Genomic DNA, 59272 nt, shown 5'->3' with positions numbered 1-59272 from the left:
TCTTTATCAGTATCTTTTGATATGCTACAGGGCGCTCCGAGCCTTTGCGCTCGAAGTAGGCCTCCATAAAGTTGTGCTGGCCTCCTGGGATTATAAGACCATCTGTAGCCAGATGAGATCTACCCAGGAGACCAGCCGAATAGAAGATTTCCCTCCCGAAACCTGACGGTTTATCTGGGCTAACGCTACGCACGTTTTCCTCACAAATACGCAGAAAGATGTCTCCTGGATGGCTGTGAGTCCGTGTCTCCCCACCCGAGTGTTCATGCACAGAAGGGGCCTAGCCCCTTATGACATCTGCCCCTACAAGGGTTGCCTGGGGAAGGAGACGGAGGCTCACATCTCCGCCTGCAGGGTCTGGCTCCTGTTTTCTCCGTTCCTCCACAGGTTTGCCGTTCCTGTGCGGGCGACCGCCCAGCAGATCCTGTACGGTCCGGCCAGGGGAATATCATCATCCACCCTGAGGTGCTGGTGGCGTGTCATCTGCACAGTGAAGCAGGCCCTGTGGGAGGGACGGAACATCTGTCTGTTCAACAAACAGGAGCTGGACCCTGTCATCACACGGAGGGGCATGGTACTAATTAGGGATTACGTCAAACTGGAGGTCCATCAGAGGGGCAAGGAGGAAGCCTTTAAGAACTGGCAGATACAAGATCTGGGGGAGCTCAGGATCCCATGATGGATCTCCCCCTGCTGGAGCCCGAGTCCAAGATCTTTTAACCTTTTATGAAAAGATAGGTTTTAAAAAAATGACTTTTAAAAAATGAATTTTAACTGTTTTTAAAGATTTAGTTGTTTTTAAAGCAATAGTTTTTTAGTTAGTTTTGTTCTGTTTTTTTCTTTTGTCAGATACATTGGCCGTTAGGATTTTGATTTTAAATGCATCGGACTGTTTTGGTTTGTTTTTTATTTTTATCATTTTATTTGTTTTTTGATTTGTCCGGTGCATTTTCAGTTATTTTCAATGTATTTGACTCTTTTGTTGGTTTGCAGTTTTGCTTTATCACAAGTTTGTTTTATTGTTTTATGCACTTGTTTATTTGAGTTCATATGTTTTGTTAATCACTTAAGATTTTAAATTTTTTAAGTGGTTTTAGAATATTGATTTTAACAAATTTTAAATCATAAGTATTAAAATTTGTTTGAATGTTTTTATCTGTATTGTAAAATACTAATACCAATAAAACAGTATTTTGATATGCTACTGATACAAGACTGGTAAGCAAACTCTCCTCACCTACCATTTGTTATCCTACCAGAGACCCCCCTTTCTCAGCCATCTTCGTTTACCTGCTGTGAATGAGGACAATACCCAAGAACATTTGAGGAGAAGACTTTAAACTGTGTAATATTACCAGGGTGGAATTTTCCCCGCTTCAGCAATTACATTATTCCTTACACACCCTTCACTAGGACTAATGGTCAGCTATAGTTCTGTGTGTATTATTTGTGAGTTTTGAAAATAACAGACCAGTCAAGTTTCATGCATTCAGACAATGTACTACACACTCACACTAGGGCACGCCAAAGTGTAATTTAGAGATAGCTCAAACAGAACAGGGAGTCAGTTCGAGATATCTCAAATGCTGTATGTCTTGTATGGACTTCCAATGGACTTGAGATCTCTCAAATTGACTTCCTGAATTAGAGATATCTCAAATAGAACAGGAAGAATTAAATTTGTAGTATCTGTAATTGAATTTGCGATATCTTGAAAGTGTCATGTTTATTGTTGGGGTGTAGTTCTCCTCAGTTGAGCATAAATTCAGAGCTGCTATGCACATTTATTTTAAAAGCTAGTAAGTTAGTCAGTGCATCATTCTTTTGTTTCAATATAGTCCAACAATCCCTTTCACTGTGGGTGCAATGACAATATTAAAAAATTACATCAGCTAAATAAAATACTATGGAGGCTCCAATACTCTTTTGCATGAGAAGGATCCCAATTGACTAAATTCGCTTATTGAAAACTGGACTGAAAAAAAGGACTGTCTGTGAATGACTGCCTTGAAGCCTGAAATGCTATATGGACCATTGAATAGGCCAGTCAACAAATAACTGGTTTCCAATTTAGAGACGTCAGTTGACTCTTTGGCCTCACACAAGAAAGGTATGATTTGAATGCCCATATTAAGAGTCAGAATCATGTAGACTCCGAGCAGCAGGGGGCGCTAGTGATTAAACGGAGCGGCATTAGACATCAAAAGGCAGGGAAGCGGAAACAGCCGCGTTGACCAATCAGAGCGCGCATGCGTGGGGGGCGGGTCTCACAGCGGCTTGTTCTTGTGAGTGAACTCTGTCCTACTAACCGCGTAAGATATGGCAGCTGTTGTTTCTGTGCTGTCTCGCTTAAATTTGGTCAAATCAGTCAGGTGAGTCAAATACAACCAATCTCTATAATGCCAATACAACTGATATACACTGTAGTAGTTTTGCCGCTGTATGATGTGTGCGCTTCAGTAGCTGATCCATTGCAAACGCGTTAACACGATGATAAGTTCTTGTTTTCCTAACGATGGCTACAGTTACATAGTGTATCCATTAAAAATCACCGCATTTAACTGTTTTCGTAAAAGCTGTTTAAACGGTGCGTTTCATGTTCAGACTACTTAGGTGTTTGACTGCGACTCTAATCTGCATCTGTATGCAAAACTGTTCTCGTTCTAAATGGTGACGTTGCGCAGTGCTCTAAAACAAAACAATACAATTAAAAAATGCCAAATAAAAATGTGTAGTTTTTGAGTTTGTTTTGTTTTTCGTAGTTTTGTAACAATTTGTTTGCCTGCTAAACTTATTGCATTCAAATTGAGCGGCGTTGGCGATGACCTTTAACCTTGATACGTGATCCCCCAAAGCAGCGTCCGCAGGCAGTGTAGAGCAAAGTGAGGAGACATCGTGATCAAGGACCCAAATCTTATTAGATTTGCAGAAACATCTAAGTTGTCTGCTAGTGAACAACTTATAAATCTGAAATTGTTTGTGGTGTAAATATAAAGCTCACATTCATTCACAACTGAATGTGTTTATTGGGGCTATTTATGACACTGTAAATGTCAGAGCCACATTCATTTTGATAGAGGGGGGGGAAAAAACTGCTTTTCTCCTTCCAGTGTGTGAGATTGTGTACAGTCCCTCGCCCTGCCTTTCTGTCTGCTGGGAGATCAGCTAGTCACCACGAACTGCAGTGGCCCTAGTCCAGACCCTGAGCAGGACACCCATACTACTGCACTGCCAGCTCCTCTGAACAGTCAAGGTCACTGGAAAAACTCTCCGGTTGCTGACGAGCATGCTAATGTTCAATTGTGAATCAAAATTTTGCTGTTTTGTATCAATAGAGGACAGAGTAGCTGAAAACAGGACTGTCCTCTATAAAATGTGATGAATGGGTGCCTTACTCCCACCCAGACATACATGTTTTTTAGGAGACACCGGTACCTACCTGTCTGTGTTGTTGACCGTTGTCTTTTGCATGTTTGTTTGGTCTCAGGCTGGTTCGAACATTGCGTTTGCCATCACTTCAGCTGCACACGACCAGGGCAGTGATGTGGGCATCGGTGGAGGAGTTCAACGATGCCAAGAATCGGCTTAGCACCCTAAAAAAGGACCCTGGAAATGAAGTCAAACTGAAAATATATGCGCTTTTCAAACAGGTGACATGTTTGCCACAGAAACCGAGTGGTGTTTGGTTCCTGCTTTTCGCCATGCTTGCCAGGAATCTTTTAGACATGCTTCCACATACCACTCTGGAAAAAAAGAGACCACTCCAAGTTCAGAAATCAATGTTAAGTGGTCTCTTATTTTTTTCCAGAGCTGTATATGATATTTATTTTTGCTAATGTTCTTCCTGACTGTGCTGTGTGACATTTGTGACGAGCCTATATTCATGGCTGATGTTTAAACCCCAAAAGAGAGCTCTTCTGTTGTGTGAAGGGATGTGACATTGGATGTCACTTACCTGATCGTGAAATAGCCTACAGCTATAAGAGCACAGGATTTGCCTTCAATGGTCTGTCAAAAGTGGAGCAGATCTGTACATATGCATGTATACAAGTCCTTTTAAGCTAAAACGAGGAATTGCTGGCAAAAACATAGAAAAATGCTGGCTTTTCAAATGTTTAATTAACCTGTTGCTTATTTATTTTCTTCCTTTTGACCAGGCTACCCAGGGGCCCTGTAACACCCCCAAACCAGGCATGTTAGACTTTGTCAACAAGGCCAAATGGGATGCCTGGAAGTCTGTGGGCAGTCTGTCACAGGTGAGCGCCAGACCTCAACACCAGCTCAGATCTTTCCACTTCACAGGTTCAGAGAAATGGGGGCAAAATGGGATATTTGGTCTGAATGAACAAAATGTTCACACAAAGCTAAAGCCAAGTAAATCATTAATTAAAGACCCAAGAGTACAGGACTTTGGAGCAGGGAGCAGTGCAACAGCAGGTTTTTGCCTTGAGCTGGTCCAAAGAAAATTTGTCATGCTCCATTGCTTTAACTTTTCATAAAATGTCTATTTCTTTTTTATGTTTGACGTATTTTAATTTGACTGAATGCAGGGGTGACTGGTTAACAGTGTCTGCTTTTCACCAAACCCCCAGTGTTTTTATAAATCAATTGCGCTTGCTGTCTTCTGGGTGACGTGTGCTTAATTTTCCCCACTCGGTGATACTGGCACATCAACAGTGCAGCTCCTACCTTAGAACTACCATCATCCTCTCTGTTTAACACAGGCTGGGTTCCCTCAGAAATGTGAGCACCTCAGCCCACCCTGCACATGTGCAGTAGCAACCAGCCATCAGCCTTGACCGCTTATAATTGATTTAAAAAGATCTGGATGGAGTGCAGCCTGCTATCAAAAACGGTAATCAGACGATAAGTGCACATGTGTCAAGATAATCGAGGCTTAATATTAGAACCGCCAAGATTTCAGATTACATCCAAACACTGAACCGCAAAATGTGCTCCTTTTATAAAAACACCTGTGATGAAAATGAAAAACAAAGAGTGGGATAAAACGTAATATTTTTACATGTTTTTCCTATTTTTTTTTTAAATGAGTGCATATTCATAAACATGAAAAAACTAATAATAAATTAAACTTGACACAGTAAACTGGTGTAGAAATCAGTATGCACATATCTTAGCAGACTTATACAATTATGAAACCTAAATAACCTGTTATAAAAAAAAAAAACATAAAACTTAATCTAACAGTGTATGAAAGGTGAAAGCTCTTTGAAATGGTAGGCTGTCTATTCTAGCTTGCTTTTCAACACACTGAATGCCTTTCCACACACTGAATTTATTACAGAGCCCAGACTGTCCACTATAGTGTATTGTTTCACCTACTGCATAAACTGTGGGTCTGTTGGTTGAAGAAAGTATTTATAACTTATAATTTTTTATGAGTTTACAGCTGAAATGCCATGTAAGTATTTCATTCAAATATTTAGTAACCACAGATAAGAACAGATGTGCGGGAGAAATTCACATACGCAGAGAATACTTTTAACTTAATTATCCCTACCTGTTTGTGGTAACTGGTTAATAGATAGTAGGCATGGGAGGTTTACTGTGGTTAAGATACATTACGATATAGATACCATTCTTGTTGCGCTGCACCACACTTATTGTAATTGGGTCATATCATGTATACCGTTTCTGTGACATGAGCCCTACTGGTCCTGCATTACTTTAGAAATGTATCTGGATTGAGAACATATTTATATAATCCTATTTAGTGTATATAGTACTTGCCAAGCAGTTTCCATTATTTTGGAAGCAAAGTGCCTTACAGATATTTTCCAACTCACAAAAACATGTAAAATCTACTGCATGGGTGTACTTTGGATATGAGAAAAAATAACTGCATAGTGCAAAAAGTGAAGATGGAGTGCCTTTTTTTAGACTAGTTATCTAGTTATACACACCTCCTGAACCATCACCCTGTCATTTATCTCAAAGGTAACTAGGTACAGGTACAGCTATTCCTTGCCTTGCTATGCATGGTTTCATTACAACACAAAGTGATTAATTTTAAAGTAGAATTTAAAAAAATCATTACAATATTAAAGGTTTGCATATCTGTGTCGGTAATGTCATAATTTTAAACTTTTTTTTTTTCTGTTTAAGCCATGACCCAGGTGGCAGGTGTCACTAAATTTGCATGCACATTTCACAAAACACTATCCAGTCAGAGCAAGAAAATACAATATACTGTATTAATTCTAATTGACTCCCATGAACTTAGAGGTAGAAAGCACCGTGCAAGGTTCTGTAAAGGGGTGTTGTAGCTTGCACTCTTTCTATACTGGTTCTCTGTGTTCCTGAAGTATTTGTGTCTCTCCTCACAGGACGAGGCCAGGCAGAAGTACGTGGACCTAATCGCCTCTCTGGTGTCTGTGGATGCCCCTGCTCCGCCCACAGCTCCCTCTGCTGGTGGCACTGCCTCATTCGAGACCTTGCTGGTGACAACTGAGGACAAGGTCACCACTATCCGCCTGAACAGACCTGACAAGAAAAACGCCATCACTGTGCAGGTAAGCTGGGACTGATGCAGAGTTTCCACAGGTCCAGGACACTCCCTGCAATACTGACTTTGTATGATCACTGTATTGTACTTTTTTTCCTGAACGTCACAGTCCCTCACTAGAAAATGAACCAATCTGAAGAAGTGTAACAAAAAATAAGCAAACATGGAGCCCTGCTATAATGCCAGTCCCAATCAATCTACAATACAGGCTAAAATCTGGGCTGCAGCTTACAGAGGGTTGTGTGTTGTCCATTCGTCACAATGCTGAACACTAAGGTGCCATCTAATGTTTCTGACTAAATACTATACAGGATGCCTTTGAATCTAATTGCACTGCTAAAATAAATACTTTATAGCACAAAAACAGTTGACCTTGGTGTAATGAAATTGTGCACAAACTAAATGCATAGCAGGGAGTTAGTTTCCTCTCCCCAGAATCTTCTGTAAGGTGCATATTTCAAAATTCAGCGTGTATTAAAAATTATATTATTGCTTGCTATCATTCTCCACATATGCACTTATGTAGCCCAAAACAGAGCAGAACACCATTTTGATCTAAACAATAAAACCACATTGTTTTGTACCTGTACAAATGATGGTCACAATCCCCATTGTTCCTGTCTAATGTCCTCCTCGTGCAGTTCTCACTATACGGGTGCTTGAATAGGCCGAGTCGCTTTCGAATCCACTTCACACAGAGTTGTTACAATCTGGAACAAACTCTCCGGCGATGTGGTTGAAGACGACATTTTGGGAACATTCAAAAATAGACTGGACTAAGTTATTAATGGACTCCACACGAGCACAATGGGTTTTGTTTGTAAACTTTGTTTCTTATGTTTTATTCAGCCACTGCATTTAGCATTTCTTTAGCAGCGTGTCGGCTTTCTGCCCTTCTCCAGTCGTGTTAATTGGTCCCTCTGTGAGTGGGCTCAGGCTCATGTGTCTCTTCATTTTCAGATGTACAACGAGATTGTAGAAGCTCTCGGGCAGGCCGCTAATGATGACTCTGTCATAACCGTAATGACAGGTACCCTGTTTTTATTTTATTTTGCTTTTCCATTAGAAGTGTGTATGCAGATGCTTATCTTGAAACACTGCTCTCAAAGTCCTGCTCCTGCAAACCACATTTACAGACAGCCGAGCTCATTTAATCACTTGGCCTGCGTACTTTGAGCATCCCTCCACTTGGAGTACATCTCCACCTACTCATCCTACTAAGAGAAATGGTTTCTGACACACAACAGAATACATTACCCACGCCTGCTGTGTCACATTTCCAGTCCTCTCTCTGCTGTGCTGCTGGTAGGCGAGACTGAAGGAAACATTGCTCTGCAGGCACTGATGACATTATTTTGAAATTAACACTTTTTACATTTTGCGCTGTCTTATGTTATCTATTTTTATCAGTCTTTTTCACCACTCCCGGGATTATTTAAATTATTTTGTTTCTGCCACAGACAGTTCCTTTTAATGCATAAATCTATTAGTTGAGACTAATGTGTTCAAAAATAAAATAATGTGTATCAAGCTGAAAAGATCTAAATCACTCTGTTGATCCAGACTGTTTTTGCTTCTGTTCTAGGCAGTGGCGACTTCTATTGCAGTGGCAACGACCTGAACAATTTCACAAACATCCCTGCCGGTGGAATAGAGAAGATGGCGAAGGATTCGGGGGAACTGCTCAAGTAGGAACAGGCAGAAAATCTGGAGCAATTTCATACCCAGTAACCCAGGGTAACACCGCGTGCTGTGGAAACTAGATCTCCCTTTTCAAAGACGGGCCATGTAGGTTTTCTCCGAGCCCTGGAGACGAGAAGTGGAAAATTAAATGCAAGATGATTTTTGTGGGCACAGTTTATTAATTCGTAAAAACACAATTACAATTTGTTTGTGAGTTTAAGAAACGTTTTGTGGTTGGCAGGGGGTTTGTGAAGAGCTTCATCGACTTCCCCAAGCCTCTGATCGCTGTGGTCAACGGCCCTGCAGTCGGCATCTCGGTCACCTTGCTTGGACTCTACGATGTGGTCTACGCCACTGACCGGGTACGTCTGGACGGACAGCGGTTGTGTGGAAACTCAGTTTGGAAGAAATTGTGTTATAGGAAATTTTAGAAGACCATTATTACTGGCTTTTAAAGGCCTTTGGTAAAACTGAAAATATCAGTGATTCCATATAGTCCAAAGTGACACACCCTGTTTGTCAGTTTGTACCTGAAATCCAATGTCTGCAATGTTTTGCCACTGTAGTAGTTTACTGCCCTGCTTGAAAAAATTGAACTTGGTTCCTCCCTTCATTTTTGTACAGATATTTCTAATTAGGTTGTACAGTGTTTGAAAGTAGGTCTTGGCTTTCAGTATTCCTCAGTAAAACACTCCATTTGACTTCAACTTTCACTCCTTATCTTTTGACTGTCAATATGCTAGTGTTTGGAGAGGTGGGGTGGGGTGTGGGGGACATCGGTCTGCTTAATGAAGACATGTTTTCAAGTTTAAATGTGTGATTTTGCTTTGAACATTGGATATATAGATTGAATCTGTAAAAGTCTATAATAATATCTCTCACCCTTGAATTCAAAGTCTGTTGGTCTGAAGTGAAGGCTGAAGTTAAAGCAATTCTAACTAAAGGGATTCTAACGCTCGAAAGCTAGCAGATGGACTAAGGGGGGATGTTACCTTTTTCTCCGCAGGCTACGTTTCACACGCCCTTCAGCCATCTGGGCCAGACCCCAGAGGGATGTTCCAGCTACACCTTCCCCAAGATCATGGGCAGCGCCAAGGTGAGGCTACTCCCTCCACTGCAGCCAGTAACACTCTGGGTGGAGGAACGCTACTGTCAACGGCAGCTGTTTGTTTTTAGGCTGAGATGAGCCCTTCATCAGAAGCAAGAAGTCGTTAAACGCGTTGCAGGTGACCTTCAGGGTTGTAAAAGGTTTAAATTTGCAGTCCGGGCTGGAGTGCAGTCTCTAGTGGCACAGAAGGCCAATACAGTTATAGTGGATTGCACTTTTTGATTTTGAAACTGAAATTCATTGATTTGTTTAGCAAATGGAGTTTAAAACCCACAATCTCATGCCTGACTTCCCCCCCCCAGCCCAAGCATAAGTTTCAGGCAACACGTGCACTTTCCCAACAGTCGGCGCTTTGTATGCCTCCTGCCACACTGCCATTGCAACAGCTTTGGCTCACTCCATTTAGTGGGGGGGGGTCCAGTGGCCTTGTCCTCATGGTCAGGTCATCATTCCATTAGTCGAGCAGGTCTAGGCCAAAAAAACCTGTTGCTACATATGTCTGTTGGGGTTGTCTGAACTTTTGAAATATGATGTAAGCTACACTTATTTTCGAAGGACCACTGCTTTGCCCTAGAGATTACTGTAAATATTACAGTGGATCGATCCCTTAAGACTGAAGTGTGTGGAGGAGGTGTAAATATATTACTGCCACTCTTTGGAATTCAGTGGAGTGGCAGGTAGTGTCCTTACCCTCTGTCTTCACTCGGTTCGGTACAGTGAAATATTGTTCTCCAGGCAGCTTCTTAAGAAAATTGAACACGGCAGACCTACTTGACGGCAGCTTAGTTTTTATCAGAAGCAGCTTCCACTGTTTAATGTAACTGTTACTATGAACTCAAATCTAAATTAATCTTATGCAAATGTGCTCCTGAGGCTACAGGGGTTAGACAACACATTAGCACACTACAAATGGTCCAATTATTGAATACAACAACCAAAAATGTCCCTGGGAATGGTTTGGATGAAGTAGAGGATAGGATAGGAAAGGAAGTTGTAAACATTTCCATCTTGCTGCTGTCCACAGGCCAGCGAGATGCTCATGTTCAATAAGAAACTCACTGCCCACGAGGCCTGCGAACTGGGTTTGGTCACAGAGGTGTTTCCTGACGGCTCCTTTCAGCAGGAAGTGTGGAACCGAATTAAATCCTATGGCAAACTCCCCAAGAATGTAAGTGTTTGTTTGTTACTGGGGGTAAGGGCAGTTTGTATATCATCAAGAGTTGGCATTTTCATTTCTTAGACCAACCAATAACCAATGAATACATGCTCAAGATGGATAGCGGTTAGTTTTGGGTGCAGTAAATCTACTTTTTGCCAACAAAAGTGTTTATAACTCACACCCATGTTTGCCAGCTTTGGCTGAAGTGTCTCTCTTGTTCTTTTCCTGCCCCTGCAGTCTCTAGCCTTCTCTAAACAGCTGCTCCGGGCAGTGGAGAAGGAGAAGCTGCACCATGTCAACGAACAGGAGTGCGAGAGGCTGGTGGAGAGGTGGCTGTCTGACGAATGCATGAACGCTATAATGAGCTTCTTCCAGGGCAAGTCCAAGCTGTAGCTCGGCAGCGTCAGTCGGGGAAGGCAGGAATTGTCTATTTCGTGGGATGTACTCCTCTGGAGCCTTAGTGACGCTACTAACTGTTAAGCTACCCCTACATAGAGCACTAACACAGTGACTTTCGGTGGGACTATTTGTATTTCTTGACTATGACTGACTCGCAGTGCCTTGTGTTGCGTGGAGACCAATGGTGTGTTTCTGAATCTAAAGGGAGCAGGATTCCCACAGAACACTGATCTTTCTTCAACTAAATGTATCATGCAAGTACACTTTTTCCTTTTAAGACCGATGCAAATGTTCATCACACGAGTCCCTTGATTCACTCGTCTCGGAGCATATCTATAATCCCAAAAAGTGTTGTATTGTCATTGTTTTAACATGGCATTAAAATGTAACCGATCATGTAATTATTTTGATTTAACACAGGATTTCAGTATTTCCATTGATGTAAGCAGAAATGTAATTTTTAGCCCATATTAAAAGACTAAGTGTGTCAATTATGGGGTTTAATCTCAACTGCTTAACAATTCTTTGAGATATCATTGAGCACATGCCATGTTCCACTGGGCAACTGCTAACAAATAAATAATACCAGTCAACAATGTTTGGTTGGCTGTATTAATGGTTCTACAAAATAATGTGATTTGGAATGAATGCAGATGGTCTGGTCTGGGAGGGTATACGTTATATATGATGCTTAAACTAGCAACAGTGCTTCCACCAAAAGAGAAACACGTCCTCTAATCAGTAAGATAAGAACAGCAGTGTTCGATAATGCATGTAAGTTACTCAGTGATCGTAAAACTTGGCCGCTTACTATAATGTTGACGAATAGCGAACCACAATAAAAGTTGTTTGGATTTTATTTCCTTGCATTATGTAATATGTACTTGATTCTAAGTGGCCGTAAATGAATGATGTCACACCCAGCATGTGTTGTAGTCGAGAGGGTATGTGGATGCAGGTCAGGCTTGAGTCGAGACCGGATCTTTAAAAACAGCATTATTCAACATCAGTGTTTTCATCTAGACTTTGGCTTGCACACCACTTAGTTGGAAGTCCCAAACTGAAGACTGGACTGGACAGAGACGTATTCATTTAGATTTAATCTTCATAGATTAACCAAAACAAGGCCAAATCATCCTGGATGGGCGATCGTATCTTTCCATATCATCGACTGGGTGTATCATTAACCAGATGTTAAGGTCCCTGCACACTGATCTCGCCTTCTCTAATAAATCTCCCCTTCACACGGCTTGGGTGCACATAACAATGGATACTACATCTGTAAGAAAGCAACTCCTTCTGCCCAAGGCAACGCTCCTATTTTCCACTACTTTTCTAAAAGGACCGAGTAACACCCATTTGCAAAGCGCCTGGGTGCCCAACAGAAACGCTGTAAGAACCACAACCACAAGAAGGACTGACTGGACTTGTGTGAATCTGACCAGCAAGACGGCACTGTTTCAGTTTTTCCCTTTGAACTGCCAGTGTAATTCTCCATTTACAGCAGCAGGCTCTACACATGTGTGCGTATGTGGATACGAGTAAGTATAACATTATTTTAAAATGTCTAGAATTAATTATTTGTTTAAATCAATAAATAAGGTGCTTATTTATGCAGACATACCATTACTAAATAAACAAAGTAAGAAAAACCCTGCAATTAAGTCCTTAAATTCACAGCACTTCTTTAGCCCAAAGAACACACCAGGCTTTTAAAATAAATGAAGTTGTTGACTTCTGTGCAGAATCCCTTGTGTCTCTAAGTGCCAGTAAGATCACTGTGCTTACTATGGTAACCAAACTGACTTGACATAAACACAACAAAGTAAAGTAGCCGTACAAAGGCACTGGTGGGAAAAATAAACAATGGGTGGGAAGATCACCTTTGTGCTGTGAAGGCACCAGTCACGTTCATGCTCTGTTCATTTAGCAGTCTGCAATTTCACACACCCTGATGTCAAAGTCTGCTTCTCATGTCAATTAAATGAGTGAAAATGTCTCCAATGATGTTCATTTGTCTCAGAAATAGGTAGGGGACTTCTTGGTTATCAATCCATATTCACTCAGTGAATATAAAAAGATAATTTTAATTTACATACCATTCCTGATTCATACCACTCCTAACCTAAATTATACAGTACTTGGATTGCAAAGTACCACTGATATTAACCTGTATACTACCATACAGTAATACATCAAGTAGTCACATGCACACAGTATCTTTAGATACTTCAAAATCTAAGTATATGTATTTTACATCAGTCTAATTTAGCAACACTACAGGCCTAAATGGTTTAATCTATTAATCTAGAATCATCAATATTTGGAAATACCCTTCAGCATACGGTGTGACACCCATTGCACGTGTAATAGTCTCGTATTGTAGCCTATTGTATTTAAAGGGATGATTTAATGTATTTATTCATAACTCAATCACCCACACGGCAGTGTTTGATCATTTCCCCAGGATTAAAGTCGGCACATGTAAAAGCGCTGTTTGCAGGCGGGTATCGTTGGCGGGGTGTCGGCTCGGCGGGGTGCAGAGAGGCCAGGACGAGTGCAGGAGAAGCAATTTTAGGTTTACCGTAAGTACTGTAATAGTGCGGAGGGCTCATTGTGTGTGGCGAGAGGAGATGCGTGCAGTGCAGACGGCAGCGCGGCGCGAGTACACGCAGTTCAGGATGCGGCGCAGCGAGCAGGACAGCCGGCCGCCCCGCACCGCCCGGCCCCGGCGCGCCTCTCCCGCACAGCCCGGCGTGAGTAGGACTGTCCACACACGTTGAAATAAATACACGAATACGTCAATACATGGACATTTATCTAGGATATTTACTTTTTGATTTGTTGATTCTTTTCTCTGTATTTAATGTTTATTGTTGGCATGGGTAGTCTGGGGGGTGCAGTGGATAATTAACAAGCCATTCAATTATTATAATTAATATTATTTTTACCATGCTCATCGCTACGTCAGGTGAACCACAAAAGTTACATTCAGTTTTGCATAATCAAATAGAGCAAACCGGGATAATCTCCCCTTGTTTTGATTATAATCATGATACTAATAAATATAAGAAACGTACAATTAAAGTTAAGATTGGAAGCATAATCTGCATTGATGTTTCGAGAGTTGTCTGGAGTTTTGCTTCACCAGAGCAGTGTAACTGTGCGGAGAGCAGAGAAATCGCCGGCAATGGAAATAAAGCCGATCGGCGTGTTTTGCAGAGCCCGGGCGCGCTGGTCCGCCGGCTGGAGGCGCTGAGCATGAGCAGCACAGCGGGCAGGCGAGCCCAGGTATGAGCCCGCTGTACTGATGCGCTGCGTTACAGCTCAATGAGCTTTGGAAAACGATCCTGCAGTCAATGCGAAGTGAACCATGTTTGCTCTGTAGGCTGGAGATCTATGTGGAGGGAATGCCTGGTGCATGTAATGGATACAACACAGTCATACTGAGCGGGTTGCTAATGGCACAGGAGGGGGGGGGGTGGATTAGGAAAAATATGTAATCGTCCTTATTTGTGCGATTGCAACGTGGATGGAGGCTACAAAACCGAAATGGGAATTGCAGGGTGATCAGTCCAAGGGGGTTATTGGTCTGTAGTTCACCAGCACTGTCAGACCTGGGAAAGTGTGAAACCTGAGAGTGCCACAGAATACATTTCAATAGCACTGATCCATCAAGGAAGGGTTTAGTTTTTCTTAGGCTACCTGTTATGTGAAATACGTTTTGATTCATACTAGATATTATTTATTTTTAAATCATTAACAGTATATATTTTTGTATATTTGTGAGCATAAAATGTTTAATTTTTAATTTTACTGTCCCAGTGCTTCAAAAAGAACAATCAGCTTTTTTTAAAAAAAAAAGATATAAATATGAGTTACTGAAACTTTTACAGGCATGAGCTGCATAGTTTAGATATCAAACATATTTTATGACCAAAAACACATTGAAAAGCATGCATTCACAGCTATGTTTAGTCTAAAACATCATAGTCCTATTGTTACCAAGTTAAAATAACACAAATGGGAAAATGTGAGACAGCATGTTTCACTTATAATGTGTTAAAGTGTACAGACATGTTATACCCTGTTGAAGTGTACAGACATGCTTATACTGTGTTAAAGTGTACAGACATGCTTATGCAGTTTCACTTGTGATCTTATGAGCATTCTGTCTCAAAAGCTCTGTTCAGCATGTCGATACCCCACCTCAACATGACTGGGAGATGCATCAATACTACACATTTTGCCAAAATAATGCTTGATTTGAATTCCTTAGCTCTTTCCACCTGGACTCCATTCAAATGAAAGTCAGGAGCTTCAGTCAAGCAGCTGCTTCAGCAACCTGTCCACTTCGTGGTAGGTAGACATGTTTTTGTTCAGTGCGCTTGTGGCTTGTGTGACGTGTCAGGGGTCGCTTAACTACACCAGTGTTTCAAGCTTATTGTCTGAGGGCAGATCAGCCTCAACAGCTCTCCTAATGAGTGTAAATAATAGATGCTTCATTATCATTTATCTGTATGGTGCACCGTGGAATATAAATTAATAACACTTCTCATTAAGCTGTTGGTTGCTCACCCGGAACCTCTGCAAACCATGCATGGCAAATCAGTCAGGAACAGTTACCCATTGGGCTGGTCTCAACTTTCCTCATTTAAATCCTTGGTAGGTGCAGCAAGGAGGGAGGCGCAGTGTTATGCATTAATTCATGAGAAACACAGGCATGGATAATAGTCACATGAAGTGGGTTTTGTTTCTGATAAAAACATATATAATCAGATTCTTTTCACAGCATGAGCCCAGCATGTTATTAACCCTAGAATGATACATTTTCTTAAGCAGTGGCCTCCAACCTTGGTCCTGGAGAGACCCAATCCACTTATAGGTCACCTTAAATCACTAATTTCTACATACTGGAACACATGGGAGATATTAATAAATTAAGCAACTCAACTAAGGAAATTCTTGAAATCTAAAGGCATTTAGACGATTTTGCTCCAGTGGTTTCTAAATAACTGAATTTACCAAACCACCCGTTTAATCGTTTAGAATACTTTCAGGTGCTTACAAATTGGTGATAGATGGGTGAGCTCCAAAACCTGCTGGATAGGGGATCTCAAGGACCAGGACTGGAGACCACTGTTCTAGAGTTTACTGTGCTGGTTTATTTTTGAAGCAACTGAAATGTTGAGCATGTGACAGCAAGTTCAATGATTGTAATGTTTGACTCCAATGTCTTTTCAGTCCTGGTACTCCTCAACATCACCAGCTGGGTAAGATGAACGGCAAGGCCTCCTCAGTTGAGGTCTACGTGCTCTCTGGACGGTATTATACATCTCAGCATCTCAGGGGAGATGGCAGCTATGTCATGCCTGACGCAAAGACACCTTCAGGAATAGGCCCTTGGCTGAGAGATAAAGGAGAGGAAGTTAGACCTAGAAGTACGGGCAGAATCTCTACCAATGGCTGGTCAGATTGCAGTAGGTTTGAAGGACTGAAGAATGATAAGGTGCCCCATGCCGTATTAATCAACGAGAGCAGCAGTACCAATCTGTACTTCACCTCAGAAGACAGTGACCTATCGGACGGTGAGAAAGGGGGCACTACCACCACCCCCAGGTGGAGCGGGCCAGTCGAACTCCAGCTGAGACCAGAAGCGTTTGAAGGAGAGGTTGACTCGGCGAGCTACGAGTCAGAAATCTTGGATTTTGCTTATCCCGAGTTTCTCCCTGAACCCCTCCGCTCTCTGGACCTGACGGAAGCCTTGCTCCTGTTGGATTGTGAAGAGAAGTCGTCCCTGCAGCACGGTGCCCTGGGCCCCATTGTCAACCGCCTGATTCAAATGGAGAAAATGCAACAGGCGACTGTACGGAAGGAGAGACCCAGAGCAGGCCGTTCTCGCCCATGCACTGCTGCTGGCTCCGTGAGAAGTGCCCTCAGACTCGGGAGGACAAGCTCTGCAGGCAGCCCTACCTGCTTAACTACTGGCTCAGAAACTGCCCTGTCACACACCTGCTCTGAGCTTCTCCATTCACGCTGCCAACCCCCTTCCACAGACTGTCAACAACCCCATGGCTCAGGGGCTAAAAGGAGAAGCTCTATAAAGCGACCAAAGACTGCATGTGAATCGACAAAAAACTGCAGAAAAAAGGCCCAGTCTAAGCCCAGATCCGCTCATTTGAGTCAGCCAGGCTCCAGCTCTGCCGCACTGTGCAGGAATCAGATGTGTAGCACAAAGAAACCCCTCAGGGCCGGACCTGGACTCCAGTCCTCGGCCTGCCCACTGCGGGCCTCCAGGAAGTTCAGGAGGCCAAAATCCTCAAAGAGAGACTGTGCACACAGTCCCAGCACAACTAAGGCCATGCGTTTGCAGAGGCAGAACATGGCACTTCCACAAAAACATATTGACAAATACTCTAGTAAGTAAGTATGTTCTTGTGTCACACATCAGAAATGTATGGGTTGGAAGAAAACAGTATTCTATAAAGTACATGCATGTATATAAAGCTGTCCTGGTTAAGGGCATTAAGAATATCATGTAAAAATTTGCATTGGCATTTCAGTCCTTTCCCCCCATCCAGTGTTCAATTTCTAATGAATGAACATCTAACTCACATTTCTGTATCAGACAAGGACAGCAACTTAGACTTCGTATGTTTTTTGGTTTTGTTTTTTAAACAAGAGGAAGATTAGTTGAATTTATATTTATTGGAAAAGTTCTTAAACATTTAATGAAAGTGTATGTCACAAAATAAAAAACACTGAATATAAAACTGCATTAATTATCAACGAAGCAGGTGCAGCGCGTCCGATCCCTGGGCCTAGGATAACTGACGATCCCTGCATCAGGTCAAACATCCAAGAGACTTGTACCTACCCTGCAAGACACAAGAGAAAAGAAAAGCACGGTTTACAACGAGTACAATTAGTGCTCCCTTGCATATTTTTCCAAAGATAAGAAAATATTACCTTCACAAGGTTGGTTGCTGAAATAGCCACGTACAGTGAGGGAAAACATCTTAAACATTTTTGGGGAATAACCAATTTGGTTTTTAGATCTAGGTATTCATATTCAGCTGCAATGTGAATCTTCTGCATTATGTAACAAAGTATCAATAATTCTCTAGCTGAACAAGTCAGTCAAGATCGACCCCTATCCTGGGGAAGTGGTGATATTTGGAGGAAAATAAAACTGCGAAGTGAAAGGAAAATGGCCATTATGGGGCCTGATATTCTAAACAGGTACTTCCAAATTTCCCATTGTCCTGCATTTCTGAATCACAGGTTCCAGCAATGTTGTTCATATCCTCCCAGCTGGTAATCCCTACAGTATTAAGACTAATAAATCTCATACCATACTAATGATGGAAATTTAGGAAAGTCATCCAAAGCGTGTGTGAAAGACAGTAACCAACAGCTGCTTTGTTAGAGAAACTCATTGTGACATAGCGATTGCTTCACATTGCATCTGAAAAGGTCAGGTAAGGAACAACCGAACGTAAACATTTGATATGGCTGTGCGGTAAGTCAATCCAAATTGGATCCCACTAATAAGGAATGCATTCATTTCTAGAATATGGTACACTGATAGATGCATCTGATTCTGGACAATAATAGGAGGAAAAGGGAGGCTATCGCACAAGTGAAGTCACAAAACTCAAGCAAGAATATTGGACATTCAAAATGCTCCACATGAAGCTCTTTCTATAACAGAAACCTTTGTGCAGGTCTTGGTATCCTTGCAGTCTTCAATGGGACAGCACCTAGGATACAAAAAACACATGAACCAGCGTCTGGATACATTTCTTCTAAACTAATTGATAAAGAGACTAAAAAAAACAAGCCAAAAAGGACTGGTTTACTTTGAAAACGATAGAAGATACTGAACTTGAAATGAACCATTAAGTAAAACTTACTTCGTACCTTTCATGTCAAAAGCATACACTGCACCGTTTCAGTTAAAAATAAAAGACTTTCCATTCCGTAAGTTAAAGATAAGTGAAATGCATATGGGGAGGTAACTCCCATTCATTAAAAATTTTAAAAGCTGCTCATAAGGGGGTAGGGGGTTACATTTTATTTAAAGACAATGCCCTGGATGGTAATTCCATGATAGTTTTTTTTTTGTATCTAAAAAACAGCTTAGCATATTTAACCACAAGTTTAAAAGGTGGGGGGTAAAATAAAATAAAAATAAATAAAAACGAAGCTCCTAATGTGAAATGCCAGAAGCGTGACAGCAAGGGTAACTGTGGTGACACTGTATATTGAAGCAAATATAAACCCACGATCACATTTTCACATCTCACCACTCCAAAATGAAATACTCCTGTTCGTCTCAGCTGAGCTCAAGGGATCAATGTCTTAATCATGATAAAAAAAACCTGATAGAAAAAGCATTTCCGTTAACTCATTTACTGCCACAGGGTTTATCTACACATGCCATCAGAAATGACCTTGTCAAGTAGATGAAGGCCTTGTCTCTTTTCAAAGTAGAACCATGGAGCAGAGGATGCGGACTGTGTCTCCTGGCTTTGAAGCTTAACTTGATTTTAGGTCTCTCTCAGCAACCAGAGGGAAAAGTGAGAAAACATCACAAACATTAATTAGTTTAGAAGAAACAAACTGCAGGTGATAGTCTCTTTTTCAGGTTCTCTTTACCATACAAATAAAAGCTGCAATGAAGGTCAAATTTAGAGATCTAATTTTGTTTTTATCCTAAGATGTTATTTATGATACAAATCTACTTAAAGAAAATTAAGGTGTTACTGTTAAAAAATAAAAAAAAGTTAGTGCATGAAGAAAATATATATTACAACAATACCTTAATGTCTGCAGCCATGTTTTTTTTTTCCACAAAAAGACTTTATTGTATGATGCTTTACGATGCATACTGAAAATGTACAGTAAATCTGCATGGGTCACTTCACATGCAGGGAAGTCTACTGATATTACAATAAGCAAAGACAAACTTAGATTGGGCAACACTACACTTTGGGTTCTTTCCCCCCCTCTTTTCTTTTCCTAAATCCCCTAAAATGTGTCAACAGTACAAAGGAAAAGGTAAAGAAGCAATTACCGCTTAAAATAAGCAGGTGTATACTCAAGAGCGGAAGGAATATGCCTGTATTGAAAGACAACATGATCGCAAAAATGAGAGGTCAAAAGACAAGACAATAAAACAAAACAAAAAATCTATAACCATAAAAAGTGCTAACTTTCCATGAAGTTAAACGCAACTTTTAAAACTCAGACCAAAGAAATGCCCACTTAGCCCTGACATGCAGTTACTAAAGAAAAAAATAAAAAATAAATTTATGTATAGCTACACTGTAGTTCAGATAAGTGTGAACGGTTCTGCAAAGATTTTATTTATAAAAGAAGCAGTACACTGAAGGCGCCATCATCCATCAAAACTTCCCCTATTAGTGTGTAGTGTGTGGTTAATTTAATTTACTTTTTTCAATTTCAACTGCCAAGCCATTTTGGAGGGAGAAAACAACTATCATAATCAAACCAAAAACAAAATGTCGGCACTTAGCTCAAGGTGGTTGTTTTTTTTTTTGTTTTGTTTGTTTTTCACATTTAGGAACATGCACGAGGCAAAATGCCAAAAAGCCAAACACTCTTCAGTACGGTCTTTGCCAGTGTGTACTAATGTGCAAGAACACCAGTGAAGTTGATGGGTTTAAGCTTACCTTCAGTGTACTGAAAGTGGTACACAACCTGCTTTAAAAGAGGAGACCGTCACTGCAGGCAGGCTCAAGTAGGACAGACCTCCCTTCGGCACAGAACTACACCAAGGGCATTCTGCTGTGGCCTGCACACATACACCTAGGAAAACGTGAATATAAACAGCATTTACGCTGGTCTTTTCACAGAAAGCATGGTTGCCAAATCTGCACAAACACTAAACACACTCACACACACACACATATGTATACATATATGTGTGTAGGTGTATGTGTGTGTGTAGGTTTAAAAAAAAAAGATACAAGTTATGGCATAAACAACGCTCTGTAAAATGTGTACAATCATAGAAAGCGCTTTTATTTAGTTTTAGGATTCTCTGTGCAGCCTTGGCAACTTTCCCTACAATCAGAATCTGAACAATACAATAATTTATTTACAGTCATTATATCCTCTGCAACAATACCTGCAAGGGCCCAAGAATGAGCGATTCTTTTTTTTTTTTTTTTTATTGAAAAAACTAAATAAAAATCTAGGGATCAGCTTTTCTCCCCCAACTTTAAATATTAACCGGAATGGCCCATGTGGAAAGTAAATAATTTGCCAACTAAAACTGGCCTTTGACGTTCGAATTTCAAAACTGCCTTTTAAGCCGGGAGCTGAGCTTGCTGCAGGTTGTGTGAAAGATTCTTGGACCCCTACTTTGGTGCTGTACTTCATAATAAAACAAAAGTATTTATGTGGGTGAAAATAAAAAACAAAACAAAAAAAACATTACTTAAAAATATGTTTTTCTATGAATCCTTCAGTCTCTGAGGTTATTCCGAGACCCAATGTACTTGTGTGCTCAGATCTTCTCCTGAATGAAGAGATGCTGCAGAGCCTGGTTGATGCTGATTCTCTTGGCTGGATCCAGCATCAAGATCTGGTCCAGCAAGTCCTTCAGCTGAATGACCTTCTTCCGCTGATCCTCAGGCAACCTCTGACAGCCGATCATGTCAGTTAACAGGTCCTTGGTGGGGTTAATGGTGCTCATCACGGTCACTTTCTCCTGTGGCACAGAGGAGCATAGACACAGGATTTTCAACACAAGGCCCAATGGAGGGCAGGTGGGTCCGGGGGTTTCATGCAATGCAGCTTTGTTAAGTGCAATTCAGTATAAATAAAAATATATCACTGGAGGAGATCTAAAAGACTATACAGATTTTAATTAACGACTACAGAATCTACAGAATGTTTCTAAAGATTTTTTTTTAAAAGAACAGCAAATCCCTGAGGAAAGATTAAAATAAAAATATGGTGTTAGGAAAGGCATGGACCACAGGCTGGAATAAAAATCTTTAAAAAGCTCCATTCATTTTGACAACGAAAAGAACACTTACCCTTTCGGTCACTTTATCCACTTCGATATACAAGAAGTTCAAGTTTTGGTCAAAGTGCTGGTCTTTGAACAACCCTTTCCTGATCATCTGTGAACAAAAAGCTAAGTATTTAAAATAAAATAAAAAAGCAATGTATTACAAAAAAACAAACAAAAAAAAACAACAGATTTGTCCTTGCCTAACCAGGGGCTGCATAAAACAATTAGCTGTCCATTTAGGATGTCCAGCTTTTTAAATGAAACTTTTTCAAACAGGAACTGACGCACGTGATGCCGCAACAGGGCCATCGACCTGAAAATAAGATATTTCGGGAAGCTGAAATAGAAAATCTTTTACCTATAATGTATTTTACTAAAGCCCTCATAACCAATAGAAAGTGTTTTTGTAAGCTGTGCTGCCTTTGAGTATCCATGGTTTTGGTTAGTGTTTATTCTCATCATGACTGAAGGTTACCGTATACTATGGTACTGAAGCACATTTGTATTGAAAATTAAATCGCTTTTCAAAATTAATAACTAAAATAAAGCAAACAATGTTTGCTGAAAATGCTGATTGGATATCATCAAGCAAAAATGGTCTCTAAATGACAAGCAAGCTTAGATCACAGTAAAAAAAAAAATCTAAAGAAAATTAGTGTAAACACTTCTCAGACAATGTTGGATAAAAGTGAAACTTTTTAAAATCCTACATTGTGTTTTGGCTATGATTCGTATTGCAATACATATATAACGTATGCAGTAAATAAGTTACACTTTTGCAGGCATTTTTACATACATTTAAAAACAACAGATCTCCCTCTTGGGAGAAAATGCAGAGAAGCTGTACTTCTTGTACTATAACCTGCCACTGTGTGAGCGGCAGTGTTGAGCACTGAGCAGGACGTGCAAACCTGAGAGAACCTGGCCTGTGTAAAATGCTTATATAGCCCAAGCTAGGCCAGCCAGCACTTTATGGTTATGAAGAAAATTAATATTAACCTAAAGTTTATTGTTCAAATGTAAAAATCCTGCCTTCAGTGCATATTTGTCACAATTTCTCTATGAGCCAAATTTGAGGAAATTGCAAGAAATTACACGAAAATTGACAATTTTGCATGCTAACTAAATAAGTAAACCGGCCGATATATCGATTATTGGAAAATTTTGCTTCAAATTTTTGGTATCGGAGCCAAAAAAACAGTATCTCTACATCCGACGTTTTATTTTCATCATGTGACTCAAATATGACAACTGCTAAATACAAATTTCAACTAGCAGCACACATACCTGGACACAATTGACACAGCAGTGCAGATTGTGGTTCAATTACTTTTCAAACCTCTATTGGGAGAGATTTCAAACAGTTCCTCCCTGTCACATGTGCTTCAACAACAGCAATTTGATACAGCAATTATCATTAAACACAGGTGTATGGGTCTTGAATGAGATCCAAGTAACCCAATGAGGACAAGGAAAGTGATGGACTTAAGAAATGTGGACAGCATGAGACTATCACAGGTCTCCGCTTTGATAATCGTCCACCACTCTCTTTCTTACCTTGTTTGGCATTTTTCCCTTGAGGTCCATTGCGAGTTTCACCATGTGGTTATTGGTCTTCCCTGGAAACAAGATCTTTCCAGTGTACAGTTCATATAGGGTGCAGCCCACAGACCACATGTCAATGCCGTAATCGTAAGGTTTTCCAATTACTGTAGGAATAAAAAACAAAAAGCTTTAATCACAATAGAGTTAATCAGCATTATATTCTATATAGCAAGTGAGGAAGACTGAAGTAGCAGAACAAATACGGAATGAACAAACTATTAGGCTATTACCCGAAAAAGTTCAGCAGAGTGAGCAGAACACTTACTGATCTCAGGCGCTCGGTAGAATCTACTGACGAGGTATGGAGTGATGTCATTATCTGCGACATGTGAAGCGGAGCCGAAATCACACAGCTTGAGGATAGTTTTAGATTCATTTACCTGTTTAAAGAATACAAAAAGAACATAAAACCTTTTTCTTAAAGTCTGAAACAGCAGACCACAGTGAATTGCTCAAAATATATAATTTAAAAACACCCATATTTAAATATAAATACTATAATTAAGCCTGGAGATCTCTTTAAGACTCAATCTTCAATCCACAGGGAAGCCACAATAGGTTGAGAAGAACTGCCCCCTCAAAATCCTTGTGTCGTGCTGAAGACTATTTTACTACATCGTAGGAAGTTTTTAAGCTTACTGCTGCCGGTGTAAATCAAGTTCAGCAAGTGGATTCTTTAGATCACCTAACTCTACTGCCAGTGCAGTCTCCTATTGTTCATTCCCTTTATGATTTACTGGCAGGAGGGGAAACGGTACTTAACAGCTGCAGTCTGAAACAGCACTCAAGGACAATCCATCCCGAGTTGTGACTTGAAATGCCTGTGTTATGGAAACCTGGACCTCCCCAAAGAAGCCTGTCACTGGACTGCTGTACATTGTACATTGAGGAAGACAAACTACCACACTGGGACATAAATCAATCCCCTACCTTAAGGAAAGATTTTGGACACGGGCTAAACAGTGTATAATGTATTATTCTTTCACCACTGTGTAGAGCAGCACAGAAGGCAGTGTTGTATACTTACCAGTATGTTGTCGGGTTTGATGTCGGCATGCAGGATGTTGCATCTTTTGAGGAGTTTGAGAGCCAGGAAGAGCTGCTGGCTGTAGGAGCGCACTGCTTTAATGTGCAGGCCGACATCTTTGCCGTATTTCTTCAGCACCTCTCGCAGATTCATGCTGAGCAAAACAATACCATTCACACAATTACACATAGACTCCTCTACACTTCAGCCACATTAAGATTAACAGCTTAGAGCGGACTGAAATCTGGCACAATCCAAACAGGAGAGGGTAGAATGTTTTAATTAAATCACAAAAGACTGTTTAATAGCAATAGTAAGAAATGGTAACTGACTTCATTACAACACCACCACCATGGATTAGTCTCTTGTGATACGACTGTGGTAGGATTGAACACGGCATTCATTTTGGCGATATGCTTTATATATGTATAAAAATGGCTTGGCAATTCTGCCTTCCATTTGCGCGAGAGATTGCATTACTGATTACAAAAGCCACTGTGTGTGTGAGGCCCAGACTCCTGCTGCACTACACTGCCGGGGGACGTACCTGAGGGGCTCGAACACCAGACAGAGGTGCTGCTTGTGGTAGAAGTGCCTGAAAAGTCGCAAGCAGTGAAACTTATCATCAGGGTCGGCATCGTTGAGTTTCTTAAGGAACTCCAGCTCTTTCAGTCCAGTCTTCTGCCTGTAAGATACAGATTACTTTATTAAAAAAATAAAAAGTCTGGAAAATGTTTAATATACTATAGCGAATAACTGTATTCCATGTTTTTACAATCACATTGGATATCATTTAAATTTAAATTCCTCATGTTTCCAATATCTTTCACCTTCTATGATTCAGTTTTAAATGCTTATTTGAAGGGATTTTTTACCCTCCATGCAGAAGCAGGATTCACCCACTCCTGCCAAGAATGTCTTTTGCCATTAAGACAATCCGCTAGGCCTTGGAAAACACACACATTGAAATCCCTTTAATAAAATGTATTTAAAGGCTCTGTTGGTGATTGGCCAGCAGCTAAAATTTAAAAGTTTTTACAGCAAAAGGAAAAAAATATCTACATAGAACAGCCACATATGTGGATTTGAAGTCTCATCACCTCAACAGTCCTGCATTCTCCCCATAAACAATTTAGGTTCTTATAAATACTTTTGCAATACACACCCAGAATATTATCAGAATAAAACCAAAGTAACTCACATGAGCTCATTGTTGCGGATGATTTTGACTGCCACCTCTTGGCTGGCTCTGGCCATGTCTCTGGCTCGCACCACGTTACTAAAGACTCCCTGGCCGGTGTAGCCGTACACACCATAGCGCTTGTCTAAAACCTCTCCGATATTCACACCTAGAGGGAAGAGATGGTGAGAGCTCCTTAAACACAGTGGAGAAAAATACTGTCCTGTGTTAAGGGAGCAGATACACTCACCTAAAGGATTATTAGGAACACCATACTAATACTGTGTTTGACCCCCTTTCGACTTCAGAACTGCCTTAATTCTACGTGGCATTGATTCAACAAGGTGCTGAAAGCATTCTTTAGAAATGTTGGCCCATATTGATAGGATAGCATCTTGCAGTTGATGGAGATTTGTGGGATGCACATCCAGGGCACGAAGCTCCCGTTCCACCACATCCCAAAGATGCTCTATTGGGTTGAGATCTGGTGACTGTGGGGGCCAGTTTAGTACAGTGAACTCATTGTCATGTTCAAGAAACCAATTTGAAATGATTCGACCTTTGTGACATGGTGCATTATCCTGCTGGAAGTAGCCATCAGAGGATGGGTACATGGTGGTCATAAAGGGATGGACATGGTCAGAAACAATGCTCAGGTAGGCCGTGGCATTTAAACGATGCCCAATTGGCACTAAGGGGCCTAAAGTGTGCCAAGAAAACATCCCCCACACCATTACACCACCACCACCAGCCTGCACAGTGGTAACAAGGCATGATGGATCCATGTTCTCATTCTGTTCACGCCAAATTCTGACTCTACCATCTGAATCTCTCAACAGAAATCGAGACTCATCAGACCAGGCAACATTTTTCCAGTCTTCAACTGTCCAGTTTTGGTGAGCTTGTGCAAATTGTAGCCTCTTTTTCCTATTTGTAGTGGAGATGAGTGGTACCCGGTGGGGTCTTCTGCTGTTGTAGCCCATCCGCCTCAAGGTTGTACGTGTTGTGGCTTCACAAATGCTTTGCTGCATACCTCGGTTGTAATGAGTGGTTATTTCAGTCAAAGTTGCTCTTCTATCAGCTTGAATCAGTCGGCCCATTCTCCTCTGACCTCTAGCATCAACAAGGCATTTTCGCCCACAGGACTGCCGCATACTGGATGTTTTTCCCTTTTCACACCATTCTTTGTAAACCCTAGAAATGGTTGTGCATGAAAATCCCAGTAACTGAGCAGATTGTGAAATACTCAGACCGGCCCGTCTGGCACCAACAACCATGCCACGCTCAAAACTGCTTAAATCACCTTTCTTTCCCATTCAGACATTCAGTTTGGATTTCAGGAGATTGTCTTGACCAGGACCACACCCCTAAATGCATTGAAGCAACTGCCATGTGATTGGTTGGTTAGATAATTGCATTAATGAGAAATTGAACAGGTGTTCCTAATAATCCTTTAGGTGAGTGTATATATGCTCATGCCAATCTGCTACAAAGGTGGTTACATGATGTAAACTGTACAAAACAGTATACAATCTGTACAAATAAGACAATCTGAAGTTCAAATAAGCTGTGCACTTTTGTATTACTTCAATAGCAAGTTCTAGCAGTTTTGCTTCATGGGTGGCAGTTTTTCTTGTGCATATATTTCCTGAATTGCAAACAAAAACAAGACAAAATTGAGACAAATACATTAAATATAAATCGCATGCTTCAATAAATAACATAGGTTGTCAGTTTTTAACTTACGATAGTAACCCTCGGCGTCAGTCCAGTTATCCCTGAGATTGGGGTTCTCTTTGAAGTCCTTCCCAATACCGGCTGCTCGGAGTCTTGCACTCTGCAAAAACAACACCAGTCCCATAATTTGCCCACAATTCCCGTCTGACCCTGGCTTCACCTTTCACCAGTCAGAACTCCTTCCTCATGCCAGAAATCTTACATTAAGGTTAAAATCGGCCGGTATAGATATTCAATTTGCAAGACAGCTGTGAATTAATCGTGCGGAACTAACCAGACGATGCGCCATTAATGCAGTGCCTGCAGACCGTGTGTGGGGACAGGCATACATTACAAGGGGAGCAAGGGGCCTGCTTAGGTCACCATGAATGCTGCATACAAAATCCCAAAACCAGCGTGTGCATCACATGCAGGTCAACAACTGGGATTGAAGACTTTTTCCAGTCTAAGCAGCTGCAAGACTCAAGTCACAACAGCACTGCCTCCATCCCAGTCTTTCATGAAGGGTAAAGCAAAGACTGAACCACACTTTCCGTAAATGCAATATTGCACCACTCCACAAGTGTTTCCGCCATTTCACAAGATACTTGGGTTGCTGCTACTTACTACTAAGGACACGAGCCCTTTATTATTTGTCCCAACCCTCTACAGCACTCAACACTGCTATAAAAGTACAGAGTTTAAAGGGAGATTTGAATGTCCAGTACGTTCCACACGGACAACCGTTAACTGTAGGAGGTGCCGAGTAAAGGCTTTGTGGACTGTTTACTTCACCCCGAGGCTGATAGGGGCACTTTCTCCTGCTAAGATCTTACAGACACATGGATGTAAAAATCACATTTTCTTTAATACCCTTCAAGAAATGGTCATTAGCCTGACATGACTTCAAACACCACAGCTAACACGACTGCTTAAATAAATAAAATAAAAATAAATAAATTCAGGTGCACCAACATCCCAACACATTCCAGCTGTGTGCCAGGGGAAGGGAAAACAATGTGGGGAGGGATCTGATTGAGCTTCGGGACAGGAATATTCTCCCTGCAATTATCATATGAAATGCTCAAGTATTAATGCCACACAGGGCTAACCTTTCAACAGCCCATCGCCAGTAACCAGAATGATCCACACTCACATTTAGGATACTTTCCATAGAAATTAATTTTAAAAAGTCAGGAGAATAAGAAACAAAACCTATCAAAACTTAAAACTCAACCAAGAAGACCAAGTGGAACTCAAATTATTCAAATTTTACAGAAATCGAACGCTGGAAAAATACTTACGTCAAAATATGCAGCAAACATGTCATCAGATTCTGTAAACATATCTGGGGCTAATGGCTTTTTTGGGTTTGATCCTAGAAAGACAAAAGGGTGGAGAATGAGGGAAAAAAAGTTATATTAACTATATTAAGATTTATATATACACACACACACACACACACACATACCTAGAGGGAAGAGAAGACAAGATCACATAAAAATGGGTATAATTCCTACACTGTTCACCCAATTTGGATGCAACTACCCTCAAATTAAAGATGAAAGTCTACACTTCAAATCAATTGTGGTGGCGTAAAAAGCCAAAATTATGACAATTGTCACTGTCCAAATATTTATGGACCTAACTGTATGTGTGTATGTACATATTATATATAAACATCTTCATCTTACAAATAAAAATGAACTGGTTGCACATATAATCAAATGAGCTTCATATCCAGAGAGCAACAAATTCACAAAGATCCATGCAATGTAAAAGCATATTTAAATTCTGAACTGCACATTAACACAGGCATTGTGCTTCAGCATCTTGTTTCATCAGTAAACAGATCAGTATGATGAATAGGATCTGCTCCTCTACTACGCAAAAGTGCAGCTTAACCTATATATGCACACACACACACACACACACACACAATACTTTCACAGGTATATTTTGCATTGCAATTTAAAGGCAGACCAGCATTCGTTAACTTGCAGAAAAATAGGCTGAATCCAGACCAGTCATTATTTAAATTCCCTACCGCCCCATCAAACTTCTGCCACTGGAATGGTTTGTTATAACCCTTCCCATTTCAGCCTTTTTTTTTTTTTTAACCAAATATCAATGAGTCACAGACGGATTTAATTTTTCAGTAAATGTGACTCCTCTGATCATGAGCCTAAGGAATGAATTCAAATATTTTAGTTTCTGTTTTGATGCTTTAGATTTTGGAGGAGAGAAGGTGGGGTTGGAGTAAAAATAAATGAATAAACAAGCAACTCCTCCTAAGTACCATCTTTCTCCACGGCGATGAGGTTGTGTTTGGCCTTCACGTTGGCCTCGAAGGTGTCCACGTTCTCTCTCTCATACTCCTTCACGTCGGCTGCCACTCTCTCCAGGATGTCGTCGGGGGAGGGCGAGCGGCTCCTGGAGCTGCTCTGGGGGCTGCTGGGCTCTGACGGGACTGACATGTTGCTGTCCTCGTTCACAGACTTGTATTTCTGCAGAGAGGGGAAAGAAACGTTGTTTAACGTTGGCCAAGTAATAAATGTTCCAAGTAATAAAAAACACATATGGTAGCACAACATAAGGATTAGGTCTGCAGGATGTGCTTCATTTCTTGCCTTTACAGGCATTTAAATAACTTACTGCTATTCAGGAATATTAACTACCATTGAATACCTTTTGTCAGGCCTGGCTGACCCTAGGCCAGGAGAGTGGCAGGGCCTTCTGGGTTTTTCTTTTATCCTGACCATTCAACTGCTTTATTGAGACAATTGTTGGGCTTAGTCAAAATATCCATGTGTTGGGGTTTCCAGTGATGGATGATTTAGAAAAACCCTGCAGGATTGTGGCTCTCCACGAACTGGGTTGGCCACCACCTTCACTCTAAGCCCTCAGACTCTCTGAAAATCTAGTCGATTGAACTTCGGTGATGCTAATGACAAACGTAGTATTTTTTCCTACTTTAAGGTTGGTTTCACAGACCCACATTAGCACCAGTCTTGGATGACCAAATATTATTTTAGATCTGACAGTTCAAGACTAGCGTTAATGATAGGATTGTGAAACCAGCTCTTAGTATTCGAAACAAAGCAAAATCACAAATAGTAGGTTAACCTCCACAATGGCCTGCCGCTGTAGCCTCCGCTGCTCAATAAGAGCTTCCTCATCCTCTTCATCCACATCATAGTCCTCGAGCCTGGGGAAATCAAACACACCACAATGACACACTTGAGTCACAGCTCAGGGGGGAAAAATAAGACATTATTCATCAAGTTAATTATGACGTGCATAGGAATCGGGCCCATAAACACTTAAACAAGTGGTTGGAATACTTCCAAGAGGACAAACAAATATTCAAATGCACAGCGAGGACCAGGGCTGGGTACTGAGGATCTGGAGCACCAAACTTGCCTGGCAAGTAGGGAAATACCACACTATCCTTGCAAAGGAGTCTGGCAATAGGGAGCTCTTACACTTCTTCAGAAGAGGACTCCTGGTCAACTTTCATGCCCTCTGAGAGGCTGCCTTTGAACTTGTCCTCCTTGTCTCTGCTGCGCCTCCGCCTGCGGTCCCGGGAGCCCGAACGCCAGCGCTGCCTGAGCCGACCCATTCTGTCCCTGTCCATAGACCTGGGGGTCACAAGAACGAGACCACTGAGATGAACGCAAGAGACATCATCCACAGCTTCAGCAGCAAGATGAGCCATGGGGTTACTATTAGAAAATGACTCATTACTGACACTCATGTATATGCTAACTGTAAAGCCCCATGTGATCGATTCCTTTTGAAAGGGCACTGTATTAAATAAAGATCACTGGATGGATGGATTAATGCACTATTAAGCTGCCGTTTGTGAGGCACTGACCTTCGGCGGAGGGGCGAGCGGCTTCTCCTGCGGGGCGAGCGGCTGCGTCTAAGCGGGGAGCGGGACCTCCTCCTCAGGGGGGACCGGCTCATTCTGCGTCGGGGCATCAGGGGGCTGTCCCGCCGCCCGGCCACCTCGTCCCGCGTACGCACCCTGTGGGACAACAGCAGAGATAAGCTAGGGAGTCCAGCGCGAGCCAATACAAGAAAAGCACTGGGAAACCTGAGGTGACAGGCCACCAAAATACTGCAAATAGCCTGTATGAAAACTTCATGATTTATAATAATAAAATAAATAAAAAAGTTCTGGCAGCTTTTTAAGACAGGAGGCGAGTTGCTAAATGCTGAACAAACAATGCTGGATATTAGAACGCAAATGTAGTCCGACAAGTATGCATCGTTTGCCCACCAAGAATAAGAGTTTAGAGACAAGTGACCCCCCCCCCCCCCCCCATCACTTCCCCACACCAACAGGGTGTAATTTGAGGTGACCACAGGAATCTAGGGAATTTATTCCCACACATAAATACACAGTAATTTATATTTGTAGCTGATCACATTATCCACTGCACCTGCTTGACTAGACCCAAATTAAAATCTCAGAAAATATTTAGCAAAATGGGGAAGTGGACTACGTGCCTCCTGACTGAACCAAATGTACCTGAAATCATGGCGGATGCAGAATCAGGCTTTCCACTTTAGGCCTCAGGCTGGACTGGCGACAGTAGGCCCTTGAAGAGCCTCATATAGACAACCTCCTCCTCCTCCTCGTTGAAAGACAAGGTGGTTGCGAAAAACGTACCTGACAGGAGAAAGCCTCTGGCGGTCGAGTTCTCGTCGCCTGCGATCTACAGATCGGCTCCGTGCTCTCCTGACGGGAGACTTGTTCCGGATGGGGGATGCCCTGTCGGCCACCTGGGCATTTGCAGGGGGAGGTGATCGACTGCGTTTCACCACACGGTCCCTCCGCCTGGGTGAGAGACTGCGCCTCTGAGGGCTGTGGCCACGCTTCCTGCTGGGTGAGCGGTTCTCCTTCCCGGATGAGGCGTCTTTGGAAGGCGACTTGGCCGGTTTCTTGTCCTTGTCCTTGTCCTTTTCGACCTCCGAGCGCCTGGGTTTCCTCTCCTTTGACCTGGACTTCCTCTCCCGAGATCTGCTCTTTCGCTCGGGGGACCTGGACTTCCGGCTGCGCTCCTTGTTCCGGCCTTCGCTGGTTGGTGGCGGGGGTGACCTCTTAACTACCCGGCTTTTCTCTGCATCACCGGAGGGAGACGCAGACTTCCTGGCCCTCTCGACGGAGGAGCGCCGCCTGGAGGCTGGGGACTTGGATTTCCGGGAATGCTCCTTGGACCTGGCTGGGCTCTTGGAGCGCCTCCTCTCCTTTGACCTGCTCCTGGCTTTCGTCTTCTCCTTGCCAGCTCCTTCCATTGCCCCGCTCTTGCTTTTCTTCTTGTCTGACTTGTGCGTCCTCACCCGGTCTTTGGACTTGCTCCGGCTCCTACGTTTTGAACTGGGCTTGCCGTCGGTCGACTCGCGTTTGGCTTTAGAGTCCTTTACAGACTGTGACCCACCCTGGCCTTTCAGGGTAAGCGCCTTGGAGGGGCCTCGCTGTTCCCCATTGCGTGCCCTCTCCTGGATCTCCCCCTCCTCCTCCGAGCCTGAGTTATAACCCTGCAATATCAAACCCATCCCTGACTGTACCTTGCCTTCCATCAGTTCATTGTCCAGCTCGGCTTTAATCATGGCCCTCTGCTTTTCCAGGTCCTCCAAGACTGCCATGTCATCCAGCTTAGGCCGCTTGGAAGGTGAGGCGTCTCCTTTGCCGGTAGCGTTGGTGGAGCCAGCAGCGACGGATTCCTTCCTCTTGCGTTTCTTGCGTTTGTGCTTGTGCTTGTGTTTCCTGTCCTTATCCTTGTCCTTCTCCTCCTCAGAGGAGTGCTTGTGTTTCTTGTGTTTGCTCCGGTGCTTGTGCTTCTTCTTCTTGTGTTTGCCATGTTTGGGCTCCAGCTTGTCCTCTGCCTCGGACACATCCCCATTCTCCTCGTTTTCGCTCTTCTCTGAGCTCTCTGCATCTTCGCCTCTGTTGAACAGAAAAGGAGACTTGCATATTGAAAGCAGCCATTACATCCCAGTTGTGAGCTTGTAGATGCTATTACTCAAGAACACAAGTAACACTGGGCATTACAGAATGGAAGAATAAAACAGGTGGCAGTGAAATATCAACACCTGCATCTTCACCTCTTTTGAGCAGAAGTGTACATTTTAACAAACGTAATAGGAGGGGGGCAGGGGCTGTACAGCTTTACAAGGCAACAACTGATGGGTTTATATCATATATATTAAAAACAAACAAGGTAGAAATGTTGCAACGGCTGGCTGGCTTTTCTTGAATTGAAAAATCCAGCATTTGCCCTGTATTATGGAGCTTAACCTCCTTCTACAATGCTAGGAAGGAATGTAATTAAACAGCTGTTGTGAGCTTCTAGAAGTTCAGAAATCTGATTGGATTTAAATTCTTGCAGCTAGAAATACACTGTGGAGAGAGACTAGCTGCCCATAGGTTAGTGAAGATTTCTGTATGCTCTTTGCAATACATTTAGGCTTGTCACACCACTAGCTTTTATGTGCAAGTATACTTGTGCTTTTATGGGATAAAGGGATATAGCAGAATTAAATTAATTGAAATTTGGGAACATGACAAATGACATGCAGACATTTAATGATTACTTTTTAAAAAGGAAAAAAAAAAAAAAAAAAAAAAAAAAGTCCCAGTTATTGAAATCTAATGAGTGACAATTCTGGTCTGTGTGAAAATTGGTACAAAAAATTTAAATTTGCTAACTCTCAGGATAACACAGTAAGGCAGGAGACTTGGCCAATGGCAGAAATAGGCCTACCTCCTGCATTCAGTTAATAGAGGACAGAGCAACCTGCACTCTACCAGATGTGGTATGGGTACTTTCAAGTAAACACATCCACACCGTGCTGATTGAGAAATACAGTGGCGAATATTTATAGCGATGCAAATACCAAAGGCTACAATTTTAGGGCTTCTGGATTTTCAGAGATGACAATAGCAGTACGCATAAGAGCACGTATCAACGTGGCACTTTTTTTTTTTTTCAATAAATTAAAATACAAATATTTTCCACTTCATCTTGCTTTGTTTCAGGTCTGCTACACTTGCTTTTCAGTCACACTGTTGAGCTCGAGGACACAAAATTACCTTTTTTCTTCTTCCAATTAACATTAATTAGGTGGCAGCCAAAAGGTATTAGCACCCTTTATTCTTCATCTTACCCAAAGGCATAAGACAAGTCCTCCTAAGCCTTCATTATTATAAAGATCGTGTATGTAGAGGTCAGTTGCACACTGTCACAGGCCAGTTTTGCTCCCATGAAACAGGGGCTTCACTGTGTAATAGAACAGCCCAAGTGGAAACAGCCATTGTAATCTCACACGTCTGACCCTCTGAAAGACTTCAGGGACTTCATGGCCACTGACTGCCTACATTCTTCCACTTATGAGGGTACATAGTGTGGGTCTAGATGGGCCACAACCCAGCAGCTTTAAAGGATGTCTGTATACAAACACCCAACAAACCGAGAAAATATTAACAGGAAATCAAAGAGACTTTTCCCCCCACTCACGTAGTAAAATCCACTCTCAAGTAGCAGAGTACTTTAAGTAAACGATGAAAACAGGTATGTGTTGAATAACACTGGAGTACATGGATATTACATTTTAATATTTATCAGGGTCTAGGACTGAAGTCTTCTAGATAAGAAGAGTACAGATGTATCCAGGAATGGATGAATCCACAGACATGTTGATCTGCAGGTGCACTGTCCCAAATGGACTTTCTTCTGTTCTCAACCAGTCTTTGGTATCAATATATACACACTAAATTATTTAGGCCTGATTTTACAAGCCCATATTTCTAGTATTGTAGATTATTAAAAACTGGGATTCTAATCCAAAATTCTGGTCCACAGCCTGTGTACAGTAATGACTGCATAATTACTAACAATGTATTTATAATCAACCAATGGCATTTACACACCCTGTTGTAATTCAGTGCAATCTGGACACTACAGCACTTGTATCTAGTACCACTGGTCTATGCAAGAGTTCAACAAACACCGCAGGGCGAGTGGTAGCAAATGTCCGTATTACAGAGTATTTTGAGCCATCTGAACATATGTAGTGCTGATTTTACAATTAAAGCCGTTTTAATAACGTCACCACCACGTTATAAGTTTCTCCGGCTGCTCCTGACACTCGCCCACATGTCAGCAACCCGTCTGTTCAACCCTGGGGACGCGGGTACAATGAGGCGAGAGGCCGGGGTTTCTCTCCGACACGAAGGAGGACACAATAACCAAAACACAGACGCGAAAGGGAGACCGGAGGTTTGTTTTCCCCCCACCCCAATTAATAAACTTTTTCTGTAAAATGAATGATATGGCGCGCAAAGCTGACTTTAGTGTCAGATGCGATGTATGCGCTCGGAAGAAAACTGCGCAGAAATACGAGCCGAATGCTTTTTAAGTCAACTTTGGGGACCGTTGGGTCTCTCTCGCCTGGCCTTGCAGCCATGAAGTGGGCAAATGCTCGTTACTTTCCGTAACTATTCCCCCTCGTTCGTTATATAAATGTGCATATAATATAATATAATAATATAATGTGCGGGGTTTAAAATCCAAGTCACAAGTTTTCTAGTGTATGTGCATAACGTCTCCCCCACGTTTTCTAGTAGTAACACAGCAGCGGCACTTTGGCGATCATGGAGGCTTTATTGAAACACGCTACAAATCTCCGGTCATCACAGTCAAACAGAAACGACCGACATGTTGTTTAATCGTTTTAAAGAGATTGTAACGGCGTTATTTCTTACTCCTGCTCTTTGCCACTGTCCAGGCTCTTCCCGTCCACCTCAGTCTCCATGTCGGCCATTTTCATCAGCAAGTACAACTCCGCCGGTGCGCCTGCGCAGTGGGAGTGACAAAGGACGGATAACAACAGCAGCTAGGGAGCGTCCGACTTCTACACGCTTTCTACGGATTTCTCAATACCGACTGTTTTACATGGATATACGGACGGGGAAAACACAAAACAAACAAGAATAAATGTACATATATATGCATATAATACATTAATATATATAGGAGATATCCAAGTAATTGTGCGTCATTTGATGTAAGTGAATATAACATGTTTGTATGAAAACAGTCAAAAAGTTAATATTCAAACAATAAAGCAATAACGCGTGGCGAGTTTATTTCCTCAGACCCATGCATGTGCAAAAACACAAGCCTTGCAAACTGCGCCGCACAATGAGAAAGCGTGAACAAACTCCAGATTTCCAACACATAAAACAAAGATTATTTTGTTTTTGCATCCCTCACAGTTAATTATTTGACAAACAATGAACCACTTTACTCGCAACACAAAAGCACAACCCCAGTGCAGGCAATACAAATAAAACAATCCGTGTGTAAAAATGAGCTGATTCTCGATTCGACGCTCAGCTTTAATAACTACAGTTGTACACGATCCCTAACATTGGCGTCCATATGAAGACTCTTTTACTACTTCCTGGAAGTAGTAAATATGGTCTTCTGTGAATTTCTAATCAATTATACGATATTATATTTTCTTTAAAACCACCAACGACAAATCAGTAAGGTTAGTTGGACGGCTAATACTGCTATTAACACTTCGATAAAAGGTAAGTGTAGAGTAGGTAGTCGGATCTGGAAAGCGTGCATTGCGAATAGGCTGCAGTTGCATGCAGTTACGCGATGGGTTAACTCCATGTGACCTTACGCACAACTTAAGTATTGATTTGAATAGTGACACCCATAAGACAATAACAGAATTTGTTAACTTATATGTTGAAAATGTTTTTGAATTCTGTTGTGCACTACTACATTTACTTCAGAAAAAAAGTGCATCAAATATGATACATAAATAAGTTACATTTAAGTTGTAGGTCTGTGTAAATAATTTAGGGCCCTTAGGCTCTGGAGGAAGTCATGTTTTATTTATGTATCCGTGCATTTATCCTTAAAATATTCAAAAAGTAAGGCACACGTTATGCGAATGAGATGTAGACATTTGTCATCCCGTTTCTTTACCCATGCAACACTTTTCTCCAGTGCCCCCATTGTCAGAGATACTGTGAGAATATAATGCCTTTGAATTATATTATCTCTGCCAGTGACTCAGAATCCAAAACATTACTTAGCACCTTTTGAAGTACACCCAAAATCCTTTGTGTAAAGAAATGCCTTATGCTCACTGTGATTTAACTGATGACACTTAATTTAACTTGAATGCCCTTGGCCACTGGTTTCAGTGTTGACTGTGCCATTCCCTTTTTTTCCTTCAAACATTTGAAAGCCCAGTGTCTTTAATCTTAGCATCTTGAGCATTTGTTGTGCCCTGTTATAAGTGAATGCTATTACAGAACGGATGCTAGGAGCCAGAGCAGTGACATAAAACATATTGCCTATATACATATGTACAAAATTAAAACCTTCATTGTAGAATGCAATGTGAAAAAGCAACACATATGACATGAACAGGAAAGAAACTGAGGCCTACATAATAATAATAATAATAATAATAATAATATATATATATATATATATATATATATATATATATATATATATATATTATTTGTGGTGGAGTTCCAGCTTTTAGAACCTAAAACTGAAGTTTATATTGTGTGTGTGTGCACACAGTTGTCCCTCTTCTCTGAATGCAGAGTGACGATGAGCCAGTTGAAATATGTCTACCAGGACATCCAACCAGTGACTCTTCACATCCCTGAGGAGAGCACCACCTCCAGGCTGTACTCCAGCATGGTGGAAGGGGTTGGAGGGCAGGTCTCTGGGCTTGTGGAAATGTTCCTTGTGGAGGTTTACCGCTGCCGAGTCTGCCAGTTCACCAGCAGCCAGAAGAGCAAGATCAGCGCCCATGTGATAAACCGGCACGAGCTGGGGAGGACGTGTCACCCTCTGACTTGCCTGGAGAAGGATGAGGTGGGTCAACAGGAAGAGGAGGAGCTGGATCGGGACTCCGTCTATGGTATGGAGGACCAACTGCATCCAGATGGCAAAGACAACGATGACCACATGGACGTGGGCCTGGAACGAGTGTCCTTCCTGCTGCCCATGTATGGCATGCTGCACAACATCAGCCCCCAGTCATGTGACATGAGCCTCAGCACCAACAGCGATGGCCTCCATGTAGCCCACACCTGCGAGGTGAGCCTTGGGGTAGGATGGGTTTGAGAAGAGTGAGGGGTCAGGGGGGAAAAAAGCTTCCTGATGAAACAGAAAATATCTTCAATAGTATTTTACTCATTTTAAGTTTGACCAAAAAAATAAATACATCCTAAAATGTAGTTATTTGACAACCTTTAAATGCTGTAATCAAATTAATTAATCTTACCCCCCCAAAAAAAAATCAAGAGGAAGAAAGAACACTAAACACATTCCATTAAACAACAATAAACCAATTATCTTGCATTTTTTTAATCCGACTCAAAATATTTCATAAGTAAAAGAGACATCCACGTTTATAACATCACACACACATTGGCATCACACATGCAACCAGGATGGAGCACAAAAGACTGGGCTGGAAAGACGCTGAAGAAGCTGGGCACCGTTTAATACGACCCCTGGGGCCTGGCGTAATACCCGCAGAAATGTATAGAGAAAAATAAATAAATCTCAAATCGTATGAAACTGCTGCTCAATGGGAGTTTAATCTGTGTGTTCGGTGATAAGATCTCACAGCTCTCATCTGAGCACAGACAAGGGTTTCACCACCAGGATAAAGCTGTTCTTGGGAATATTATTGAAATAACCTAAAGCAATGGGATAGACACAATGTAAAGTTACACACGCAGAGGTCAGACATGATAAAGCGTGGAGCAAATCATGGGAAAGTGGGTCAATGTCCCAACAACATCGAACATTTACATCCAGCCTATAACACTATATTTAGGCCTAGTTAAAAAAATATGTTTTACTTTGTGGGTTTACTGTGGCTTTATGTTAATCATGTAAGATTATTATAGTGCATTAGGTAGGCTACATAATATGAGTTCTTACACAGACAAACTACAGTTCAAAGTACATTCAAAGGGAACCATCAAGACCTTCTTATTGAATTGAATAGGCAGATTCTTACTTATACTGTATATTTTACTCTGTTGCAGTTTTTGTCCAGATGTTACCTTCTTCAAATACAACTAATGCTGTAGGGCTATATTGTGCTAAATTGCACTTCCTGTGAAATGTATTTTTTCGGTGATGAGCGTTCTTTCCTTTTATGACTGTCCGCCCTGGGTCATCCTGGGTAAGGGCATGTGCTGAAAGAAATCAGAAATACATCACTAGACAGGGGATTTCTGTTTGCAGGTGACTTCTGTGCACATTCCAGCAGAAAAGCCCAATTTCAATATTGGCCTTTTGGATTTTGTGATTGACAGGACGGGCCAATCGAAGCCAGTGTGTTGTGTTGCTCCAGAGCAGTGACTCCCGATCGATGCAGAGTTTAATGGAACCCTGGCACAGTTAGAGGGGAGACTGATACACTGAATGCCCTGCCCACTGGGTAACTTGCCAATCAACCAGCGGATGTTAATAATTCATATTTTTACTCTTCTACTCTTATACAATGGAAAAATTAAATGTTGATAATTGCACGTAAAAGCTTTATACTTCGAATTCTTCAAGTAATATCGTCACAGGAGACTCCCTAATTAGGCAACTATACTGCTAAAAAAAATGAAGGGAACACTTAACATTGATTTCTGAACTTGGAGTGTTCCCTTCATTTCTTTGAGTAGTGTATTTTTGTATGGATACATGCAAAAAAAATTAAATAACACCATCACTGTCCTTTTTTATGTATTGAAAAAAAACCCTGTGCAATGACTTTATTTAAAGAAACAAAAAAAAAAAACTATCACTCACACGGTACTAACAGGCCAAAAAATGCATCTATTCCACTGTCTGGTTCTTTCACCTGTCTTGGCTTGATTGACTTTGCCCATAACCAATGAAATAAGAGTAAAGACGGTTCAGCCATTTGATTGGCCAGAAGTACCAGAAAAAACACACTCTGATACCTGACACCGATTTTGAGTGATCCCAGATACAAAAACCGAGTGACTCCTGATATTAAATTCGAATGGCATCTGATATTAAATTGGAGTGATGCATGAGAACTGACATAAAATAAGCATGCTGCTTGAAGCCAAATATCAAATAAGAGTGATAACTGAGGGCTGAACTCTATAGTAATATATAGTAATGTCTATAGTAATAATAAACTGTAATTTATGTACACTTACATGTTACTTTTGTAATGGGGTGGGGGGGGTTACAACTATTTATACAGCTGTGCTAGTGCTATTGTATTTGAATGAGGAAATATGAAAAAACTGAAGACATTTTAAAAGATAAATCAATATTGTTATTGAATAAGATGATTAAATAACTTGATTAATAATAATAACAATAATAATAATAATAATAATAATAATAATAACAATAAAAGTAATAATAATAATACTAGTAATAATAATAATAAAATGATGAATAAATAATTGGTCCAAGCAATCCTGCTCAAGTCAGGGGACACTCAGTGCCTGGCTTTCTTGTGCACTGACTCCAGGCTGACATCCACCTCCACCTTGGAACCAGATCTCTTGTGCCCTCCAGAGACGAAGCTGTCCACCTTCGTATTTGGGGGCAGCCCTGGCCAGGCTGCAGGGTCTCTGTTTGGGGCTTCAGGTCAGGAATGAGAGCAGCGTTCTGTGTACAGCCCTCCTCCAGCTATCTCTCCTCCACCTGGGACGACACACAGACGAAGAGAAACACCTGCGATACCACTGATGAATACTGCCCATTTTTCACCTGCCCCACTGTAGCTTAGCATTGATCGTGGAGTCACAAGCCCTCAAACTCCTCAAATGGTTCCTACAGCCTGGCCAGGGCCGCTCCCCCGACCCCACCAGCACAAGGGAGGACAGTGAGGTGGATGTCAGCCTGGAGCCAAGTGCTGAGTATTCCCTGTCTTCAGCAGGATTACCGGGACCAATTATTTATAAATATTATTATTATTATTATTATTATTATTATTATTATTATTATTATTATTATTAATCCAATTATTTAATAATTCTATTCAATAAAAATATAGATTTATCATTTAAAATGTCTTAATTGACCCAAACACACTAATCCTGATGTCATACCCTGAATAGGTGACTTGGTATATGCATCTCTGGGCTGTTTTCACAAAGCTTTTTCTGCTGTACCTAGTTCATGGGCAGAATTGTTTTTGATACAGGAAAGTCAAACTTCTGATGCTATGAAATCTAAAGGAAACATTTGACTTGCCCTCTTGGGACTTCTAAATTAGCATCATCCTGTTGTAAGATGTCTGGAATGCTGTACAATGTCAATGTACAATATTATTTCACTTTGAGTGTAAGCTCCTGGCTGTGGTAAATTTGTATGAATGCTTATGTCCAGACACCCCTTCCCCTTTGTGATTTTATGAGAAAAAAATACTTTGTTGTTAAATGGTGCCTCATCTGCCCTTTCCTGCAGGTGACCACTCTGTTTGAGGAAGGGGAAGAGGCAAGTCAGTTCCGATTGGAGGATCCTGGTTCTCTGTCATGTCCAATGGGCTCGGCCGCCGACTGCACCAGCGAGGACCAGGATGATGAGATGGCCCAGTCGGCTCACCTCATGTCCCTGGGACTGTGTAGGATCTCCAGCATGAAAGCCCAACCCATGAACCCGGAGTCAGGGAGGGCCCCAGAGGCAACAGACAGCCAACCCCCAGAAAAGAGAGCTCCCTCCCCACTCCCAGGCTTCCAGAAGAACTCAGACCACCAGGAGACCCTTTTGTGTCACAATCTGGACCTGGCCTCCAAAACTCTGCTGGAGGTGCCGCAGAAAGACCACGAAGTAGCACAGGGCTCCAGGGCCCTACCGGGCGACCACTCTGCATCAGAGTGGAGGCCGACAGAGAGGCCTGCTCAGGGGCAAGCTAGGGAGTGCAGGGCCCACCTGTGCGAAGTGTGCCAGAGGCAGTTCAAGAGCGTTAAGTCCCGGGACCACCACCAGAGGAGACACGGGAAGGAGCTACCGGTGGCCCAGTGTGCTGTCTGCCTTGCGCTGTGCTCCTCGGAGCAAGAGAGGGAGCAGCACATCGCCTGCCACTTCCAGGACACTTTCAAATGCATTCACTGCAGCTTCAGAGGTAACGTCAGGGACCAGCACTGCCACCTAGAGAGAAGTTCTCCTTTTCCCCAAATGAGCACTGGTGCTTAGTTACTTTGTGCTGTGGACACTGATCCGCTGTTTACTGTTCCTGCCCACGATCATCCAGACTGCTCAGCTGATTTGTGTTTTTGTGTGTTTTTTTGTATGGGATTTCTTATTCATTAAGTGAGGGCTGATAGCGTGCCTGACACATTAATGACTTCAACTAGGAAAATAGCTGAATACTGAGCAATACAAATATGTCATGTGCCTTAACACATTATTCTTATTGTTCTGCAGAGTAATCAAGCAACAAACCCTCAATTTAGCAATGGCGTAATGCTTGATTTAACATGAATCTGTTTTTCCTGAGAAGTAAAACAATGCAGTGAAGTGTGTGTTTGGTGGCTAGTGAACCAATAATCCAATTAAGCCCATTTCCAACCCCTAATTGAACAAATTAATTAAACATTTTACAATTTTTTAATTGTTCTCTTACCTCTTCACCGATTGGGGATTTCAAGTGACTGATATAGATTATATAAGTGTCTAGAAGCTTTTAGAGTTGAAATTAATTTAAAAAGGTTTAATGAAGGAAATTGTTAAATCTGTTACGGTAACAGATAACTCAGCTGAAGTAGCGCCCTGAGGTTTAGTCTAAACCCTGGTACCAGATGTCCAATACATTGTTCAAGATACTAACAAGACAGTTTAAACCTGTGTTTTGTTGTTCTAGTGTCACTTCCCGTTCTTAGAAATGGTGATTGTGGCTCCTAAGTCAAGTAATAGATTGTGATCTGCTGGAGGAAGGAATTCCAGACCTTTTAGAAACCTGTTATCAAATCACATTCTTGGTATCATCTGTGTCTCCCTTCAAGACACATGGGGGAAACTTACAAAGATGAAAACTCAGTCAGGCCTCTTCCTACCTGTGGTCAACTCAAGGCGTGATGTTCACTCAATCTGCCCTGAAAACACACCCCTTGATGGAGATGCATTATCCTGCATTGAACCCATTACTGAAAATGTTGTCACCCCTTCGCTGGAAGAAACAAACAAATTGTGCAAAAAAGGAATGATTGTTTCTTGGATCATTCCTACAGATAAATCGTGGAAGAAAGTCTACAAGCATCTGACATCTCAGCATCCGCCAGACGAAGAGGTGGACAAAGACCCTGAATGTGACAAGGGATTTAGCCGAATGTGAGTAGTGTCTCGTATCTGTGATGTAGACGGTTTTCATTGTTGTCTTGTACTTGACTCTTGCTCAGGAGCACAGGGGCTAAGCATAAATTCCTTTCAAATGCCCATTTTCTTTTATGGATCTCCTCTGTTGTGATAAATATATCATGTAAACTGATCTTACAAGAAAGGAAGTGAGTATCAGAACTAGATTTGATTGTAGATTATACTGTGAATTATAGCTTTTCATTGGCTTTTTATTGGAAGATATGCTTTTTCTAAGAATGACAGCCTCCATTTAATTTCAGGCACACGTCTTAAATGTATTATTTCTCTTAACCTCTCTTAATGATATGTAAGGGTGGGTTTTCATTTTACCTGCCAGTCATTTCTGCCAGCAAATCTTGGCAGTGAAATGGCTGCATAATGGCCCATTGTAATACAGTGAGCAAGACTGATGGCAATTATGCTGAGTCAGAGAGGCTGGGGATATTTATTAGGTATGTGCTGTACTCAAATCAAATTCTTCCTCTCCACCTCCACTAAATCTTACTGTTGCAAGCGTACTGAAAGAAATTGTGAATGGCCATGAAATAGCTCACAGATATTACCCAGTAATAATTGTCCAAGTGTAGATTAGGGAAGACAGCTGGCAAATTAAATGTTTACAATTTGCCGAGGGCACGTTTTGGCTGGTAATAATTGCCGAAGTGTAAAAGCTTCAAGATTATTAATCCACTTTAAAGACCATTAAACATTTGTCATCCGCTGGCTGTTCACTAAATAACAGCAATTGCCATTCTTGATGACACCCAGCAACGTGAAATGCCGACGTCCACATTCACTGCACTGTGCAATCTGTCCTGCCAACAGACACCAATCAACAAGCAACACGAGATTGGCCACTCAGAGCCGTCCTGGCTGTTTGAAGCGGCTCCTGTGTGGGGAGCAGTTCCGGAGCTGGCCAGATGGGGAGCTGCACGGCGAAGCCCGAAAGATGAAAAGGAAAAAGAAGAGGAAGGCTCAGAGGTCATCACAGGTCCAGCATGGCAGGGGCAGCGCAGTGCAGACAGAGCAAGAGAGAACCAGCAGCAACAGGAGGAGGAGGGCAGGGAAGGAGTTCCCGTGCTCGCAGTGTGGCAGGTACCTCTGTCAATTATCCATTCGCGATATAACAGTGTGGCAGGGTGTTACTGTCTGTGATTCAGAGCACAGTCTCTCCTGCTCACAGTCAGCCTCCATCCAGTGGATCAGGAGTCAAATTCAGTGACCAACAGTAGCCCAAAGAGCCACAGTATGCTGAGCGCATTGCTTTGTTTACTGTAGAACCGTATTGCTTTACTGGGTCATACAGCTAGAAATTTACATCACTATATTTTCAACCTGTAAAATATATGGAATACAGACTACAATATATTTATAATATATTTAGATTTACAAAAAAGGGTCATATTTTGGCATATGAAAAATATACAGATCACACAATCCTACCCTATATGAAATATACGTTTGTATAGAAAGGAAATACAGCGTGTTTATATTAATGGTGCTTTAAGTAGCACAAAGGAGGAAATGTGCTTTTTAAACTAGTTTCCAACTGCCTCTACTTGAACTACAACACAATCGCATAGTTCTTTAATATCATGCCCGCTGCAGACACCTAACCTGGTAAATGTGCAGATGGATCAGCTCACCTTGACGTGTAGTGTAGCTGTAAAGTACAATAGACTGGAGAGGCTCTGGCCTATGATGTCCACTAGCTGTAATTCGAATCCTGGTGTTGAGATCCCAGGAAGGCCTGCTGGTGTGAGTCCGCCCCTTCTCTGTACTGATAGACGACAGTTTATAGAGTGATCTGCTGAGTGTTTGGTTGCCGGTTAAGAGGGGGCGCAAAGCAGGTGCATGGGCATTATACGCAGTCGAACTACAGTTAACATTGACAGAGACAGAGCAAGGAACCCTGATGTGCAGGCCTCTGTTTTAAAGTATAAGCAGATGCTTTCCTACCCTTCGGAGATGTCAGCCTAGTCGGGAAATCCACACAGATATATTTTAAAGGCAATTTATAATTGTATCCCATCTGGTATTTGGGGACAGGAGAGGACACTTGAACAAGCAGAATATAGGTTTTAAAGGGAACCACACAGTATTGTACATGAGCTCTATCTAGTGATTTGCATAATTTCAAAACGAAGCCTTGACTTTAATATTACACTTCTCTCCACAGCTCCAAGCATTTTGTCAGCCTTTTTTATTATTTCATCCCCACACCAAACATAAAGGTATGAATAGCTTTGTAGCTTGTTACTGCTGTCCACCACTAGAGGGCAGATGTCGATCAGTATTCATAGAGGCCTACAGGAAAAACTGGGACACATGTTCACATTAAAACTTTGTGTTGTACTTTTGAGCTGAAAACTGTTGACTATCTTACGGGTGATAAAACAGTCTTGTGCAGTTTGTGTTGAATAAAAGAGTTATGGCTTGGAATTTTAAAGGGTCTAGTTAATGTCCTCATATATTTTTAAGAGAATTGAGGAGTCGTGCAATCAGTGGGATCTAATTTCAGTGTAATATGTACATCTTTCTGAGTGGAAGTCATGGACACAGCTGTCTGTTTTCCCCACCTGCGTACTTTGTCCATCTAGGAAACAAAATAGTACAGAGTATTAATACATTCTGATATGTATGGTGTCTTTTTTAGTTTTCACCTGCATAGCTCTCAAATTGAACACTTCAAAAGCAAGGATTTGGTATTTTAGTCATACAGTCATTTCCCTCATTAGGGGAAATAGGAGAATGAATCTGTCTTCTATGTATGACTTGTACGATCCCACTTAAAAAGCAACAACAACAAAAAATTAATTCTGTCTGAGAGCACTTGAGTGTGAATTATACCCTGAGCCAAGGCCTTGGTCAGAGTACTATAATTATAGAGCCTGATCAGCAGACAGAGACACAGGCTGAGTGGACGTTGAGTTCCTGCTGTATACACAGGCTCCTCATTGCCCATTTGTCACATGATGTGGATGTTTGTGCTCCGATATATTTCATATGGGCAGAACAGCTGATGCATGGGCGGTAAAAGGAATGGACGCAGGGCCTACCCATAAAATAGGGTATAAATGTGTTCTGGTAAAGTAGAGTCATCTACTGTGAGCCGTCTTTGCTTAGCTGTAGAAGTATTAAAGATATATATCCTCCTCAGGAGCCTGCACGGTTATATAAACACAGTCGCAAACCCCCCATAAAAATTTTTTTGAACCTGTTTGGTTAACCTGGCTGTCTGACCTTTAATATTATATTTCACTGTCCTCCTCATGTCTGTGTTGTGTCTGCTTGGATCTGTACCTGGATTGTAAGCTGGAGCACTGACTCTTTTATACCCCTTGTTGAGTCTTTGAATTCTGATACTGACTTCTTTGCACTGCTTTTTTAATGATTTTGTTTGAAGCTCACATCTGGTGGCTCTTTACCAGTGTCAGAGCATTGTCAGTGCTCTGTGCGTGAGCTCAGCCTGACCTCCATTGGAGAGGTCAAGGGGTGTTGCGGTGCCGGGTCAGTTTTCAGACAATGAGACATGAGATAGGGATAGTACTGCAGTCGTTAGTGTGTCAGGCAGGCTGCTTGTGTCAGGGTGTTGACCCCTTGATCATGCTTCCTCCATTGCACTGCACTGTGCTGTGGGGCTGCTGCTATGACTCAGCAGTGAATACCTCTGAGTAATCTGACCGATCTCTGCAAACTGAATGAGTGAGTCTACAACTCCTGACTGGGAACTAGAGATCAGCTGCCCTGTGGCTCATATGGGCTGTGTGACTCCCTATTAGTCCGCTGCTGTTGTTTTTTGCATTGCCGTTTTCCTGCTGTGTTATTTTCTTTGTTTGTGTGTTTCTTTTTAAAGACAGGCCTGGTCCTGGTACAGGGCAAGGCAATACTTTTCCATTCCCAACATCAATTTCTTCAAAAGTTAATAGCAATCGGGTGGAGATTCTAGATCCGATGAGCAAGAGGTGATCGAGTGGGAAATTGTAGTAAGAAAGAGGGGTGGTTATCAGTTTGCTCCACAGCTGAGCAAAAAGAGCATTAGAAATGGAGGGATGAGGGAGAACGATAAGGGAAACGGAATTTTAGACCAAACAAATATGCTGTGCAGTGCTATCAAGATTATTATGACAATTTATTAGTTGCACATGCCCAGAAGAGGGAAATAGTGTGTGTGTCCAGCATGTGGACACCATAGTGTGTGTTCATGGATCAACAGCAGCTCATACTGGTCAATCATACAGAATGTGTTTTTCGCTTCTTATTGGAAAATCCCAAACTGCTTCCTTTGTCCACAGGAAGTTCTCCTCCAGGCTGGCCCTGCGCAGACATATGGGGATCCACAGTGGGGTGAAACCGTTTGAGTGTGAAGACTGTGACTACAAGACCAGGTTGAAGGCCTCGCTCATACAGCACATGCGAGTTCACACAGGTACTGTTCAGACACACACTGGCACAGTCAATTTCCATTGCATCTCAGTAGAGATGATGTTGGCTGAAGCATAGCTAGGGCTGGATTAAATCCCAGTTTTGACCCTCCCACTGTCAGACTACACACCTGTACTTCACAGCAGGCATGCTTGTGAGTAGAAGAAAGAAGCATCAGTTTCTCCAGCAGTTCCAGCTAATGACAAGAATCTTGGCCTTTTATTTCTTACAACACTGTCTTTTTATGTATAAAACACACACAAACATATACATACATATATTGAAAACCATACAAAAGCTATCAAGGAAGACAACCATTGATTAGCATTGTCTACTTTATTGACTGCATATGTCTTTATGATCACAACATTTTTTGTTCTGTAATTTGTAACAGCTGTGTCACCACTGTCTCAAATGGCTGCTTGTTTTAATTTGAAAGGCTATTGTCGGGTGATGACATTACCATGTCACAGCTACCTATAAATAGCAGAATCAAAAGTAAATAAAATGTAAAATGTCCCCAAACACAGCAGTTGATTCCTTGACAGTTCGATATTATTTATTATTGATTGAGCGATGCATGTTGTTTATTTGTTTTTCCTTTACAGGAATTGTTATTTAATGGACTTTAGAGGTCCATTTTAAATGATATGCATCCAAGAATGTGTTTTTTTGGGGGGGAGCTTTAGAATCTTTGTCACACTCACTCAGATTGAATAGAAGGGTCTGGTGGCCATGGCAACAGAGGGGTCAAGTCGAATTGCATGATACAGAACTCAGTGGAATTCTGCCGCAGAATTCCCAGCCTATATTTACTACTATATTATTACTACTATAGGTTTTCTCAAGCTTACCTGATGCTTGTTCCAGTCAGGATCAAAGGAAGTTTGATTATGCAGGAGAGGGCGATGCTCTGGCCTTCTCAGAGGCTGGCTGCACAAGCCCTCATTAGCAGTCTGCACATGCATTGCCAGTGACAATATCCTAGCTTGCTAAATACCCTAAATAAATACCCAAAGATCAGCTCGAAGAAATTTGCCAATTTAGTCTTAGACTGTTAGAAGGTTTCAAGTTTTGAGGTGCAGGTTTTAAAATAAAGACAGGACAGGCCACAAAACATTAAGCATGAAGAAAAACAGCTTTAACCCTGCAGAGAAAGGCCCTGCACGGCTCATCCCTGTGCTCTGTGCTGTTCACAGCCTCGGAGGTGTGGGTTGCTCCCAGTGCCCTCACACCCTCGCTCTTGTTCTTCTCTCTCCCTCAGGTGAGAAACCATTCAAGTGCAGCCAGTGTTCGTACGCCTCCATCGATGGCAGCTCCCTGAGGAGGCACTCCAGGATACACACCCGTGAGAAGCCCCACCAGTGCCAGCTCTGTCCCTACAGCTGGTAAGACCACTGCACCCCTCAGGACTGCAAACAAAGCAATGAATATTTGGTATTTGTCTTAAATCTGTGACAGCCAGCGCTCTGTGACAACTTCTTGAGCAGGGCGCTATACCAGATTAAAGATTGATTGAATATCCAAATTACCTTATTTTTACTTTGCGTCCCAATATAAAGCCTTCATATACACTCACCTAAAGGATTATTAGGAACACCATACTAATACTGTGTTTGACCCCCTTTCGCCTTCAGAACTGCCTTAATTCTACGTGGCATTGATTCAACAAGGTGCTGAAAGCATTCTTTAGAAATGTTGGCTCATATTGATAGGATAGCATCTTGCAGTTGATGGAGATTTGTGGGATGCACATCCAGGGCACGAAGCTCCCGTTCCACCACATCCCAAAGATGCTCTATTGGGTTGAGATCTGGTGACTGTGGGGGCCAGTTTAGTACAGTGAACTCATTGTCATGTTCAAGAAACCAATTTATAATGATTCGACCTTTGTGACATGGTGCATTATCCTGCTGGAAGTAGCCATCAGAGGATGGGTACATGGTGGTCATAAAGGGATGGACATGGTCAGAAACAATGCTCAGGTAGGCCGTGGCATTTAAACGATGCCCAATTGGCACTAAGGGGCCTAAAGTGTGCCAAGAAAACATCCCCCACACCATTACACCACCACCACCAGCCTGCACAGTGGTAACAAGGCATGATGGATCCATGTTCTCATTCTGTTTACGCCAAATTCTGACTCTACCATCTGAATGTCTCAACAGAAATCGAGACTCATCAGACCAGGCAACATTTTTCCAGTCTTCAACTGTCCAATTTTGGTGAGCTTGTGCAAATTGTAGGTAGCCTCTTTTTCCTATTTGTAGTGGAGATGAGTGGTACCCGGTGGGGTCTTCTGCTGTTGTAGCCCATCCGCCTCAAGGTTGTACGTGTTGTGGCTTCACAAATGCTTTGCTGCATACCTCGGTTGTAACGAGTGGTTATTTCAGTCAAAGTTGCTCTTCTATCAGCTTGAATCAGTCGGCCCATTCTCCTCTGACCTCCAGCATCAACAAGGCATTTTCGCCCACAGGACTGCCGCATACTGGATGTTTTTCCCTTTTCACACCATTCTTTGTAAACCCTAGAAATGGTTGTGCGTGAAAATCCCAGTAACTGAGCAGATTGTGAAATACTCAGACCGGCCCGTCTGGCACCAACAACCATGCCACGCTCAAAATTGCTTAAATCACCTTTCTTTCCCATTCAGACATTCAGTTTGGAGTTCAGGAGATTGTCTTGACCAGGACCACACACCTAAATGCATTGAAGCAACTGCCATGTGATTAGTTGGTTAGATAATTGCATTAATGAGAAATTGAACAGGTGTTCCTAATAATCCTTTAGGTGAGTGTAGTTCGACAACCCTGAGGTTTGCTGTCTGGTTGTTTGAAAGGACTCACCCTGAAGATTTGGGCCCTTCTGTCAGACTGAGCTATACTTCAGCAGCAAACACTCTTGCTGGCTTTGAAGGCGAGACTAGAGTCTTATACTAGGTGCTGTCTTTGGCCCAGAGTCTCAGCTGGAATGGATGGCAATCTGGGTGGTGCAGCCGATTATTGATTTGTGTCGGTTCTTGAGCCCGGGGCTGCAGGGCCGGGCTGCAGTAATGGGTGACGCTTCCTCTCTTGCAGCATTCAGAAGAAGAGCCTGGACCTGCACGTGCGCAGACACCACACTGGGGAGGCCTTCTTCTGCCACCTCTGCCCTTATTCCTCCCCGGACAAGCAGCTGGTCCACAGGCATGTTAAGAGGCACCACTCTGGCCTTGCAGGCAGTGCCAAGCCCCCCACTGCCCTCTCTCTCCAGGCAGACCAGTCCTCAGAGAGCTCCTGACCTCTGTGGGCCACTCACTCCCGCGCGCCTCTTGTCGAGATTGGAAACGGCCCTGTAAGACTGTATCCCCCATAGGCTGAGAATGTAGCACGATCCGCAGCCAGAATGATGCCCTTCCTTTCTCAATGGATGCTGTCACAGCTGCTCGAAATACTTTATTTATTCAAAAACATTTTAGGAATCCAAAAATGTTGAATACACTATTTATTTATGTATGTATGTATGTATGTATGTATGTATTGATTTCATGAAACCCCCCCAATTGTGTGGCCATGGCACCAACAGCATGTGGTCCTGATGTAGCTCTCACTTGTAACACTTTGGGCTCACAGAGACCTGGTAGCCACACCCAGCTAACCACATACCATTGTGGCAACGTTGTAATAAAGTGAGCTAAGAAACAGTATACTGAGAAATAGTATTCATAGAGTATGAAAAGATTATTCAAAACAATCAAAACAGTCAAAACAGTTGAGCTGTGCCTTCAGAAATTCCAGAGATGAAATGTGCAGAGAGAACAGAGAAAATTAATGACACCGTGATCTCAGGGGTAATACATTTCTAAAAAATATTTTTCTCACATCATAGTTGTAAAATCCAAAACAGCCAAGCTTCAACCTCACACAACATTTCCGGAAGTATATAGCTTCGCAGTGATGACTCTGAGAACCCTGGCCAGGTTAAGCTCACCCGGCTTCAGAGGAGCTTGGGCAATTATGGGCGACCTTGGGTGAATTTCATGTCATCGTCGGTGGCGAGACAGTCCAGACTGGACCAGCGCTGACTGGAATATATGGCTCAGCCAGCAAGCAGAAGTTCTTACAGTTTGAGACACTCAGGAGCCTGAGAGCAGAGTTTTAATGGTTAAAAAGTTCAAAAGGAGTGGCTTACCAGTTAAGCCAAACACGGAGTCCAGAACACCTTCTTGTCTGTGATTGGCTAGCTCAGAGCCTGAGTTGTACAAGATTTTCATACCGTCTTATAAATCAGCGAGAAGCTGGAACAGAGCTGCTGATGCGTGCTGTTTTTCAATCACTGGTTTTCTCACAGGCAGATAGGTATAAGCTGTTGTCATGGGCTAAAAATGTTATCAAGGAGGGAGGGCATAAAAAGACAAAAGGCTTTGTTGCATTGTTATACAGTTTTATCAGTCAATTTAAAGATATTCATATTTGTATATGACCATCTTGAAAGCAATATGAAGATTTAGCTGTGTATTTGATGCTTTATTAAAGTCCATTTAGCTATCGATGTGCCGTTTTTCTGCTTATGAAAATGCAGAGCTGGTTTGCTTGTCTTTAGCCCTAGGAGGGGGAAATTGGCAAGGAAGTCAAAGGCTGTGGAACCTGCTTTGTACAAATATAGATAAACACTATACTGGTAAGAAGCTGGCAGAAATCTGGAGCTCAGACAAGCTTGGCAAAAAACAAGGGAAGTGTTTTGAATGGCTGAACATTGAGATTTACACACATTAACCACGAAGGGATCTATGTAGAATACCGAAAAGCAAACCTTTATTTTTATATTGCATTACGCACTGGTCTTTTGGACTTCCTTTCTTCCTAGACTAGTTTGACGACAGAGGTGCTAACTGGGATGTCATGTACCGTTCGTGGGATGACTCCTACAGAAGTACACAGGTTTGATTGACCATTCTAGCTTGTTGATCATACCATGAGTTCAGTCACTGAGTCTAACATACCAATTTGCTTTTCCTACTGTAAATGCTTGCGATACTGTAGAAAGTCTTGGGTCTTGTTGGCCAAACTTATGCTCAAGTGACAATTTAGGTCCAGCTGAATCAGGTCAAAAAGTGTATAACTGTACAGCACTTCAGATCCAATTGTTGTTACTTTAATTATAATAACACTTTGCATCCTGGAGTAGAATCTAAGATTTAACATCTACAAACTGTCTGCCCCTAGTATCTGTGTGGACAGAGCAGACACCACTTATGCATATAGTTTTGAAATACACAATTGTATTACTATCTTTCAGGGCAGTAAGCCTCCCCAAAACATGATCTGTCACCTAGCCTCAGTTTTAACATTACTTTTGTTTTTCATATGCTGCAGATCAATTTTTAATGATTCGGAAATAAGCAAATTTGTGATCTTTCTTATAAGAATTCTGACACTGAAAATGTCTGCAAACTTTACAAGAAACACTATATATTATATATACACCGATCAGCCATAACATTATGACCACTGACAGGCGAAGTGAATAACACTGATAATCTCATCATGGCACCTGTCAGTGGGTGGGATATATTAGGCATCAAGTTAACATGGGCAAGCGTAAGGATCTGAGTGACTTTGACAGGGGCCAAATTGTGATGGCTAGACGACTGGGTCAGAGCATCTCCAAAACTGCAGCTCTTGTGGGGTTTTCCCGGTCTGCAGTGGTCAGTACCTATCAAAAGTGGTCCAAGGAAAGAAAAGGGCAAGCAGGGCAATACAGGAAATCCAATAATCAGAGTACATGGAAACAGGTACAGGTTGAAACACAGGAAAACAATACTAAAGATATAAATGCTTAGATTGTTACTAGGAAGTAGACAAGGCTTAGCAGTGAATGAGGGAAACAGAACGATATCAATACACAGGGCTGAGGGAAGCAGGTGACAGAGGTAGGGAGTGAGAACCAATGGGAGAAGAGTGATGGAAGAAGTGCACATGGTGACCTGGAATGTTAATTGGATGATTGTGGAAGGTGAGGAGCTGAGTTCAGTATTCTGGAGATGATAACCTCTGGTGTTGAAGTGTGGAAATGCAAGGGGAAAACATCACAGTACCCCCCTCCCCATGAATGAGAGACCGGACTACGTATGTAGGACCATCATCTAGTTTCAAAGGAGTAACCCCAGGCGATAGGAAACCAAGTTAACTTGACCGAATATCTTCAATGGCCCGATGTAGCTGGGACTGAGTTTTTTCGAAGGAAGCTTGTCCCATGTGGAGAGCCAGACCTCCCGCCCGGGCTGGTATTGTGGAGCTGGTCTGCGACGTCGGTCAGCCTGTTTCTTCTGACAGCGAATGGCTCTCTGGATGCGTATGTGGGCTGCCTACTAAACCTCATTACTCCTCTGAAACCACTCGTCAACTTGTCGGACAGCTCTCCAGACTATGGGAACAGGGGTGGTTGATAGCCGAGTACACATTGGAAGGGGGTGAGGCCAGTGGAAAAGCTGATCAAGGAGTTCTGTGCATACTCGGCCCATGGCAAGAACCGTCTCCAGTCATGCTGGGAGGAGCTACAGTAAGAGCGCAGAAACCGGACGATCTCCTGGTTTATGCGCTCTGTCTGACCATTGGACTGGGGATGGTAGCCGGAGGTAAGACTGACATTAATGCCCAGAGACTGAAGAAAGGCAGACCAGAGCCTTGAATTAAACTGTGGACCTCTGTCAGATACGATGTCCTCTGGCAGCCAATACACCCGAAAGACATGGGTGAAGAGTGCCTCTGCTGTCTGCAAGGCTGTGGGAAGACCCTTCATGAGGATGAGCTGACAGGATTTAGAAAACCTAACGACTATGACCAGGACGGTGGTGTAACCTTGTGGGGTGGGAAGGTCAGTGATGAAGTCGATGGTTTTGTGTGACCAGGGATGGTGTGGTATAGGGAGTGGCTCAAGGAGTCCAGCGGGGAGCTGATGTGAAGACTTGGACTGGGTGCAATATGTGCAGGCCTTGACAAAGCGGGTGATGTCTGAAACTAGAGTTGGCCACCAAAATTTTCTTTGGACTAGGGATAGGGTGCGTTGGACTCCTGGATGCCCCAGAAGCTAGAGAGGAATGAAGCCAACGGACAGGCAGAGGATGGACAGCAGATGGAACATAAGTCCGAGAAGCAGGGCAATTAGGGGGTGCTGGTTCGGAGATGAGAGCTTGTGTGATCTGATCCATGATGTGCCATCTGATGGGGGCCACAACACAGGAAGGTGCCAGTATGGGGTCAGGGTGGACAGTGGTGGGAGAAGAATCAAACTGGCGAGACAGAGTGTTCGCTTTTGTGTTCTTGGACTCAGGTCGATATGTGAGGGTGAAGTAGAAAGCGAGTAAAGAATAAAACCCAGCACGCCTGATGTGGATTTAGCTGTTTTGCCGAGCGAATGTACTCTAAATTACAATGGTCTGTATGGACAAGGAATGGGTGTTTAGCACCCTCTAGCCAATGTCTCCATTCTTCAAATGCTACTTTGATGGCTAGGAGCTCCCGGTTGCCAATGTCATAATTGTGTTCGGCTGTCAATAGTTTCCTTGAAAAGAAGGCACAGGGGTAGAGTTTACAAGGTTGACCATGACGCTGGAAGAACACGGCACCTACTCCAGACTTGGAAGCGTCCACCTCAATAACAAAAGGGAGTGAGGGATCAGGTTGTTCCAGTACAGGGGCAGTGGTGAACAGTGACTTGAGCTGACTGAAGGAATGAGTGGCTGACTCACTCTACACCAACCTCCAGGTGCCTGCTTTCAGGAGAGAGGTGAGTGGAGCGGTGACGGAGCTAAAGCCTCTGATGAAACGTCGGTAAAAGTTGGCAAAACCGAGGAGCCTCTGTAGCTCCTTGATGGTTTGAGGCTGTGGCCATTCAGTGACAGCTCTCACCTTCCTCTGGTCGATGTGAACACCGTCAGCATCAATAATGTAGCCCAGGAAGCTGATGCGTTGACGATGGAATTCACACTTCTCGGCCTTCTCAAACAGTCCATTCTTCAGGAGACAGTGAAGGACCTGTCGTACTTGAGAGAGTAGGATTGGGTGAGGAGTCTTAATTTGTTTTGATGGAATTACAAAACACAAAACAAAAAGTAACAACTGTGAGAACTGAAAATGCATAATAATAATAATAATAATATTAAAAAAGCATAAAAAATTTGATATGTTGAAAGGTGGCCATGAGGAAGATGTGTATACTCAAATTTGATCTGTTTTTCATGAAATAAGTTTTGCCTGTATTTGAAAGCATTAAATCAAATCCATATTGGGAAAAACCTGTACTGGACAAGGGCCTACTGTATATCTGAAGCTCACATACTGACCCATTGAAGCAACTGTATTGTAAAAGCTTTTGTACCCAGAAGCAGTGAAAGCCGGTATGCATCCAGATGGGACCGTGAAATTCTGCTTTATTGGGTTGTCAGGATCTTCGTCACATTTTTGTCTGTGGACATCTGGATGCTTTAACAGGATTATGGATTGATCTGGGGGGGACAGCTGGGTGGCATTAATTAACAATGAGGGCAGTGGCTATGGCTTTGGTATTATCTCCTGTAACTGTTGTTCTCACGCTAAGCGGCCCAGATGTGGCCGAGACACCTCAAGGATTTATTGCTGTTGAAATGTTTGTGTCTTTCAGTATGTTTCCTTTTTTTCCCTATTGTCCAGGTTAAGTTTATTGCTTGGCCTGTAAATGTATCAGCATGCTTGTGGCTGGTAATGAGCCACTTTCGCGTTCAATTACAAGTAGGCTGCCGTTCATTTTTCAGGAGAGGGGAGTCTGTTTTGTTTTGCTTTCTGAGGAGAGGAGGAGCCCTCAGCTTGGCAGGCAGAAAGCCCTCAGAAGTGTGAGCTAGACGGTGTGCGGATTCCTGCTGGTGTCAGACAGATGTGAACTCCCTGCCCTGGTATTTTTCACGGCTCACTCCCGCGTGGCGCTAATTGATCTCGCTGTGATAAGGCTTCTCCAGGAGAGTCCCACCTCCCATCTAAACCCCCACCCCAGCCTGGCACACCTCCTCCCACAGAGCTCGGGCACAATCCATGGAGGGACTCGGGTATTTAAATGATTGCAGTTTGTTTCCTCCCCCAACAAGGACTAATATATATTTTACGGGGGCAAACAGGAAAATAGGACTCAGTTTGTACACATGCGTGTGTCTGTATGTGTGTGTATACCTTGTATACTTTTGTGCACGATGGAAGAGACAAAGCAAAACAGAAAACAACAGAATTGTAAGCAGTTGGTCATGACTGCCCTGTTGGAATAGGCATGAGTCATTCCACAATTCCTGAAAATCAAACCAGGTCCACACAGTGTATGTGTGTTTGTGTGTGTGCGTGTGTGTGAGTGTGTGTGGTGTGGATTTGGCAGTAGCTCCCTCAGTATTGTACTTAGCCCTCCAAGAAGAAAAATAACATGGTCAGATTTCCTGAAAAAAGGAGTCCTGATGTAAGGAATTGCAGTGCGGTGGGATATCAGAGTGAAGAGGGACAGTCAGTGGTGGGAAAAAGTCCGCCAGGGCCCTCCCAGCTCCTACAGCACACTTCAGGGGGGCACGGGCTGGGAAGAGGGGCATGCTTGCCTATTCTAAATGCCCCAAAACACACCCAAACGCTATCTCCCTTTCTTTCATTCTCTCTCTCCCACACAGACTCAAATTATGCTTGTTAAGAGGCACCCCTGCAGTGTGCCCCCCCCCATCATCTGGTTCTAGAAAGCTCCAGCTCATTAAACTCAATCACAAAGCTTCAGCCACTCAGTTCTCTCCCTGGCACTTCACTTTAAGACTGGGCCTCTCTGTGTTTTTTTTAATGAAGTTCTTGCCTTCCAAACAGTTCAGAGACTGTTGTTTGGAAATTTGCATACATTATATAAATAAAACCCCGTTGTCCTTTAGTTTTTGTTGAGTTTTTTTTCCAAGTGCGTTTGTGTAGGTACAATGCCAAACAAAAGCAACCATTATGTTATTTGTTTGCCCCCCCTCCGCCCCCCCCCACAAGATAAACTAATGGTTTAGTATTATTCAGTCAGACAGAACATTTTAAACATGGACAGCGCTAAGATGTGCATTATCCACCACAATAAACTTTTTTGTAAATATATAAAACAATTGAATTGAAACACTGTTTAAACTACTAATAACAATCATTTGTGCTGCTACATATAGAAGTACAGTACTACTACTAATGAAAACTAATTATTAATAATTATAATAATAATAATAATTAGTTTTCATTAGTAGTAGTACTGGATGTATAAAAATGCTATAAGAAAGCACTAAGGGAATTATACAGTAATGTGTGACAGTAAATTACACATTTATAAAATAAAATACATGTTTGTATTGGAAACTGTAATAATAACCTGGTTTTCAGTCTATGTAGAGTCTATGAAACTGATCTAAAGATCTAAAGAATTACAAGATCATCAACCTCTTATTAAATACCCCCTGATAATGACGTATCATCACAGCTGTTCTACTAGAAGTGATGCATGGCAAGATGAAGCTACAAGAAGCAGCATGATTTTTCTGTCATTCAAAATGCAAACAAATAAAGGAGTGGAATATCATCAAATTATTATTTTGCAAGGGCTTACTGATGCTACTGTTTCACATGCCAAAAAACTCTGAAATTCACAGTCGGTGTTGTAATCTTTTGACCCTCATATCCACCTCTCTGAAAAATGGGCATTAAAAGTGAACAATGATCTCCACACACAGCTTTGTGAGCCACAATTCAACACCATGGCTGGCCTTCCTAACAGCATCCACTGTAAAAAATAAAATAAAATAAAAAGTGTGACAAGTTACTTCATAATCAGGATAATTCTCCCATCTGTCAGTCATTAATAACACGGTGACTCAGGTGATAGCAATCTTATCGTATTTTAATTATTTTGAGGCCCTCAAGTAGAACAGAGGGCTGTGAAGGAAAAACATCGCATCTGTCTATCTCTCAGGCGGGAACTTTTTTTTTGCC

General features: G+C 42.2%; 4 protein-coding genes across 9 annotated transcripts; 3 read left to right on the top strand and 1 right to left on the bottom strand.

Moving 5' to 3' along the window:
- Positions 1 to 2250: 2250 nt before the first annotated feature.
- Positions 2251 to 11734, top strand: eci2 (enoyl-CoA delta isomerase 2). Of its 2 annotated transcripts, none has more exons than XM_066724109.1 (10): positions 2251 to 2372; positions 3488 to 3650; positions 4158 to 4256; positions 6348 to 6533; positions 7487 to 7556; positions 8112 to 8214; positions 8451 to 8571; positions 9216 to 9305; positions 10342 to 10485; positions 10714 to 11734. In XM_066724109.1, exons 1-10 carry the CDS (start codon positions 2320 to 2322, stop codon positions 10867 to 10869), a joined length of 1185 nt encoding a protein of 394 aa, XP_066580206.1. In that variant the 5' UTR covers positions 2251 to 2319; the 3' UTR covers positions 10870 to 11734. The 2 variants fall into 2 exon arrangements, with proteins under 2 accessions (XP_066580206.1, XP_066580213.1); XM_066724116.1 differs by lacking the exon at positions 2251 to 2372 and adding an exon at positions 3232 to 3253.
- Positions 11735 to 11846: 112 nt separating this feature from the next.
- On the top strand, positions 11847 to 17571 carry LOC136771656 (uncharacterized). Its single transcript, XM_066724097.1, has 3 exons — positions 11847 to 14166; positions 15155 to 15234; positions 16120 to 17571. Exons 1-3 carry the CDS (start codon positions 13828 to 13830, stop codon positions 17300 to 17302), a joined length of 1602 nt encoding a protein of 533 aa, XP_066580194.1. The 5' UTR covers positions 11847 to 13827; the 3' UTR covers positions 17303 to 17571.
- LOC136771632 (serine/threonine-protein kinase PRP4 homolog) lies at positions 17565 to 36331 on the bottom strand. 5 transcript variants are annotated; one of them, XR_010822354.1, is made up of 17 exons: positions 36227 to 36331; positions 32132 to 33409; positions 31331 to 31483; positions 30939 to 31094; positions 30580 to 30661; positions 29753 to 29960; positions 28758 to 28831; positions 27484 to 27574; positions 25759 to 25906; positions 25105 to 25242; positions 24558 to 24711; positions 23796 to 23910; positions 23483 to 23634; positions 21948 to 22034; positions 19332 to 21616; positions 18593 to 18638; positions 17565 to 17753 (listed from the first exon to the last, which is right to left on the bottom strand). XR_010822354.1 is itself a non-coding variant. In XM_066724056.1 (15 exons), the coding sequence occupies exons 1-15, from the start codon at positions 36289 to 36291 to the stop codon at positions 21413 to 21415; spliced, it is 3105 nt and encodes a 1034-aa protein (XP_066580153.1). In that variant the 5' UTR covers positions 36292 to 36331; the 3' UTR covers positions 17565 to 21412. The 5 variants fall into 5 exon arrangements, 1 of the variants encoding a protein (XP_066580153.1); XR_010822351.1 differs by having other exon boundaries at positions 18593 to 21616; XR_010822353.1 differs by having other exon boundaries at positions 17565 to 18638.
- A 589-nt stretch (positions 36332 to 36920) lies between these two features.
- On the top strand, positions 36921 to 52815 carry LOC136771649 (zinc finger protein 668). The gene is made up of 8 exons (XM_066724085.1): positions 36921 to 37060; positions 38082 to 38606; positions 41973 to 42630; positions 43736 to 43835; positions 44688 to 44957; positions 48158 to 48291; positions 49552 to 49675; positions 51365 to 52815. Exons 2-8 carry the CDS (start codon positions 38112 to 38114, stop codon positions 51564 to 51566), a joined length of 1983 nt encoding a protein of 660 aa, XP_066580182.1. The 5' UTR covers positions 36921 to 37060; positions 38082 to 38111; the 3' UTR covers positions 51567 to 52815.
- The last annotated feature ends 6457 nt before the right edge of the window (positions 52816 to 59272 follow it).

The sequence above is a fragment of the Amia ocellicauda genome, chromosome 2 (genome assembly GCF_036373705.1).
Source record: "Amia ocellicauda isolate fAmiCal2 chromosome 2, fAmiCal2.hap1, whole genome shotgun sequence".
NCBI lineage: Eukaryota > Metazoa > Chordata > Actinopteri > Amiiformes > Amiidae > Amia > Amia ocellicauda.
This window is presented reverse-complemented; position numbering and strand designations above follow the sequence as displayed.

What these genes read in the sequence shown, in the direction of transcription:
- LOC136771632 (XM_066724056.1), bottom strand. Translation starts at nt 36,291, where the DNA reads ATGAAAATGGCCGACATGGAGACTGAGGTGGACGGGAAGAGCCTGGAC. An exon ending in CATCGCCGTGGAGAAAGATG is followed by an intron (nt 28,832 to 29,752) that starts GTACTTAGGAGG and finishes TTGTCTTTCTAG; the next exon opens with GATCAAACCCAAAAAAGCCA. An exon ending in ATCCGCAACAATGAGCTCAT is followed by an intron (nt 25,243 to 25,758) that starts GTGAGTTACTTT and finishes TGTATCTTACAG; the next exon opens with GCAGAAGACTGGACTGAAAG.
- eci2 (XM_066724109.1), top strand. Translation starts at nt 2,320, where the DNA reads ATGGCAGCTGTTGTTTCTGTGCTGTCTCGCTTAAATTTGGTCAAATCA. An exon ending in CTGTGGGCAGTCTGTCACAG is followed by an intron (nt 4,257 to 6,347) that starts GTGAGCGCCAGA and finishes CTCTCCTCACAG; the next exon opens with GACGAGGCCAGGCAGAAGTA. An exon ending in AAAACGCCATCACTGTGCAG is followed by an intron (nt 6,534 to 7,486) that starts GTAAGCTGGGAC and finishes CTTCATTTTCAG; the next exon opens with ATGTACAACGAGATTGTAGA.
- LOC136771656 (XM_066724097.1), top strand. Translation starts at nt 13,828, where the DNA reads ATGCTCATCGCTACGTCAGGTGAACCACAAAAGTTACATTCAGTTTTG. An exon ending in CAGCGGGCAGGCGAGCCCAG is followed by an intron (nt 14,167 to 15,154) that starts GTATGAGCCCGC and finishes TGAATTCCTTAG; the next exon opens with CTCTTTCCACCTGGACTCCA. An exon ending in AGCAACCTGTCCACTTCGTG is followed by an intron (nt 15,235 to 16,119) that starts GTAGGTAGACAT and finishes ATGTCTTTTCAG; the next exon opens with TCCTGGTACTCCTCAACATC.
- LOC136771649 (XM_066724085.1), top strand. Translation starts at nt 38,112, where the DNA reads ATGAGCCAGTTGAAATATGTCTACCAGGACATCCAACCAGTGACTCTT. An exon ending in ATGTAGCCCACACCTGCGAG is followed by an intron (nt 38,607 to 41,972) that starts GTGAGCCTTGGG and finishes CCTTTCCTGCAG; the next exon opens with GTGACCACTCTGTTTGAGGA. An exon ending in CCGTGCTCGCAGTGTGGCAG is followed by an intron (nt 44,958 to 48,157) that starts GTACCTCTGTCA and finishes CTTTGTCCACAG; the next exon opens with GAAGTTCTCCTCCAGGCTGG.